Source organism: Numenius arquata, chromosome 14 (genome assembly GCF_964106895.1).
Source record: "Numenius arquata chromosome 14, bNumArq3.hap1.1, whole genome shotgun sequence".
Lineage (NCBI taxonomy): Eukaryota > Metazoa > Chordata > Aves > Charadriiformes > Scolopacidae > Numenius > Numenius arquata.
Genome location: NC_133589.1, coordinates 563,527 through 623,683, shown reverse-complemented (window position 1 = coordinate 623,683; position 60,157 = coordinate 563,527). Strand labels below are relative to the sequence as shown.

At 44.8% G+C, this 60,157-nt stretch overlaps 3 protein-coding genes across 3 annotated transcripts; 1 reads left to right on the top strand and 2 right to left on the bottom strand.

Annotated features, from left to right (window-relative positions):
• The first annotated feature begins 4,068 nt into the window (after positions 1–4,068).
• TECPR1 (tectonin beta-propeller repeat containing 1) lies at positions 4,069–25,342 on the top strand. The gene is made up of 24 exons (XM_074158542.1): positions 4,069–4,299; positions 5,612–5,794; positions 6,291–6,413; positions 7,104–7,229; positions 8,427–8,601; positions 8,698–8,798; positions 10,049–10,150; positions 10,532–10,677; positions 11,492–11,997; positions 12,862–13,007; positions 13,954–14,109; positions 14,624–14,773; positions 15,368–15,525; positions 16,129–16,256; positions 16,543–16,645; positions 17,324–17,420; positions 17,803–17,882; positions 18,152–18,208; positions 19,288–19,462; positions 20,680–20,815; positions 21,158–21,250; positions 21,956–22,062; positions 22,525–22,644; positions 23,353–25,342. Exons 1-24 carry the CDS (start codon positions 4,069–4,071, stop codon positions 23,545–23,547), a joined length of 3,594 nt encoding a protein of 1,197 aa, XP_074014643.1. The 3' UTR covers positions 23,548–25,342.
• Positions 25,343–27,040: 1,698 nt separating this feature from the next.
• Positions 27,041–27,538, bottom strand: BHLHA15 (basic helix-loop-helix family member a15). Its single transcript, XM_074158724.1, has one exon. It carries the CDS (start codon positions 27,536–27,538, stop codon positions 27,041–27,043), a length of 498 nt encoding a protein of 165 aa, XP_074014825.1.
• Positions 27,539–32,369: 4,831 nt separating this feature from the next.
• On the bottom strand, positions 32,370–59,736 carry LMTK2 (lemur tyrosine kinase 2). Its single transcript, XM_074158730.1, has 14 exons — positions 59,688–59,736; positions 57,649–57,773; positions 56,796–56,940; positions 54,370–54,443; positions 53,705–53,823; positions 52,243–52,330; positions 45,870–46,003; positions 43,965–44,049; positions 43,212–43,333; positions 41,570–41,719; positions 38,390–41,309; positions 36,691–36,826; positions 36,053–36,301; positions 32,370–34,920 (listed from the first exon to the last, which is right to left on the bottom strand). The coding sequence occupies exons 1-14, from the start codon at positions 59,734–59,736 to the stop codon at positions 34,892–34,894; spliced, it is 4,425 nt and encodes a 1,474-aa protein (XP_074014831.1). The 3' UTR covers positions 32,370–34,891.
• Between the last annotated feature and the right edge of the window lie 421 nt (positions 59,737–60,157).

The following is a 60,157-nucleotide window of genomic DNA, read 5'->3' as shown; positions in this document are numbered from 1 at the left end:
TGGCCACCCGGCCCCGCGCTCGTCCCGCGGCCTGCGGGACCGGCCGTTCCCCGCCGCCTCCAGCCGCCGGCCCGCAGGGGAGTTTCTGTCGGGCCGGCAGTCGGCTCGGGGCGCGCCGAGCCCCCTCCCTGCGAGGCTTTGCGGAGCTCTACCCCGCGCCAGCCCCCTGGAAAACCGGCGGCCCGAGCAGTTGCGGGGGGTCCGGCACGGCGGGGGGTCCGCTCTCCCGGGGGCCGCAACGGAGCGGCAGGTCGTCAGTGCTGCCGAGAGCTGCCTCGACTCAGGGCTGCGGCTGCGCCCCGGGACCATGGGAGGGTGGAGGGAGCCTCAGGGTGTGCCCGTGCCCGTGTCAGTGTGTATATACACGTACATACATACATATATATATAATATATATATATTCTGTGTGTTTGCCTTCACACAGCACCCGCAGTCCGCGGAAAAAGCAAAAATCAGCAGGCAATGGTGCTGTGCTCTGCGGCGAGTCCCGCTGGGAAGATGGGCGCTGCAGCGGGAGCAGGAGCGGGCTGGGGGCAGCGGCACGGGCCCTTGTGAAAAGGGAAAGTGTTTGAAAAGAGACTGAGGAAAAAGCAGAAGAAAACTCACATGGCTCAAAGAAACGCTAAAGGTAAAGAAAGGCCAGGGGAAGGCGGGGGGGGCTGGTTTCTCCTGCGCTGCGAGCCAAAGGAACCAGCTCACCAGCGCTTTCACCGGGCTTTGCTGCTCCCGAAACCCAGCATCTCTCCTGAAATCCCAGTGGCTGGGCAGCTCAGGCCAGATATTGAAAAGATCTTTAATGTCTTTTCTCACCATTAGAACTCTGGCCTCATCCCCCCTTCAACCCTTGAGCTGTCCGATTCACCAGATCTTACGCTTCTGAAGTGTGCCCAGCTCTGTCCTTCGCTGCAGCCACCAACTGTCACCACAGCCGGCACCGAGCCACCCCCGCCACGGCAGCCCTGCACAGCGGGGAAGGTCTAGCCCCATTCCATAGGAAAGGGGGGGGGAAACATGAAAAGGGAAAAAGATTAAACGACCTGCCTCAAAATCAAACAAACTCCAGAAGCAAATAGGGATGCAGATGGCACCACCCAAAATGCAAGCATCACACCATGGGGAAGAGGGTCCTGCCCTCCTGCTTCCCGTGCCCTCCCTCCGGCCTGCAGCGCCCGACCCAGCTGGAGGGCACCGCTCACCCTCCGCAGAGACGTTTAAAGGCCGCTCCCACTCGGAGGAGAGCGTTTGCTTACTGTAACTGCGCTGGCATAAATATTACACCAGCTTCTTGACAGAAAAATCTGAGAGCACAAATGCAACGCAGTGCTTCCTCGTTAGGGGGAAGGTGCTTCCCTAAAATGAATGTCAAGTGACGAGGGAAAATCCCCCTTTTGAAGAAGTGGGATCTGGGACAGCGTGGGAGAGCCGGCAGCAGGGGAGCTGCCTGTGTGAACCACCCCCGGCTGCGTTAGCACAACGGCCGCAAAACAATGAAACGGGATTTACAATATCTGACTGTGCTTTGGACAGAGCAAAGTCTTCCGTAATAACACGATATTAAAAAACCTCACAAAGTGGATTTTGGAGCGCTGTGGCCTCACCTAGGGCAGGGATGTCTCCCAGTCACGGGGTGCAGACCTCCCCTAACTTGTCTCAATACCAACCCTGCCTTTGCCGTGGTGCACTGGAAGTCACCCTTCCCTGCTGCTGTGGGCGAAACAGGGAAATCTCCACAGCCAACGAGGGCAAGCGACCTCAACCGAGTGAGACTTCCCTCCTCCCAAGTCACAAGACTGAAGAATAGAAGTAGGAAAGAGTTTCTGGGTGTTTTCTCTCTCTTTTGCAAGGCCTCAGAGCCCATTCAGGGAAGACATGAGGTCCTCCTAAATAAGCCTAAGAAAATGGTACTGGTTGTAAATGACTTATCATGAACGCCTTGCAGGATCAGTCATTCATGCTGCCACCCTGTCGGGCTACAGAACCGCGGTTCAAAATCCGAAGTGTGAGAAAATCCCAGAAAATGCTCTTTAAATTCTTCAGCAGTCCAGTTCCCACAGGAAACAACAAAAGTCTTGTTTCCACCTGCTCAAAACGGCAACTGGATTGAATACACATCAAATGCATCAGTCACAACTGCTACAAATTTCGCAAAATTAATTTCCTAGGATCTAAACAGTACAGAGACTTTATAAAGATGCTTTACTACAATAACCAAATCATCAAAACATTACCAGGGAGCACAAGTTCTGTGTTGAGGTGGGCACCAACCAGCTCAAGGGACCACACCACAGCAGCAGGAGCCCAGCGTCCCGGTGTCCTTGGGAGGAGCGCCCCGGGGGATGGTTCTGCCTCGCTCGGACGTCACGCTGAGGGTCTGACGCCCCCGCCAGCCACAGCCTCTGCCCATCGCCGCCTGCCCGGCCTGCGGGACACAGGAGCCAGGCAGGCGGATCCCCTTCAGCCCCGGGCGCCCCTCCGGCCCAACTCTCGGTCTGCGGGTCCCGTTGGGAAAGGCCTGCGGTGACAGACGGCCGCTGTGCCCCGCCGTGGCGTGCACACTGCGGCCCTGGGGGCCACACGGAGCCGACACCTCGCTGGCGGCTCCCCGGTGCGCGGCGGTGTGCCCGGAGGGGCAGGGCAGGCCTCGCCCACCTGCCTGGACTGTCAGGCTCCGGGCCGAGCCGGGGGGCGGCGGCGGCCGGGCTGTCCCTTACGGCCGTGACCCGCGGGAAGCGCGGGCGCCGCGCGGTGCGGGCTGTGGCAGCACGAGCCGCCGCCGTCCCCCAGGCGCGAGGCCCGCCGGCGCGTCACGAGCGAACGTCACCCACCGCACGCGCTGCCGCCCGGCCCCGGACTCCCGCGCGCCGTGACGCGCCGTGACGCGCCCGCCGCGCCGCCCCTCCCTCCCCCCCCCGCCCAATGGCGGCGCTGGCCGCGGCCGCGCGGCGGCGCAGGCAGTGGGCGCGCGGCGCTCCCCGCCCGCCGCTGCCTCCGCGGGGCCGCCCGGCAGCGGCGCGAAGGATCCTTCCGCCGGGAGGCAGGTGAGGGCCGCGCCGCCGGGCCGCGCCGGGCTGGGCCGGTCCGGTCCGATCGCCGGCGGCCGCAGGGCAGGGCGGGGCGGGGCAGGGCGGGGGGAGATGGGGCCGCTGCCGTGCCCGCCGCGGCCCTGCCCCCCTGTCGCCCTGCCTGGAGGTGCGGTGCCGGCGGGAGGAGCGAGCGGGGCTGTGGGGAGGGGCCGGAGGGCCCGCGGGGCGTTTCGAGCAGCGGGTCCGCACCGCCGCCACCGGAGACCCGCTCCCGCCCGCGGGTCACCGCCTGCCTGAGGGGGGGTTCCCTCACCGGCCGCCATGCCGGCCCCGGCGGCGAGCGGCCCTCGGGCCTTAGCGCCGCCTGGAGCAACGCGCGCCGCCCCCGGCTCCGGCCGGGCCTCGCTGAGGAGATCTGTGCGGCGCCCGGGCCCCGCGGGGTAACGGCAGCGCACCGGGGGCTCCGGAGGGCTGGGAAAGGCGGTGGGCGGGAATGGCGGCTCGTCCCGCGGGAGGGACGGGGACAGGGCGCGTCCCCGCTGGCCGGGAACCGCACGGCTTTGTGGCGTGCGAGGAGCGGGGCTGGTTTCCGTGAATCCCGCGGCAATCACGGTGCACTCGGCAGCCGGGAATCCTCATGGACGACGTTTCGTCTTCCTGTCAGTAGTTGCAGTCCCATCGGGAACGGCCCGGCTGCGCTGAGGAGGGGTTCGGCGGGGGTGGGGGTGATGTTTGCCCGTCCCCAGAGCGTACCAGGCCACTTCTGCATTCACCCAAATCAGGCAACGTTCGTCTTCATCTTCTGCAGCACAAACAATGCAGAGGGGCCTAAATTGAAGTTTTAAAGTAGTTTATAGTCCCAGATGCTCCAACTGAAAGAGGTGTGGCTGCTGCCTTTGCAGGGGCTCTTTTAAAAAGATCATTCTTTACATCTTTATTTTGTTTGGCTGATGACGGCCTAGAGCGGAACTGATCTACAGTAAGTTCAAGATCCATTTTTTTAAAACTGTCATTGTCTTTGACAGCTCCTTTTTGCCTTTCAGACATGGCCATGCCCAGTTCCCTCCTGTGGGGTGTTGACATTTTCGGGAGGGTTTACACTCTCTCCACTGTTGGCCAGTACTGGGAGCTCTGTAAGGACACGCAGCTGGAGTTCAAACGGGTCTCTGCTGTCAAACAGTGCTGCTGGGGAATAGCCTGCGACCACCAAGTCTACACCTACGTGTTCTCGGGTGACGTTCCGATTAGATACCAGGAGGAAACCTATGAGAATCAGGTATGAAGTGTCACGGGGGCCTCTGTCACGCTGCCACATACTCAGCAGAAAAAAATGACAGCAAATCCTTCTCTAGGTGTGTTTCTCACAGAAAGATTGTTTGGGTTTATTTGTTTTCATTTTTTACCCGTTGTTTCTGAGGGGTATATATGTGCCAAATAGTAGGTTATTCTTTTTAATATTTCAATTCCCAAAGGAAGGTTATACTTCCCTGCTGTTACCAGAGGCAAGGCCAGTGTGCACTATGGCCTGTTTTACAGGAGCCATTTCAGTCTGGAACATTCACCCTTTTCACCTGATGTTTTCCTTTCCTTACGGACAAATACACAGTCCTCGTAAGAAAATGTCCAGTGTAAGTTCTAGGCAACAAAAGTACATTATCACGTTCTTTAAAAAATGCAAAACTTTGAAATTTCTTCTATTTGTTATTTTAAAACCTTTGTTTTGTTTGTTCTAGGCTATGAAAAAATGGAAAACGAAATACTAGAAGGCACAAAAGGAAATACTCTGCAAGAGCTAACAATAACAAAATTAAACTCAGATGCTTTACAGTTAGTGTGCAAAGAAATTTAGCCAGATTCCTAGTAAAATTAAATAATATTTTGTATAAAAATTATAGAAAGATTTCAAACAACTCATTTTCCACGTGCCCTAACATGTGAGACAGTATTACATGACAAATTTTGCCAGTATTTCTATAGTAGGTAAGAGCACGGGGCCAGGGCAGGGAGGGAGGAAGAAAAATCGCAGCTGCACTGGCAAAAGGCTAGCAAGTTACTTGTTCTGTAACTGATTTAAGACAGATTTGGAAAAAAACCCCTCTTGATAACATAAGGTACAAAGAAGATTTACTGGTGTTATTGATGGTATCTTGACATAGTTTCTGGCACAGAAGCTATGCTATTTTTCTAGAGCAGGCAAGATCTAGTCATCTTTCTGGTGGAGAGTAGACCAGAGATCCCAAGGCTACCTGTACAGCGTTACCCTAATGCTGCAGTGTCATGGTGCCACACAGCACCAAAGGAAAAGGCACTGTTAGTAGTAAAACATATCATCAGATGTTCCTGTTTCTGTGGCTGAAAATGGCTTGCTTGGGACTAGCTCCGCAGCCAGCCCTTCCTCGGTACTTGGAAAAGCTTCCTCCACAGACGGTGTTAGCCAGGGGCTTGCAGTGTGAACACTTTCTTCCAGGAATTTACTCTTCTATTTCAGAAAAAAAGAGAAGTATCATTTATGACTCCCTAGGACTCTGTAGATGTACCACGAGGTAATGTGATCTCAAACAAAATATGTCATTTATTCTTTCTGGCAGCGCTGGAATCCAGTTGGTGGCTTTTGTGAGAAATTACTGCCTAGTGACCGCTGGCAGTGGAGTGATGTGAGCGGGCTAAAACACCAGCAGCTTGATAGTTTCACACTGCCTTCACCACACTGGGAGTGGGAGTCTGACTGGTATGTGGATGAAAATATTGGAGGGGAACCAACAGAGAAAGGGGTAGGTGAACAATACCAAACAGAGATCTATTCTGGGAATCCTTAGTCTGTAAAATAAAAGGCACTTTTATAGAAGTGTAAAATGTCTGTAAAAATAAAAGGCGCTTAACTTCCCATAGCTGCTTCTTTCTGGGAAACAAGACAAGGAAGGATCTTGTCTGAAGGTGTTTGAAGTCTATAGGAGCTTCTATAGAAGCTTTTTTCTTTTGATCAGGTCACAAAATGCTGGCAACTGGATGCCATTGTTACTTAAGACCTTTACTCTGAAGAAAGTAAAATGTGTCTTGTTTGTTCTGTGTATATCATCGAGAGGAATTTGGACATGGTTCATAAATCATTCATGGAATTAGCTGATCTGTTAATCGGGGCTGTTGAGACATGCACAGTGACTTGTATTGTATTTGGAGGAGTGACTCTTGTGCAGAATTGCTCTGAGTTACGATTTCAAGCTGCCCCTTGGTCCTGATTTTTCACAAAAGAAAAACCTCTGTTCACAGGGCTGGACTTACGCCATAGACTTCCCCAGCACCTACACAAAGGATAAGAAATGGAATTCTTGTGTCAGACGCAGGAGGTGGATCAGATACAGGAGATACAAAGCACGGGACGTTTGGGCAAAGGTTCTGGATGTCTTTTAAATATTGAATACACTGATTTTCTGAAATAAACAACTATAGGTGCAGGGAAATTGATTTTTTTATCACTGCTCTGGAGGCTGGACCTGGATTTCTTGACTTCCAACTTGTAATTCTTGCAAGCATAAATGGAAAGCTGGGATTGATTTTTTGTAGAAACCTGTGGTAATAAGGTGCAAAATCTCTTGGTAGTGCAGTTGGAGATAGCTGCTCCGCTCCCTTGCAGATTTCAAACTAACTCTTTAACTTCCTTTGGTGGTTTGACAAAGCACTCTCTTTTGAGGTGGCACCTGTCTAGCATCATTCACCAGCTCTGTTCTTTGTCTGTATGCATAACTGTTGTTTAGTAATTGTTGTTCCATTCTAAGAATGTACAAAAATTGTAATTTGTGACATCGCAGCTTTTCAGTTCAAAGAGCATCTGTGTGCACAGCTCTGTAAGTAAAAATTTCCTTTAGTTAGGGGATGAAGCACAGACTTGTTTGTGCTGCTTCGGCAGCGTTTCCCCTCTCCCTGCTTATAGCAGCCTGGAACGAGAGGAAGAATCTCTACGCTCGGCCGCTTTAGTAAGCGACACACAAACCAATCTGCAAGAAACAAGCCAAGCCACCAGCCAGATCACCTCTCTGTTCGCGGTGTCTCTTCTCTTCCCAACCATCCTTCTCTTGGCTCCAGATCGTGTCCCAGGATGAGCCAGGGCAGCTGCCAGACCCTTTCAATGACATCTCCATCGGAGGATGGGAAATCACCGATGAGCCCCCGGGCCGTTTATCAGTGTGGGCGGTTTCTTTACAAGGAAGGGTAAGTGCATGTTTTCTAAGGTAAAGCTTTCTAAGTTTCCTAGTATAATTTACTACTGAAAAGGAGGTAAATGCTTGTAAAACAAGGCGGTTTGTTGTTGTCTTATGTTGGTAAGGAAAGATGCTGTTTGTGCATCTGGCAGAGGACGTAGAAGCTGCTTTGGGACTACATTATAATAACTTGTGTTGAAAGTGGAAAAGCTTAGAATCTCACAGGGTTGCTGTTTTATGGAAGCCTTAAACCTCTATAATCAGGTGAATCTTAAAAACTTGGGCTGAGTAGAATCTTATATCCTGAAAAATGCCCAGAATGCAGACTATGGCACTGGTAACAAAGAGAAGGAGCCTTAAAACCTGATGAAGAAGAAGATAATACTTTTAACACATAGCCTAAAATTTCAGTCAGCTTGTCTGGAGAGGCAAGCAATCTCGGTTAAATTGTTTAAAATAAAATTCCCTATGCCTCATACTTTCCAGTAGTAGGTGACAAGCACCCTGCTCCACAGGCTTACTTTACTGCCATTGTAAAATGCTTTCATTTCCCAGGTAAAAGTCCCTAGAGAAATAAAGTATTTCTAAATATGAGGATTTAGCACTGGGCAATCATGTTTTGGAGCACTTATACAACCACCGTGGAATGCTTTCTGTGTTTGACCTTCCTCTTTTGGCTGTGATCTGTAGGAAAGTGCACTGATGGGTAGGACCAAGACTGGCAAATGGACTGGGCGTCACTGCAGGCTGCACAGAAATGGAGTTTTTTATCCATATTGTAGCAAGCTCTGTTCAGTGAAAGTGAGGGCAGGCTATCAGCTAACAGTAACGTTTTTGTGTTCGATATTGTTCATTCTCGGCTTGTATAACATGCCCTGAAATACACTGAAGTGGTTTTTTAAATGTTGAAATATACACAGAACTTGTAGCAATAGGTTACTGTACCCAATCCAGATTCACTTCCATGAGAAAAGCTGGTCTGTAGAAAAGCCTCCTCCCTTAGTACATAAGGAAATAGTGTTCAGCTGCATAATCAACATCAAAACCATAACTTTAAAGGTCAGAGTGTGTACACTGCATAAAAAAAAATCCTGTTGTTGAAGGAGGACTGTTCTTTCCAGTTTGCCCTTTATGCTTGTCTCAGTGGTTTCATTGTTGTAGTGATAATTTTCTAAGTTTGTTTTTGTTTTTTTTTAAACTTGTCTAGGTATGGTACAGAGAAAACGTCTGCCATCACAATCCAGAAGGTTCAGTGTGGTCTGTAATCGCCACTCCTGGTGAAGTTGTCCAGATCAGCTGTGGACCATATGACCTCCTGTGGGCAACTCTTTGGGAAGGGCAAGCTATTGTGAGAGAAGGAATTGATAGGAATAACCCTGAAGGTAAAGTTTGTTAAATTTAGCTGGGAGCCCCTTTGATTTGTATCGTGTTGAATAAGAAACTACCCTACAGTGCCTTCTGGGTTTTGTCTCTTGCAGGAGTTTCCTGGAGCACTGTGGAGTCTCCAAGCTCTGAGAATGGGATTATGCACGTCTCCGTGGGTGTTGATGTCGTGTGGTGTGTTACAAAAGATAGAAAAGTAAGAGGTGTCATGCACTGCTTCTGGGGTTTTTTCTCCCCTTTTGTATCTGCTTTTCTTGAACAGGCCTGTAACTTTCCTAGGAAACATTGGTGATTTGGGTTCACTATCCCCATGGCTTGGGCAGTTCCAGTCCCCCTTGCTGTTCTGGGAATACTTTGTGGTTTATGATATACAAAGTTGCATTTAATTTTAGGGAGACTTTCTGCTTTTCTCTTGGAAGGAATTGTCTAAACCCAAGTCAGACAGAGGTGGGTAGGGATGCAATAAGGGCCCTACTTCCGAGGGATACTGAGCATCGAAATCGAAGGGACTTGTAGCTGTTCATTTGTTTCCACATGGTCTGAAGGTTACACCAAAAGCAGCAAGGGGAGTATTTTCATCTGTGCTTTTCTGTGTGATCCTATTTTTTTATCTTCCTACTTTAACAGTTCCCTGTTCATCAGCCATTTAACGTAGGGGGTTTTTTGTATTTATTAAGCGACATATCTGTTATTTGTATGTGTGATTACTTTCTTATTGGGGTTTTAACTGAGAATTGTAGAAAAATCTCAAACTGGAAGGGACCCATGAGGATCATCAAGTTGCAAGGAGTCTTAAAGTCTTGAAGAATGTACTAGAGTGCTCTAATAAAAGTAGATAAGCTAGCATGGTTTCCTTCAGATCTGCCACAAGATACTCAAGTACACTGTCTGTTACCTGATTCAACCAACAACTTCCAAAGTAGCTGCTAGCCACAATATGGCTACATGCTAAATACAGATGGAAATGTTTCCAGGTACTCAGTCCACAGACACTTTCTGATTGGTAAGAACTAATCTAAGGGGAGACAATTCAAAGAGCTGTACCACTGAAAAGATCCCTCGCACAGTTCCCTCCATCAGCAGTGCTTTCAGGGTCTGAGCACAAGAACAGTCTTTAGAAGTCCATTCAGAGTCACCAAAAATAGCCTATAGTTGACACGTAATAGAAAGTATTTTTCCAGTGGCAGAGAAACAAACTCTGTCACAGAAAGTCATAACAAAGTCTCCTTGTGGGCTGTTCTGGCTGTAGTTGATCACAAGGGCACACAGCATTTTATCTTTACCTGATAAAGAAAAGAACCAAGGAGGTAAGTGACTTCTTAAGGCAATGTGGCAAATCAGTATTAGAGATAAAGACTAATCCACCAAGGAAACTAAATTGCAGCTGTCTGCCTGCTAATGCAGAAGCAGCAAAATTTAGACTTTCTGTTGTTGTTGTTGTTGTAGGTGTGGTTTAGAAGAGGAGTGAACTCACATAATCCTTGTGGGACAAGCTGGATTGAAATGGTTGGAGAAATGATGATGGTTACTGTAGGCTTAAACAACCAGGTAAGACAGCTGTAGATGGGTTGTGAGGGTATTGTGTGCCCCGTTGTACGGGCAGTAGTCATGCCTGGCCGGGAGTGCCGGCATTGACAGCTGAGTGAAAGGTGCCTGGGCTCAAACTGCTGGGAAGGAATGCCTGGCTGAATCCTTCACCAGAAGAGAGCAGTCACCCTGTCTCTTGCATGGCCCAGTCAGGTGAACAGTTTTCCCTTAATGGTCTAGAATTTTATACTGCTTCTAGAGTACCAGCATTAAGGAAGAAAAAGGGAAAACGCTGTGTCCAGCAGATTTTTGTGCTGAATTTTCCACTACTGCCCCTTTTTTGTAGCTGGTATCTACCTGCCTTCCATGCCATTTCCTTCACCAAGCCCTTTCCTTCTCTAGGTCTGGGGAATTGGCTGTGATGACAGAGCAATTTATTTTCGGCAAGGTGTCACACCAAGCGAGCTCAGTGGGAAGACATGGAAAGCAATTGTATCTGGCCGAGAGAGTGACAGGTCTCAGACTGGGAGCTCAACAAGTCTGCTCAGGTACGTAGTAAAATTCCTGCTCAAGACTGTACTCTTAAGAGTTTCGATGTTGGAGATAGTATTCTGCACTCAAATGGAGGAGTGGGGAATCTCTAACCATTATCTATGCCAAAAAACATTTGCAGTTTTTGCTATTAAAATTAAGAATAAGCAGCAGTTGCTGCACTGGGAGTACAAACTGAAGCTCCCACTTTGGGATTCACTGCATGCTCGCAGTGAAGCGTTTCTCTGGGCTTTACTGTCACTATCTGGATAATAAGAGAAAACACTACCTGTGAAATATGAAGGAGTGTCAGCTCCACTTAGGAATTATCCTTCTCCTGAGTGTCACTGTACGTTCCCTTTCCTAGAGAGATTAAATCAGTAACTCCCTGCTGACTGCTGGCCTCTTGGCTGTGCCAGTGAAGCTGGGAGTGCTGCAGGAGCTACTTGTTTGAGTCAGAGTGCTCTGAGCAGAAGCCCTCTCTAGCTACGACAGAAATCACAAAGTTAATAAGGGGCTTTAAAAAATCCTATTCATTATTTCATATCCAGAAAATGTGATGTTGCTTCAGAGAGTTGTAGGCAGCCAACACCACCAATTGTTTGAAAAGTTCAATGAAACACCTTCCTGTGTTTCAGACTCACTAGACTGCTGTGCCAGATTTGTGTTAGACTCTTTCCCTTGATGATAGAGTTTTACCTTCACAAAAGAAATCTGCTGTTTCTCCCCTAACGCTGAAATGCTGGGTTGATTTCTGTATGTCTGTGCTCTCAGGCCTGTGAGCCTTAATGCTTTGAATGATAGTTAATTAATTATCTATTTGTCCTTCAGTGCTGGCTGTTTCTTTACTGATGATATTCAGAACCAAACAAATGCGATCATTCAGGGTGATGCAGATACTTCCTCCGATACAGAGCTTCCCAGCGCACCTGTGAACCCTGCCAGCGCTCCCCCAGCCGGGGCTGCAGCCGGCGGTGATAACGGCACCAAAATACCTGCACCTGTGACTCTGGATCCTCTGGACTCTGGTCCCGGAGAAGCCGCTGGTGCTTCGACTAGTAATGAGAAAGCTAATCTGGAGATGCATAAATCTATAAACCCAAGTCCTTCTGCAGAACTGCAGTGGACAAACATTGACTTGAAGGAGGCCCAAAAGCATCCAGTCCTGTCCGTCAGCAGCTTTGCGGAAACATCCAGCCTGTCCTCCCTGGGCATGTTCCCAGTGGGAGCCGAGGAACCGTATGGCACCGATGAGCACCCGCTGTGGGCCTGGGTGTCTGGGGGAGGCTGCCTTGTGGATCTGCACAGCCCACTGAAGTGGTTCACTGTTCCGTCAGGTATTGTCCCCTCACCACAACAGACACCAATTCCCAATGCTCTTCAAGAAAAATGTTGGTTCAGGGATTTTTTTGAAGAAAACCATGGTGCAAAACTCCTGATAATCCATTTACTCTTACTGCAGTTTGTTAATACGCTCCGTGGCTGGGGATAGTGCTGCGTGTATTTAGCTGTAAAGCACTTTGGGATTGAGATATATAAATGTAAAATTTACTCTGAGTTTCTGTAAGAATTTTGCAAAATAATCTGTGCTGGATCTGCATCTATTTTTTAACTGCACTTAACGCTTAAACTGCAACTTCAGGCAACCCCATAATATCGCTGAGTAGTAACTGAAAGCAGTGAAAAGGGCTCTTGAGAGATGCAGATGCCACAGATAACAAGTAACTGCCTCACTCCTACCGTTCCTACCGAGACATGGGTGAGAGAGAGAAGGTACTCGGAGGCATTGTGTATGTGAGCCCAGCTGGTAACTGGATGGGTTGGAATTTAGATCCTTGAAAGACAGTGGAATATTGCCATATTTTCAAAGTAAACCATGAACTGTGACATCCCAGTGTTAATAACAGTGTAACTCTTAATGCTCTTAATGCATTGTATTACCGAATTATCTTGCTTTCCAGTGACAAAAACCCCAACAAAGGTTATAGCTTTGAAAGTTTCTCTATAATCATCCAGTGATCCCATTTCTATGCATCTTTTACGAAGTTTGGCTGTAATACCTTGATTCAGAAGAATAATAATTAGAAAAATTATGTTAGACTGGGTTGATTGTGTCCAGTGTTCAAAGCAGCATCACGTCTTACCTGTCACAGGAGTGTATGCAAAGCTCACTGGAGTTTATTGGTTTGGTTGTGTCCCAGGTTTGTCCTCCTCTGTGCAGTCCCTGTCCCTGTCCATCACCCCAGCACAGACGGCAGCGTGGCGAAAGCAGATTTTTCAGCAGCTCAGTGAGAGGACAAAGCGGGAGCTGGAGAATTTTAGGCACTATGAACAGGCGATTGAGCAGGTAAGCAGTGAGGACTCTTGTCTGCTGAACACACCTAGCAGTACTGGGCATCAGTGATACATTGCTGGTGTACTGATCTGAACTTACTATCAGCTTTGCATTCTGGTCCTTATTTCTATCATGACAACTTTCCTGGATTATCACTGTCTGAGCTCCCTGTGGGAAACGAGCAGCTTATCAGACAGGGAGCAGCAATCTTTAGCTAAAAACGTTAGCTGATGGTTTTGCACAGGAGTAAATGAAGCCTTGGTCAGCTTCATTTGAGTACACTGAAACCTCAAATCCACAGAGAAATGTTTCCAACAGTGGACCATTGTATGAATTATCCCACCACAAGATGAGGCTTCTTAATTGAAACAGTGACTCAAATAGGTGAACTTTCCCTCTCTGCGACCACTGAGGGATGAATGTAACTGGCATAAACGAAGCGATGATGCAGACATCAATAGCAGCTTAAATAGCAGCACTTCTGTTTGATGTTCACTTTGTTATGACTCCTTGGCTCTTTTCACACTAACTGACATTTTTGGTCCCTTCAGATGTCATTTGGCAACTAGCAATGGAATTCATTTGATTAAAAACACTTGGAGTCCAGGGGTTTAATCACATTTAAAAAGATAATGTCAAAAACCATGAAAGTCCAAGTAGAAATTGCATGATAACAAGGACCGCACTAGAGTCGGTCCGCATCTGTGTGCTGTTGTATTCTTGCAGGCGTGGAACCGGTGTGCACATGCTATTTCAGTGCCTTTCTGTCCATTTCTGTCAGTTTTCATTTTGTCTCCAGCTTCCTGAGCACTCTGGTACACTCTGTGTCAGAGGTAGCTGGTACGATACAGACTAACCTGCAGCAGAGATTTCTTCTGGTCGCAAAAAATAGCATTTGGGAGAAAGAAGAGTCGTCACATGGTTTCCTTACCCCTGTAAATTTGTGTTTGTGTTGCAGTCGGTTTGGGTTAAAACTGGGACCTTGCAATGGTGGAGGAACTGGAAGCCTCATAAATGGATGGATGTTCGAGTCGCACTGGAGCAGTTCACTGGGAGCGACGGAATGCGCGACAGCATCCTCTTCATCTATTACATGTATCATGAGGAGAAAAAGGTGCGTTCAGCTGGAGACCCTTGAGAGAGTTGCATTTGGTAAAGGAAAGCTCAAGGGGAAACAGTTTTATTAAGGGAGGCAAATTATGGTACACTAGTGTTGTGAGTTTTGGGAACCACTGCAAAGGTACTAGCAAACTGCAAGCTTTTCTAAGCTGGAGCTGAGTTGACACTATGTCAGAAATCTTCAGTCAGCAACCACCCACATTGCTTAAACCAGCAGCTTTGCACCAAGGAGGAATTCTTTTGGAAGTTCAAAATGTTCTCAATTATGAAGAAAGAGCCAAGCTTGGCTGCCGGAGTCTTCATAAATAGGGTTAACGTTCATGGGCAGTTTGAACCAGGGGGAGTTCAGGACTGGAAACTGAGCCCCGTTCCTTCTGTACCCAGAACTGACTCTTTGCTGTCCGTGGCAGGAACACCTCGTTCATAGTCCTGAAGTGCAAAAACACTGGCACTGGGGAGGAGGGTATATCTATATTTGCTGTAGTTACAATTTTTTTCTCTTGTTTTAGTATATCCACGTGTTCCTGAATGAAGTCACTATTATAGTTGAAGTTCTGAATGAGGCCAAACACTCCTTTGCGCTCTATACCCCCGAGAGAACGAAGCAGCGGTGGCCGATACGTCTGGCAGCCGCAACAGAGCAAGAAATGCATGACTGGGTAATTCTGTGGATTTTTCATTTCAAGCTGGCAATATGTGAAATAAAACATACAAGCTGGTCTCTGAGATCTCAGCATTACAGTCACAGTATCTAGGCTGCTTATCTGTTTTCATAATTTAGGTATTTAAAAATTCTTTTTAAACTTATTTAGAGGCACCTGCGGCTTCCTGTCTCCTCTGGAGTTTGCACGCTTTCTGATGCTGCAGTTATCCACAGTAAAACCCAACAGTGGTTTTCCTTCCCTTCTGGATGCAGATTAGGCTACAAATGAGTTAGGAGTATAATTCAGTTACTCAATCTGCTGTACAGTCTTACGCATAGGCAGGCAGGCACATATACACCCAAGCAGTGGAAAACCTGAACGATTCTTCATAATGCTCAGAGACTGCAAACCACAGTGGTTCCAGGGATTGTGTTAGTAATTTCTAAAGCAGTGAATTCCAGTGCCTTTAAGACAAAGCTGCTGATTCACTTTGCTGATTTGCAAGAACCTGCAAAGATAAAACTTTGGTTTGTGATACTGAAGCATCTACAGAAATGTCTGTTCTCACTGTAAACGGGAGCTTGTGGTTCTCTGCTCCTTGTTTCGTAGCTGTCTCTGCTGAACATGTCCTGCTGTGAAAGCAGACGGATCCAGGGCCCTCCTTCTCACCACGCCATTTGGTCGGTGACTTGCAAAGGAGACATCTTTGTGAGCGAGCCATGTCCTGAGCTGGAGAACGGGCCCCACCTGATGCCATGTGATCAAATGTGAGAGGCTTCAGAAGCTGCTCCTGCTGCGCGGGGTCACCTCCAGCCAGGGCTGTCTTTATGGCATGGCAGGGGCTCCAGTGGGCTGTTGGGGTGTACGGTGCCCTGCGGGTGTCCATTGGTGATGTCAGGGTGTACAGTGCCCTGCGGGTGTCTGTTGGTGACAAGGTTAACGGCTGCCTTCACAGTCATAAGTACATCTGAAGAAATTCACCAAATTGTATTTAATTGTTAGATGCTAGAGCTACTCGTATGATTTCAAAAGCCTTTCTCATTGAGATCCCGACTTTTTGTGATTACATCTTTAATGCCATAATTATTTAAATTATAAGAGATGGCCTAGACTGAAAGTAATCCTAATCCTAATCACTGTAATTGTAGTGTAATTTGAGCTTTCAGTTTTATCCGAGTCAGGAAATGTGAAATTCTCAGTCCCCCATAGTCATTCCAGTCCAGGAGCCGCCCCTTTGCAGTTCCTGTTACACCTATGACAATACCATACACAGTTCCATGTCCTTGAGATTGTTGGGTTGTAGGGGGGGAAAGCGTACGTTCCTGATGGATGTGCTGTAGAGTAAATGTAAAATGTCCTTTTTCTGGCAGGTTTTGGCGTCAGGTTGGAGGTCATCTTCGGCTGATAGAGAGCAATAACCGAGGCGTGGTGTGGGGCATAGGCTACGATCACACCGCCTGGGTGTACACTGGCGGGTACGGCGGGGGCTTCATCCAAGGTAGGGACGGTGGGTCTGCTGTGCCGTGCACATCTCTCACTCATCTTCCCCACCGGGTCAGTCCTCAGGCTGCTTCAGCTCTCCTTCCCTCAGCCTGACGAACGTGTAGGGTTACACAGCTTAGCCGCCACGCATTAGGAAGGAATCCCTATTGCAGGTTTATATTTTCAGCTTAAGAGTGAGAAATAGGGTAATCGGCACTATTACTGTGGCTATTGGAATCTAAAATTTCAAAGTGTGCTTACGGTTTAGCTTTACTATAATGCACATCATTTCTTTGTCACAGGACTGGCCAGTAGTGCTGATAACATTTATACACAGTCCGATGTGAAATGTGTTTACATCTATGAGAACCAGCGGTGGAACCCGGTCACTGGATATAGCAGCAGGTTAGTCACTCAATTCATTGTGTTACTTAACTGTGATTTTTCACTACTGTCAAATGAAACAAGGGGTTCTAGCTTTTCAGAACAGTTGCAGTTATTCTGTCTTCAGTCTCCTCCAACATTTGCTGTTAACGTGAGATGGAAGGAGCAGTGTCTCTCCATTCTGTAGATTTGTAATTATCCATTCAAAATGCATTTGTAGCAAAGCATCACAGATTTGTGCTTCGTGAGTGCACAAAGCGTGCCTGCTTGCAGCATCTTTTGTTATTAAGGCCACACAGCAAAGTTCTTAATAGGATCTATGTATTCATATACTATTGTGCTAAATACACTGGGTCCTTGAATAGAATATTTGAACAGAGGTATTGAAAAGGCATTGACATCTGGGTGTCTGTGCCAGAGAAACTTGGGATTCACCTCCCAGGTTCAAATAGTAGTGAGGAATATCGCGCTACAGACAGAACTTCACATGGTCCTCAGGTTTGGTGTAACTGGGAGCAAATTGTACCAATTCTTTCCCACTGTCCTCATCACTCACATGGTATTTCTAAATGCGGAGATTGATGATAGAGACTGTTTCTGTATGAAAGTACGAAGTGCTACAAATAGGCTTTTCTCCCCTGCCCTTTTCAATGCTCTGTTGAAGTGACCTTGCGTTCCTTGCACGCTGTTCCACCCCAGAGGCCTGCCCACCGACAGATACATGTGGAGCGATGCGTCGGGCCTGCAGGAATGTACAAAAGTCAACACCAAGCCTCCTTCTCCGCAGTGGACCTGGGTAAATTTTGGCTTAAAAGTCTTTTTTCTAAGAAGGCAAAGCTTAGCAAGTGGGATACAAGATTTGGGCTCAAGTGAACCAGATTTTCTTCCTGGATTTGTTGTAATATTTAACCTTGGTTTCCCCATTTATACAATAGCAATAATCTTACATAGTCAAAGGAATGTTAAGCATTGAGTGGGACTTTTTGTTTAGTGGGACTTAGACTTCTATTCTGGTCCTTTTCAACTGAATTAAGAAGGCTTGAGAACCTCAGTATGAATTGATATTGCAAGTATTAGGTCGTCTCTGGCAAGTTTTTGCACTCCAAAAGCTGGAGGAGGTTATTTTTATTATGCAGTAGGTGCTGATTGTGCTTGTTATTGTCTCCTTGTGACAATAGGTGTCCGACTGGTACATTGATTTTAATACCTCGGGCGGAACTGACCGGGAAGGCTGGCAGTATGCAGCGGACTTCCCAGCGTAAGGATGTGCCTTCTTCTGCCTCAATCCCAGCAGGCAAACGCTGTACTGAAGCCCTCGTTTCTCCTTGTTCCCTGATTTGCACGTTAGCTGTGCTCTGGCAGGGAAAGTGTGCCCCCATGTCTCCCCTCCTGTGGGGACAGTAGCAGTGACATTTGCTGGGAGGCTGGGCAGCACAGTGAGCCCAGCAAACTGTAGTGTTAGGCGCGGGCAGGTACGTGGGCAGGGCTCTCGGGCTCATCAGCACCTATTTACGTCTGTTTTGGCAGGTCCTACCATGGTCACAAGACAATGAAAGACTTTGTCCGACGGAGGCGCTGGGCAAGGTGAGGAACTAAGATGTAATAAGATACAAACGTTTTGAATTTGAGTGTTGTGTTCCCTAGAAATCTCCTTTAGTCATGAGGGGAGGAGTCTCGTCACCCAACAACAAAAGCATTAGTGAAGAACCCTGCAGTAACTAACCCATCTGCAGTAGAGAGGCGGGTGGTCTTCAGCATTATGGCTTTAATTTGCAGGCAGGTACCCTGTTTGGTTCTGGGGGCGCTGCAGGTAAGTCAGCTACTTATTCTCTGTATCTGATTTTCCTTATGGTAAATGATTCAGGAGCAGTAGGTGTATCAGTACATAGTAGGTCACTTGTAACAACTGCTGATACATTTTGTATATTAATAGTTTTAACATATTAATTCCACATGCTGTGTACGAGGCCACAGATAATCCCAACCCCATTTAAGTCACAGAACACAGTATTCAGGTGGAACCTGGGAACAGCAAACAGCCACTGTTCTGTTATAGGAAGCAGGGAAGGAAGGTCTGTGCATTCACTGTTTTTCCAGCTTTTCTATGCTTTTTGTACTAGAGTATCTAACAGCTGGGCTAACTAATTGCTGTGAGCTTACAGTTCCGCTTTGTTCTGTTTGTTACTGAGCTACAAAGCCAGTATTTTGGCCCTTATACAAGAATCTTTGAAGTAAGGTCCTGAAGCATCAAACTATTGTTGTTCCAGGATGTGCAACAAAACAAACGACATCCAATCATCGAAATGGTGACTTGAAAGAAAATCAGCAACTTGAGAAATACCCTCAAACCTAAACATTTCCTCTTGTTTTAACTGTCAGTTGGAAATTGAAAACAAATAGGAAACAGCTCAGGGCTGGCCAAGGTTGCATAAAGCAACTTTTTTTAAAAACAGAAGCTTTGAGGAATCAGTAATATGTCAAAATTGAAAACCTGATGCTGATTGGTGTAAACGCCTTTCAAATTAAATGTACTAGGACTTACTGTACCTACGTAATGAAAAGATTTCAGGACTGTTTGTGCTGAAGTCAGCAACGGAGCAGGAAACAAAATTCAGTTGTAGAAAGTACGTACTTCTGACGGGTTTGGGGTTTTTTTGCTTCAGAAAATGTAAGATAGTCACCAACGGGCCGTGGCTGGAAGTGCCTCCTGTTGCACTGTGGGACATCTCCATAATTCCCAGTTCGGCTGCAGCCGGTGAGGAAGCGGTAGCACTGTGGGCCATCAGTGACAAGGGAGACGTGCTCTGCCGGCTCGGCGTGACGCAGCAGCACCCCGCTGTAAGGTCCCTCTGGTTTTACCGCGTTGTTGATGTATTTAGTGCAATGGTGCAGGTACAAACACACCATCGAGCAGCGCCTTCTCTTACAGCGCCTTTTTTTCCCCCCTTTTATGTCCCAGGTTTGAAAGTCCTTGTCCACCAGCCGTAGCCTGGTTTGCTGCCCACAGTTCTTAAACAGCGCTTCTCCAGCACAGTCCCCCTTGGCTTGTGCCGCCACTCTCACGGGAGCCTCTCCCAGCCCCTCTGCGTCTGCTCCTGAAGTGTTTTACTTGAGCTTGCTACGCTGATCGCTTATTTCCAACTTTTTTTTTTTTTTTTAAATTGTTGATAATGTGTGTATCCCATTTAAATAAACTGCCCAGGGATAGAATTTCTCTAAAGTGTGGTCCCAACCGAATGCCTGTTAATATCACAGGAGTTTGTCCTTTGGCTTTTCTGGGCCTGGAGATGACTCTGCTTATTTAAAAGATGGGTGGGTCTGGACGTACCTGCAGAAGTGACTTTTTTCTATGAACTGGGACAGATTTAATGAGTGAACATCCACTGAAGTGTGCAGAAAGGAACAAATGGTCCCAGTAACTTCAGTAGCGATACTTCTTTCCTAATAATAGACACGTGCTGAAACACCAAATTAGGGTTGATACGCACTAATTATAAGCCATATTTATAACAGGGGAAAAAAACCACTATTAATGTACTTTAATGGAACATGGAGAAAAACTGCAAGAAGTTGAAAATTTATAGGAATTTTTTTTCTTCCTGCCCAGTCAGTTACAGTAGCACAGAGCCGTATGGCAGCACAGCAGCAAGGACTGGAGTGCTGGGTCTGGAATCTGAAGACCTGTATCAGGCAATTTTTGTGAGACTTGTTCTGTGTAATCAAAAAAGGGGTTATTTAAAAAAAAAGCACAACAACCAAACCCGAAAGGGCTGTAGCTGAGCTATTCAGAGACGTGTAGGTGCCTAAATTCCAGCAATTTCAACAGAAAGGCCCTGTTAGAGTCCAGCTGTTACACAGCTGTTGGTTTCAAGGAGTTAAACAGCCACATAGCTTTGAGGATCAGAGACTGGTTTCTGTCCAGTCACAAGGTACAGGAATCAGTCTTCAGAATATTTTTTGCTATCTAGAGCTTTTCCCATTTGGCAATAATCAACAATACTTCATTGTGGAGTTTTTAACCACTGCTTCCTAACTCATCTTCTGTGGTTTGTCAGGGAACATCCTGGCTTCACGTGGGCACGGATCAGCCCTTCATCTCCGTCTCCATCGGAGCGTTTTACCAAGTGTGGGCGATTGCCAGAGATGGCTCCGCCTTCTATCGGGGCTCGGTGTCACCGCAGAAGCCGGCGGGTGAGTGCTTGTACTTCTCAGCAGGGTCTCACCTCACACGGGGTGTGAGCTGGGCTACGCTGCCACCTCCGGGAACTGCAAAGCGGTTTGGCAGAGGCCTTTCCCGTAGCTGTGTGAACCAGTGCCTGTGAACAACACTCCTCATAATCACAGCAGTTAATTTGCTCATCCCTTGTGTGATTTAAAGGGTTTGTTTGTTTACAAGCCAGTAAAAATACACTGAGCGTAGTGTCACTCACAGCTTTCTTGCCCAGCTGCAGTGTTTCAACTCAGGCATTGCTGAGACTTCTCCCGCATAGTTCTGTCTTCTCAGTGTTTGACTCAAGTATTTCTGACCTTTAGGTGACTGTTGGTACCATATTCCTTCACCACAAAAACAGAAGTTAAAACAAGTCTCAGTAGGACGAACGTCCGTGTTTGTGTTGGATAAGAACGGTAAGGATTTTTAAAAATTATTTATCAATGCTACCAAAAAGAAATGAGTACTCATCAGGTTGATGTAAAAAGGAGAGGCGGAGTCAGAGCTCCTGCCTGGAGAGAGGGTCGCTGTTGCTCCAAGGGGGGTGACAGTTCATCCTGAGGGGGTGGAGTAGGCAGCCCCGTCATTACTGACCAGGGAGACCTGGGGGTTGTTGTATCTGATAGTGCCCCAGGCAGCAACAACCCAGCATCTGTGTGTTCCTGGGGGGGAGAGAGAGAGACGAATCTCGGGGAACTGCACAGCGGGTTTTGTCTGAAACCCTAGAACAGCCAAAACTGCAGAGGAATATCTTCTGTTGCAAAACCTAGAAATAGCACCGTCATTGCAGGATAAATGATGACACATCCTTCTGTGAAAGAAACAAGCCTTTAACATCAGTCTCCTCCAGAGACCTTCAGCTCATCTGCTTTATTCCTCTAGACATAGTGCTTTATGTCAACGTTTTTCCCCAAGAAATTTTACAAAACAGAGTATTTGCTGTTTTCCAGAAAAATTACAAAGAGTGACTACAGAAATACAGGCTCCAAAGCAGGAACTTCACTGTCCTCACTGTAACACACTAGTCAAACCCTAATGCGTTTCCAGAGAACACACAGTATTACCTCTGGGTTTCGCTGTTTGCCAGCAGCTCACCCAAAGCCGGGACTGTTTGTTTGCAGGGAACCTCTGGTACCGGCAGGGCATCACCCCCAGCTACCCCCAGGGAGCCGCCTGGGACCACGTTTCAAACAACATCCGTAAAATGTCTGTGGGGCCCCTGGACCAGGTGTGTACCCAGCTTCCTTGTGTCATTAGTTTATTAAATATTACACTTAACATACTTTTGTAATTAAATTAAATGTTCTTCAGAGTTATTTTTGTTTAACTAACTTTATTCCATAAAGTGATTGTCTGCCAGAATCCTGATAGCAAGACAGAAATGATGCCAATGAAACAGGGACACAGCCAGCCCTGTGCTGTAAAAAGCCTCGTTAATCTTTTTCCTGTTTTTTAATGAGGCTTATTTATATATTTAATCTCTTTCCTGCCCAGTCTTGCTACCTGGCAATGTTCTAATTCTAACACTGGTATCTGGTTGGTTGGGTGTCTCTCTAAGTCAGAGCAGTTTGGGCCTATTCAAGATCAAGACTAATTTCTGAAGCTGGTCAAACAAACAGACGGGTCATTTTTGACATGTGGAAGAGCCGCACGAAGAGCAGGTTTTATTGCCCCTCTCTGCTTTCCTGAGGTCTGGGTGATCGCTGACAAAGTGCAAGGGAGTCACAGCCTGAGCTGCGGGACCGTCTGCCACCGGGCTGGGGTTCAGCCCATGGAACCCAAAGGCCTCTCGTGGGACTACGGTATCGGGGTGAGTGTGTGCTGGGGGGACGAGGCCACCGGGACGCTGGGTGTCTGGGGACAAGACCACCCAAACGCTGCGGAGCTGGGTGTCCGGGTGGATGCGCCTGGCCGGGAGCGTGCCATCCTGCTGGCCGGCTTGCCAAAGTGTGCACATACCTGCAGGAAACTGACCTTTATTCTTTGGGTTTAGGTTCCTTTTTCAAGTTAATATCATGGGTTGTGCAGTTAGAGCTGTGAAGTCTTTTATTTGCACTTGATAAATATTCATTTTAAATAGGTAATTTAAAAGTTATAATGGGAAAATTAGTAAAGAAAGTACCATTTTTAAAAAATTGATTCTTTCTGATTCTGCAATGATTGTTACTCATTGTTGTTCCCCGTCTTAGCCTCAATGTTTTGAGAAAGGCTATTTCAAGGGTTTGGTCCCTTTTAAGTTGCTGGAAAACCTGCCACAGCTCTGTTACAAAAGCCTGACCCAACTGATCTCCATTCCCTGAAATAAAAACAATCCCCCAGTGACTACCCCTGCCCCCCTCGGGGACGGGTGTTCTGATGGGTTTTACAAGGAGCGTTTTTTCTGATTCAGCCCAGAGCACGTTTACCTTCCTCATGAGAAAACAGTGTAAAACCAGTAGCGCCCATAAAGCACCACATCAGAGGCTGCAATCGCTGGGGGTGATGGTTCTCCTCCTTTTTCTTTCCAAACCCTCGCCAGGGCGGGTGGGAGCACATCACCGTCAGAGGAAACGCGACGGAGGCATCGAGGGCTGTGCACGACGCACCCGAGGAACAGCCTGCGGCACCAGAGGAGTTGGAAGATGAGGAGAGTAAAGGGAGAAGAGAGAGCTCGAAAACCCCTCTGATGGTCAGTGAAAGTCAGGAATTGGACAGAAATGCTGTTAATTGTTAAGTTGTTGCCACCTACATGTTGCAGACAAGCAGTAGTCAGAATAATTTAAAAAGAAACTAAATGTCTTGCCTGGAGAGAAAAACACAACCTGTTTGTGCTACTAATACATTTTACTGACCTGGAATTTGCAATGGGGTATTTTAAATACTGATTTCATCCACTCTATCATGTGTAAAACGTGACCTGATAAAGCTAATAGTTTTGTCAAAGCAGGCAAGCTTTGTAGCCCTATGAATTCCTGACCCGTTACCGCAGCTGCTGCACAGCCACAGCACGGGGAGTCTCTGCCCACGAGCACTGCATTTACTGTGCTAATGACTAGTGCAGGGCCCTTCCCTACGCGGCTCTCCCGGTCACACACACATATTTGAGCAGAGAAGGAGCTGTCAGAGCTGAATTAGGGGCAGGTCCAGCGATCTGGTCCCTGGGGTAGAGGATTTGTACCTGCACAGGCTTCTGCTCAGGTGAGCCCCACACACAGCTGGGTCATGCTGTTCTCGCTCCATCACCAACATTAACCTCTGGAACTCGGCCTGGGGTGCAGGTACCAGTAAGGGCCAATTTTTGCTGTCTTTGCTCACAGTAACAACTCAATCAAGAAGTGGAACCACTGGTTTCAGTGAGACTGTTGGAGAGCACGGTCCTGTTCAGTCCAAGTGACAAAGTCTCTCTCAGTTGTCTGTCCCAAGGGTGGTAAATCCTGGTTTGTCTCCATCTGAGCTGGAGCCATGGCAGGGGAGGTGCAGGGATGTGGCTGCTCAGCTCCTGAGCCTGGAGGGCACCGGCGAGGAGCTGGGCTGAGACCAGGTCATTGCAAACTCTGCTTCCACGGGTCTGAGATCAGCCTGGGGTCCCAGGGTGCAGAAGGAACCCCCTCACTAATGGTGGTGGCGTTACCAACGTGGGCTCAACAAGGCACTGCTCTTTGGGTTTAGTCAGTGACTGAGTCATCCCTTGTCAACAAGAAACCATTTTCTGTTCTCAAAAGCAGTTTTTTTCCTGTCTTACCATAATTTGGCTGTGATGTGAAATGACTTCGAAATCCAGTCCCTGGGAAGCGTTGAAGCCTCCCCGGGAGCTTCAGGAAGGCGCCGCGTTTCCCCTGGCAGTGATTTACAATCGGTTTCCCTCTGTGTGTGACTGTAGCCGGAGTTATTTTTCTATGATGCGCAGCGTGGTGTGGTCTCAGTACTGTACTTGTAGAAGTAAAACTTACGTTTGCACGTATTTAAAGAATATATTTGATATTTTAATGCCAAGGAAAGCACTGTTTCTAAGTCCAAATGTGAATGAAGAGTTGATGCTTTACTGGTTAAAAATGTGATCAGAGATTCCTGGTTTGTCCGTGTGTCGTGGGAGCACCATGAAGAACGTTTGCATTAATTACTGTAATAGGTTTTGCAGAACTTGCACAGTATCTTGTCCAAATAAATAACTTTACTACATGTATTTTTAGAGAATTATTAGGATTGTATTTTCTCTGCATTGTAACAGAAATATTTGTTTAATAGTCAGTGTTTACATCTCCAACAATCAACCCTGTTTCATACAATAAGCTTTATAATGTACCTTTGCATTTTTCCCTGCATTGCCAAGTTCCACTTCACTGTAAAAAGCTGGGTTTAAGTGAACAAAAGCTAAATTATAAATTGTTCCTGTTTGAGTACTATATATTTGCCTTCTGAAACTATTATTTAGAGAATTATTTAATTTAAAGTCATTGCTATGGCTAGTTAAAATAAGGAAAAGTTACTTTGAATTGAAACAATTTTGAAAAAAATAAAAGTAATTTATCCCTTTTGATGTGTCCAATAAAGCAGCACGTTGTAGCAAGGTACCGTTTTGGAGCTAGCAGCTGTCATTGCACTGAAACACCACTCTCCTGCCTCTGACTGTTCATCAGCGCTCAAAGCTCCCTCCAACCTGGCCTTGAACCCCTCCAGGGATGGGGCAGCCACAGCTTCTCTGGGCAACCTGGGCCAGGCTCTCACCACCCTCACAGCAAAGAAGTTCTTCCCCAGATCTCAGCTCAATCTCCCCTCTTTCAGTGTCAGACCTTTCCCCTTCATTACCCAACCACCACCACCTCGGTGTTACTGATGTCCCCCGTTACAGTCAGACAACACATAAATGCATCAAGGGCTTCACCCGTGAGGAGCAGCTGTTGAGTGAAGATACAGCGCTGTTGGGGCAAGTCAAACCTCTACGCCAGCAGGAGACACCCTCACTGACACCCCAGTACAGGAGGGCTGATCACAACTATTTTAAGTGTGAAAACAGAAAAATCCCAAGTTGCAGCAGGATCCAGATAACTCCTTGCTCCATAAGGCAACCACACAAACAAGCCGTTACGTTGTTCTCTGTCATACCTGTAGATGGCTGTGGTGGGGAACGGTGACCCACGTCCCTGCAGCCTCACCTGCTACTGGAGCCGTGGCAGCCCCAGCCCCGGCGGAGCAGAGCACACGGTGGGTGACAAACAACCCAGGGGCACCATAACCCTCCCTCAAGGATCCCTCCTCGGGGCTCGCTGTTCTTCAGGCGTGAGAACGCGAGAGGAAACGAGAGCGACATAAACCTTTTCACAATAAGATGGAGTGAGGAAAAAAAAAAAAATAATGCTCATTTTTTTCCTTTTTGGAAAGTTCCTGCTTCATTTATTGTTTTGTAAAACGAGAATCTAGCACTAACCCAGAAAGAGACCTGATCACATGACAGCTTCATTAGCAAATAATTTGTAATCGCATAGATTGTTAGCTAACTTACCGCTATACTAAAGCATTTTTAGCGTAGTTTTGGCAAAAATAAGTCCTTTGTCCCTTATTTATTATTTGTGTTACAATGGCACCCAGAGACACGCTACAGAGAAACTCAGCCCTCGCTCCGGAGAGCTCACAGTCTGAAGGCGCTGTAGGAGGCACAGAACCAGCGCGTCACAAGTGTCTGTGCTTTGCAAGGGCCAAAATTCTCAGAGCAGATCCAGAACTCTCAAGATGAATATTCTGATTTGGTGGCCAATTTCCCGTATGTGCCACTTCGCTCCTCAAATTAGACAAATTTTGTCACCAATTGTAATGTCCCCCAGCAGCACAGGTGAGAACAGTCACCGACCCGGGGAGCAGCTACAGCGAGACCTTCCGTGACACGGCCTGGAACGCTCAGCTCCCAGCCCTTCCAGGGAGGGAGATTCGCACAAGTTTCTAAATCCCAACTCCCAGCTCCAGCGTTACGGGATCGGGTTCCAGCCCTGACGCACTAAACAAATATATCCATTAAGCTCTGAAAAATGCTTATAATTTAAGGTTATTTCTAATGTGCCGTATAAGCTATAACCATGAGTGTTACCTGTTTGTCTTTTTAAGAAAAAATAGGGGGTAGCTGGAGGCAAAAATAATGTCTGAAAACCTCTCTGTACTGACAGGAACTGCCACGCAAGGCGGCGCAAGAGCGACGGCAGCAGGTAACCCTGGGTGTTTGGGCTGGAGCCATGAACCTACGTGGAGCATTTCTGTAGATGTTCCTCATGATCTTCCTCCCCAAGTTGCTGTTGATAATGGTACAGTTTGGGCCCCCGGGCTCCCCCCATCCCTTCTGTGGACGGAAAGTGTCCGTTGGACATATGGAGTATAATGGAGGTCAAGGATTTAATGTAGTTTTTGGCCAGCGTAAGAGTCTCTATTTTGGAGAGTTTATTCTCAGCTCTGACGTGAGGGATCACCTCCCGCAGGGCCTGGAACGCGTTGTTGAGCTTGTGCATCCTCTGCCTCTCCCGCTCGTTGCTCTCCAGCCTCCTCAGACGCCGCTCCTTGTTGCTCCAAGGGTGCTTGGCTCCGGCTGCAGAGACCTTGCTGCTCTCCTTGTCCCCCCCGCTCCTCCTCTCCTTGTGCTGCAAACGTTTCACCAGCTCTTTCTTTCTCGTTGCTGACTCCTCGGGAAATGCTTCTCTGTCAGCAGCACGCCTTTGCTTCTTCCCTTTGCTTTTAGTCTTCATGTTTTGGCAGATGTATGGTGTTAAGCATCAAGGTGCTGTAAAAACACGACACCAGTATCTTTAGCTGTTGCGCGGCTCCGTGCTGAGCAAATGACCCGGTGCAGGTCGGTTTGATGCCATCGCCCACTTGTTCACTACTGGAAAACTACCATTTGCGCTCTTAATTCAGTGATGTTCGGGTTAGAAGTTGTGAATGTTATTAGACAAGACAATCTGCACAGATAAACAGAGGAGAAAATCCCTTTTTAGAGAACAACAGACCCTCCTTCAGCTGGAGGAAGAGGAGACAGAGGGAGCAGAAGCCACGTGAAAGCAGTGAGCCACCCTCTGGTGTCCTCTCCCGCAGGAAGCCAAGTGAAAAGCAGACCCCTCTCTGCTGCTTGTAAGTAGGGTCAGGCTGGGGAGATTCCTCCTCTCACGGCACGCGAGAAAATGGTCTCCCAGCTGATCCAGCCTTCCCAGGGGAAGAGTGAACCACAACCCAAAATTATGAGTACAACGGTCAACCAGATTTGGTAAGACATTCCCTCTGGTTCTGATCTCTGCTTTCTCCCTGCTCTCGTTACCACAAGTTATGATATAACCATACACCCCCTCACTGTACGTACGCAGGCTTGGGGGGGGGTGGGGGGGTGGGTATCAAACAGAACTCCCAGGCTCTTACTCCTGTAATTTCTCCTCAAGCTCCTGGCCATTGCTTTTTGCAGGAGCAGATCTGCACTGTGAGCAGTCCACCAGAGGGAATCGTGACACTGCCTGGTGCAGGGGCTCAGAAACTCCTGATGGTTTCACCCACAGCATCTCCACGCTCCGAGCTACACTCACACCGGCATTTCCCTCTTCCAGCAGCAACCAAGTAACGGTGGGGCTTCATCGTGGTCCCTGCCCCAGCTGAAGAGCAGCAGAGCACGACTGACTGCCCGGGTTACCCGAGGACAGAGCAGCGTTCCTGCTCACCCCTCGGCCAGGCGGACGGCAGCGCTGAGGTTTTACCCACAGCACAGGGGAGACCAGCGGTGTCACAGCACCCCCGCCCCAGCACCCCCCTCAGCGTTACTGACACCGTCCCCAAAGCGCTTCCTTCCACTTTCCTACAGCCCATGTAGTCATCGAAAGGTTCCGTCTTAAAAAAATACATATTTTTATGCTGATGCTATTACGTAGGAGCAGTTGGAGAGCTGGTGAGCCACTGACAAACCCCAAACCACCGCGCCACGGGTGCCCGAGTGTCCCAGGAGGGGACCTGGCCTCAGCAGGAGCCGGTGGCCAGCAGCCCCGGGAGCTGCCAAAAACATCACGTCCTCTCTCACTTCTTCAGAGACCGCTTCGGCTTCTGGGCACTCAGGGAGACTCGGTTCCCCGCCTGCGAGGGCATCCCGGCCACCCCCGAGGTCCTTGACACCAGGGAGGCAGCTTTGGCAGAAAGCAGAGGAGTTCACAAAGCAACTTGGTGAAGGTGGCACCCGGGTGAGAACGACCGTGCTGAGGAGCCGGGAAGGAACGCTGGAGACACGTGGGGTTCTTAAGCAAGAGAAGAGGACTAAAGCCAAGCACTGGGTCTGCTCTGGACTCAGTCTAACTCAGTGGGCAGAAAGGACAGAAAAGTGAAGGCGGGCACAAAGGAGACCAGTCAACATCCCCCTCCAGCACAAAAAGCGCCCTGGGGAGAGCAGAGAAACGAGCAGCTGTGTCTGAGCAGGAAAGAGCTGCAGGACTTGGTGAAGGGCAGAAAAGCTGGAAGAAGAGTCCAAGAGCAAGGAAGCCTCACTCAGCGAATGGTGGGAGCAGAGAGTCTGTAAAACTGCAGTCTAGGGGAGAGCCAAGGGGAGGACATGCGGTAAGAGGGTGCTGAGCTGGCCGAGGTTTGCTTTCAGACCCCTGTACCCCCCGAGAAACCACCTCCTGGGGCCACAGCAGGGCTGCCAGGGGGGAACGGAGATGGAGGGGGGAGCAGGAGGAACAGAGCGGGCTGGTCAGCGGGGACCAGAGCGAGCGGGCAGCCGAACAGCAGCGGAGATTCCACCCTCTTCACCCGTCCACCGGGGCCGGCGTCCCTCCTCCGTGACTTACCGCCGCCGCCAGCCGCGGAGAGGGCACATGGGAGCGCTGCGGGCACCGCCTGCCCTCGGGCCGGCCGGGATCCGGCCGCGGGAGCGGGCGAGGGACCAGCCACGTCGCCTTAGCGGCGGGGGCGGGCCCGGGCGGGACGGGCACCGGGAGCGGGGGGGCTGCTGCCGGCACCCGCGTCATCCCCGGGGGGCCAGCGCCCGGAGACACCGGCACAAGGCTCCTGCGGTCACCGGGTGACACCGAGCGGCTGAGGGAGGCGCTGCCCCCAGAGAGGGATGTCACCGATGTCACCGCGGGAGGGGTCAGGCCGGCACTTACTGCAGTGGGGGAGAAGGAGGAGGAGGAGGAGGAGGAAGGTCTCAGCTCCGCCGGGCCAAGGGCTGTGCAGGTGTCACCATCCCACCCCCGGGGAAAGCCCCCCCGCGGAGCTCCTCCCCCCCTCCCCAGAGCGGCGTGTGTGAGAGGGGCTCTGCGGGGGGGGCAGCTCCTGCCCTGGGAGCTCTCACACCTGCCCAGTAACCACACCGGCTCGGGCACCTTTGGGCCCAGGAGCTATATTTTACCTAGTGACGCTCAGTCATCTCGGTATCAGTTCCTCATTCCCAGGGCACCCCCAACAGCTGCGGCACCAGCCGGGGCTGCGGGGACATCGCCGTACCCATCACCACAGCCCCGATGCGACCAGGCTGAGGAGGAACAGCACCCGGCTCCTGCCCTCAACTGCCTCCCTCCCACCGGAGCACAGGGGCACTGCCGTCACCTGGAGATCCCGGAGTCACACAAGGGTTGGGTGGGAAGGGACCTCAAAGACCACCCAGTTCCCGGGCAGGGACGCTTCCAACCAGAGCAGGTCACTCAAAGCCCCGTCCAGCCTGGCCTTGAACACCCCCAGGGACGGGAGCTCCGTTAGCTCCCATTGAGCACACACTTAGATTTAAGGAAAAACCCAAACCGCAATAAAATAATCTTCTAGAAATAAATTCAATAAATACTGAGAGAACATACCATTAACCTGCTTCCTGAAGGGTACTTACAAATTTTGAAATCTCCACTCTTCCTACAAATGCTTAATTGGAGGATCAAAAGCAATATTCAGTTTTTAGAATTACACCTTTGTATTTTGAGCATTGCTTGGCTACTGACTGCACACACACGTTACCTGGAGTTCACACACGGGTGATATCAGAAGGAATTACAGGCGACTACACTAGTTAGTGTGGCCTCATCTGCTGGGGCTGCAGCTTTGAGCTTTTGGTACTTTCTCAACCTCTGGACACTAACAAGTATGTCCTACAGCAGAACTACACTGTGGGCCTGATCCACTGCTGGCATCTGTTTAAGAATGAACAAACATAGACACAGAGATTATAAATATATAACTGTATTTTATTTGTAATATTAAATATTCTTAAATTACAAGCAGTTTCTTGAATCACACTATGCATGATAATCAATATACAGTAGAAATTACAATTTAAAAATGTACACAATTTAAAGACATTTTGACCTGAAATTTCATTAACTATGATATATTGCCATAAACCTCATACCTGTATTAAATTACAATAGGAAAACCTCATACCTATGATTTTGTTACATAGTTTCTCATTTACAAATAGAATTAAACATTATATATACACACACATCAGTACCATTTATCATTTAAGTTACACCTACATCTGTGCAAGTTCAAACAATTTCATAAACAAAACTGTAAGTCATATTCAAGTTTCTGAAAAACAGGCTGCTGGTATTACAAATACTTATTTTCAACAAGTTTATATGATGTTTGACTCCCCTCTAGATTTTTTCCAGTCTCGTACTAAAACCGGTAACATACAAGGATATTTCTGTATGACTTAAAGCTGAAGTAATTTTGTGTACTCCACTCTTATTTAAGGCTATTTCTTATAAGGCTAATATATACTTGGATTCCACCTTTTGCCAACCCCCACAAAAATAGCCATGTGGCTAACACCTGGCAATGCTGACCATTTAGCCTAGTGCTTAGTCATAGAGAAAAAAAAAAAAAAAAAAAAAAAAAGAAGTCTTCCTACCAACCAGCCTCCTCATGAAAAAGATTGAGTACTACATAAAAATCTGCTAAAAATACTGCTAAAAAGAATGAGGCTTAAATGGCTTTCATTAGTGCACCAACAAGGATATGAGAAAACGTTGAATTGGCTCATTCCCATGGGAAGGGCAGTCGGCAGCGGGGGTTTGGGGAGCACCGTGCTCCCACCACGACCGGGGGCTCCTCTCGCCCTGCAGCGTCTCACAACAGACCCTCGCCGTCAAACACACCCCCGCAGGCAGGAAAATCAGACCCTTGAAATAACTTTAGTGGCCAGATTGAGACAATGCCTTCATTATTCAAATAATCAAGGTATTCTACTAGAGAAGGAATTAAAACGGAACCAGTCCTCCCTCATAATAAACCATTGAAAATAGATACACGTACTTCTGAAACGGAAACCATGCTTGAGTAGCTAGTGCAAGAAGTTACATATCCTTTAGTGAATGATTTGTAACAAACCCCCTTATTATCACATAACACGTTGGGGTCACCGATGCATCTCCATTGTGCCACTGACTGCTTGGCAGATAGTTCAATATTGCTAGTAGTTGATCAAATTTTTAACTATGAATTTTTCCAAAAAAGACCTTTTATATTATTGCAATTCAGCCTACTGGATTACTGAAAGTAAAATTCATCATTTAAGTGAGATGAGTCAACTTTAAATATTTCTTTCTCTTTGTTGTCCAGCTAAAAAGGACATTACCTTGCTCAATATCATACACATCCCAGCTCATTTTGGAAAAAGTGCTCCTTTGGCAATTCATTAGCAATGAGTCCATTTGGACAAAGGAGGACACCTTCACTTCCTATGTAAGGATTGCTTTAAACCCAGGTAAAGAGCAAAAATCTTAGTTTCCCATCAAGCAAAGGAAACTCCTGATGTGCAAGATAAACGTGATGTTCCAGAATGTGAGAAACAAAATGCACAACTGAACTGCAACACTCTGGAGAGAAGCTTTTATTTAGCCTTGGTCTATATTTTAAATCAAATGATTGAAAATTAAGGCTGAACTCCAGGTGTGAGACAGCAGCCTGGTCACCACCACCGAGGCAGAGAAGGCCCCGCACCCCATCTGGACCATTCCGGAGTTTCATTCTTACCATGGTGGGAATTGGAGAAGATAGATGAGATACTTCATCTTGCTGTATGGGGGAGTTTAGCATTGGAATTGTGGAATTTCTAAGCAGTATTTTGTGCACAGTCTATTATCTATATTTTACAATATTGAGAGTAGCGCACAGCTTCCTTAAACCCTCTGCAGTACATACTGTAAGCCTGGATTATGAACTATTTGGCTTTGCCTGTTAAATCATGTTTTGGGGAAAGTCCATGAAAAATTCAGTTCCTCGCTTCATACTGAAGAACGGTTCTGACCAACTCTGAACCCGAGCGCCTCCTCAGAAACTCACCTCAACAGCACATTGGCAACTTTAAATACACAAACATTAAGTCATTCCCTTTTGATCGGTATGGAAACCACTCTGGTTAAGGGCTAAATAACATTGGGAAAAAAATAACATATTCCTGTCATTTTAAAACATACTTAAAAAAAATCAAAATGCATATAGAGGTAATCAAAAACAAACTTTACACATCTGAAAATACCTAGCCCTCCCGTACTTCATGTGATGACAATTCTCTGGTGACGGGATGGGAACACCACTATACTGAGGCCCTGCCAGAACAGCCACTAAAATACAAAGTCCTTAGTGTTTCAGTACATTTATACTTCAGTACACTAAAATACAAAGCCAGGTAAACTCTCCCTGTCAGCGTTTCCTGCAGATCCATGGCTGCATAAGGCATTCCAAGAGGTCAGGGATTTGTTTCTCAACAGAATCACTTTGGAGTGGTGATTAAGGATTATTTTTTCCCAAGCAGTGTAAGGGTTAAATGAGCTAAATACATGGTGGAGTAAAGGTTAAAAACTCCACATTGTACTCCCTTCCCCACAGATGTTTCAGAGCATCTTTCGGTCAGTTTGCATTTCTGTGGAGCCTTGCAGGCATCTTACAATAGGCCTGGCCTTAGAAAGGGTGCAAAACTGGGCATTAACCATTAACCTAATTCTTCATCGTCTTAACGGCACCGCGAGGTAGATTTACCCCAGGCCTCTGAATGGCAGCCCCCACTGCAGCCAGCGCAAGAGTCACCTTCAAAATCCACTGAACAGACAACCGAAGGGCCAAGTGCCCAAATCCGGCCTATGGAAATCAGTCTTTTTGTAAGGTTCATAAATTCCAGTTTTGTACAGCCAATTTTTCCTCTTCTTTCTCCAAGGCAGAAATTATAGTATAAAGTGGAAGGCCCTTAATCATGATATAGTCAGATGCTATTACAGTTTAAGCAGTCAGCAGGATCATATTCAGGAATTTAGAGACATTATCTCTTTCATCTAAAAATTCCAGAATACATCATATATTCTTTTCCAGTTTCCTATAAAACATGAACACTAACAATCAATCTATAATAATTATCATTTAGAAATGGTACTGAATATAAGATCTCAGCAAGTCTAACGTAACACTCAGAAGTTATGTACGTTTTACAAGTACCGTGCATAGCAAAGGCTACAAAAAGGACAAATCAAACTGGATAACTGGGCCAATTCAACTTGTCTTCTTTTCCTCGACAGATTTAAGATTTTGATTCTGTACATCATCGGAAATAAAGGAAGAGTAATCCATAGTGCAATTGTAATACGCAAAGTAATATGTAGTGATATCTTTTGGAATAAATATGGCTCACTACTGATCAACTACCATTCGTACAGCTTCAGCAACACGGCCGCCGGCTGCACAGCACAGCTCTACACAGCTCTATGACAGGGGCATGTTCAAACAGTAAGGAGCTACATGGAAAAATATAAAAAGAATATTATACAATCTCATACATAAACCAGACTGTAGTGTAATTGCTTTACTTGTTTCTTAAGTTATCTGAAAAATACTTCAAGTACTTGAAAACAGCGGCAGAATCATCTTTCAATGAAAAGCAAAATTGCACTGATTTAAAAAAACATTACAAAGTTAAATACACATTCAAATTAATGTCCTGATTTAACATTGCTTTCAGTGTTTACTTTCATTTCTTCGGACTTCTTGATTACCTGTGTTACTCCGGGAGGATCCAGAGTTTAGATAAAGAAGTTTCAGACAAAGTCTGTGTTTTATGTGTGTAGTCCAAGGAAGTTTTAATTCATTTAATCTTTTTCTCCATCTTCACTGCTCCCTGTTAGAGAGGAGAGGTCAGAAGGTACAGTGAGATTCTGCTGCACAACCCTCCCTTTTGGTAAGGCTCTCCCTAGAACCTGGCATTCCGCTGTTCCTCACTTCCAAGTCTGGGTTAATCTTTCCCTGGAGCTTTCAGCTACTGCAAACACTCGGTACATTTATACACAGACACCTGCCGAAATCACACAGCTCAATGTCACGTCTTGGGACGCACGCGGCAATGTGGGATCTCAGTAATCTCTCTTATCTGGAAGTTATCAAGCAGCAAACACTATCCAATCAATATGCACCACACAAGAACAATACAACTCTCCATATAAACACTGATTACATTTTTATAGACATTGACCATTAGCAAGGCTCTGCCATCAGTAACATTTATTTTTAATACTATAACATCTAATCAAGATTAGTAATGTGCTGAACTGATTAAAGTCTGCTTAGTTTTGCTTCTCTTAACCCTCAAAAACGTATCAAAGCTTAAATAAAGCTTTTTGTTAGAGACAAGAAAGGTTCTGTTAATAAATCCTGCTAGTACTCAGTGTGGCCATGACCAGCCTGACTGCCCCTCCCCGCAGACACTGCCCTACCCCCAGCTCCGGAGCGCGTGCTGCAGTCCTCGGGACAAGCAAGAACCCACTTTCTAAAAAGCAATATGAAAAGGAACTGACCTGTAAAATTATCTTAGAAAACAATGGCAGAGACATGATGTTCCTAGCATCCTCACCTCGTGCACCGATAGAATAGAATTGATTTACGACAGTGTAATACTGAGAATTATTGCACTGCCACAGCACGGCAGCTACACAGAGGTGCTCAAGGACTACACAGATTTCACTTAATATAGCACTAGTTTGTTTGAACAGACAAATTGTGAGCTTGTCTCATGAGTGTTCTGTGGAACATCCAGCTGCAAACTGGTAGCGACTTGGATACAAATAATCTCAATCTAAACGAAAACTATGTCTTAACTGAAATACAAGACCAGACATAAATTTTATAGTGTTCAAAATGCATTTCTAAATTAAGCATTTAAAACGCAGTAGCATTTGTCATATCTATTACTTCTATCTTTGCGTAAAATCTTTAATTTGTAGTTTTAAAATAATTACTATCACTAAATCACTCACCTCCTTGCTCTATATCTGAGTCTGTAAGATGCGTAAGAGAAAAGCTTGCCATGTTTGCAGGAGAGATGGAGAACCGGGAATACGGGGAGGAGTGGGACCAGTTCTGATCCAGAGTCCGGGACGGTGGTGGGGGAGAGAAGTACTTTGATGGCTGAAGAGGTGCTTTAGAACCAAGAAGACTATTAGCTGCCTTCGACAGAAAGGATGGCTCTGGAGAAGAGAAGTCATCGTCCCATTCAAAACCCCCACCTTGGGGAAAAAAAAAAAAAAAAAGAAGAAAACAGATGATTTACAGCGACGCAAAGCCATAGAGAGTTTTAAAAGCAAGCCCCTGGAAGACTGCATTAACCCAAAAATTGTAGCTTTTCTGTTTTAGCCCTGGGGGTCACAGAGTTTTGTCGCCCACAGCTGGGTAGCGTTTCAAGACACATCAATATGAACCCAACCATCGCGACACCACAGGCCTTGGTGACCAGTAACACCAGTAGCTGAGCCTTGCTGAAGGGTATGCTTAGGGTGCAAAAGTGAAGCCAGTACGGGGGTGTGAATTTGCAAGTCACCTAGAATTTAAATGACATTTCACCAGAAACTACACATAAGAGTCTCAGGCTCTGCTATGTATAAACATACTCCAGTACCTTCTTCATCTGTTGAGCTTTCTGAATTTGCAAATCTGTTTAAGTAACTGAGACTGGAGGATGGAACAGGAGCGCTGCGGGAGCCTTCGCCGTTCACCTCTGCTGCCCGGTTCCCCAGCTCCTTGGTTGGCATTTCCTAGGGCAAACAACATACCTTCGTTAACTCCCATACACATGGCTCCACACCTATAGACGCCTACAGACCCCTATAGACGCCTACAGACCCCTATAGACGCCTACAGACCCCGCACTCCAGAAATACACTCCCCCAGCCCCACCACCCAAGGCCCCTGTGGAACTGAATGGTCTGTGAGCTCTCCAGTTACTGCCACACAACACAACTTCGAGTTACAGGTTAAGCACATGCACGTACTTCTATTTCTGAAGAAAGTGGTATCAAACCTATGCTAAAATACATGCAGGAAACAACTACTTAAATATTATTTATGATATGAAAAAGTTTCATATTTCTAGGAACAAAGCTAAAACATCTTCCAATTGAAAACAGTTCCCTTATCAGCCTGACACAGGTAGGGGTTTTCTTCTATTTAATAAAGCCTTATCCCATTTCCCAACATATTTTTTTTATTTTTTTTTTTTTTTTTTTTTACCCCTTAATCATGCTCCAGGATAAAAACAGACTTTGTAGGACCGGTATTTGAAGCAGCCAACATTTTATCAGTTATTGTAATAAGTAACAAGTTCAACAATAAGAGCAGTTTAAACACAGCTAATTTTTTCCTTCCCCTCTGACAAAAGAATCACTATTCTACAGACTGCCTAAACACAAATATATCACCTACGTTTTCTATTCCAAAACACAATTATCTCCAATATTTATGTGCGTCATCATAAGCAACATTTCCAAAGCCTGACAATGTGACCGTTCTTTTAAACTCACTGTACTAGTTTAGTTGCCATCAGGTTAAAACACAAATCCCCTCTGTATCAAGTTACAGAAGTACAAAATTGATAAAGCAGACAAGGAAACAAAGGTAACCTTGACTTTTATAAGCAGATCAGTATTTCCCTGAACTTGAATCACGTTGGATTAATAAAAAGTAGCATTACCACCTAAATACCATTCTCATCTTTGGTTATGGTCCAAGTTAAATTTACCTTAATGCTAACTCATGCAAGATTGAGAGTTTGGCTGTGGTTTGGTTTGGGGGGGGTGGTGGTGTCTGTGTTTATGTTTGGGGGTTCGGTAGGGTTTTTTTCTTATTTTCTTTTTATAAAGGCATTTGAACTTAAAATCTAAGTCCTCAATCTCATTAAACACATAAACCACCTTTATAGAGTTACAACAGCATTCTGGTAAAATAAATTAACCAAATCTGGTCCATAATGATGCTGTCTCACACATTCAAATCAAATACAGTTTATAAACATCAGAAAGACATCACTAAAACCATGTTTCATTCAGCACATGCAGTCCAGGGTCCAAAAGCAACGGAGACTGAGGATGTGGCAGCCCAAAGCAAACCCTCCTTCACTTCAGATGGCACTGCTGTTCTGCCAGCAGCAAACAACCACACCGAGCCAATGAAAAACAACCCACACCATGAACCACTTTCAACTCTCCGAGACAAGAAAGGTCATCTTGTAACAGCCTGTCCGCAAATATTATTAAGCTATACTACATCTTCTTTAAAAAATCCCAAACAAAACTTTAATTAGTAATTAAAAAAATGGATACCTGATCAAACAAATAGACTGTCACATCATCAAAGAACGTTACAGCCTTCTTCTCGTTTTTCCAATGCTCGCATTGCCTTTCATCAAGAGGTTTTGAAAGTTTCAACAAGCTCCTCAGGTGTTTTCCATCATCCTTGTCAGTGAGTATCTCAGGTACCTGATGAACCGTTTCATCTTCACTGTCAGAACTCAGACTATGCATATGGAAAGTCCTCATGTCATCCTCAGAATCACTGTTCTCGTCTTCCTCATCTGCATCATCACCGTCTTCTAAATCAAGCATTCCAGAAACATCAAGTTTGCCGAGGTATTTCCCTTCAATATCCGGCTCTTTCAGCTTTTGTCCTTCAACATGATAGAAGGACTTCTCACTGCTGCTCAGGTCCAAAGGGCTGTGTACGTTATGCACAGACTGTAAGTCTCTGTGTGACAGAAGTTCTGAAGTATTAGTGCCAACACAAGAGACGCTTTTACGGGAAGTCTCAGACACTTCTATTCTATCCCTTTCCATGGCCATTTCCAGGGAATTCAGAGCTGCCTCAGCCCACTCATCAGGACACCCCTGCATCCTTACATCCACCTCTTGCATCTCCAAGTTGTGATTTAGTTCTAGTTTTGCGTTTTGATTATCGATATCCTGGTAATTCTTTACATCACACTTCTGATGTCTCTCTTCAAAACTGTAACCCTCTTCGGCACTATTCTCTCTTCTATTTGAAGAATCATCACACGCAGCCTCTCTTGACAGATTTACAGTCTCCTCTGTTTTTTTATCTGGCTCAGAGTCATTGTCAGAGAAATAGGCAGAGTCTCTATACGAGTTCTGACTCCCACCCAGAAAAACCTTTGGGGTTACTTCAAAATTGCTGTTTGCTGCATCTAAACAAGCTGCTGCCTCTGAAACAATGATGACTGGATTCGAAGGTGAAGCACTGTCGTTGCTCTCGCCAACAACACTGAGAGCAGTATCCACACTAGAAGCATCCTCAGCAGTGACATGGGAAGTCCATTCTGGAGATTCCAGGTTCTCAGTTTCATAGCCGCTGTCAGCAGGTTTATCAGGTGGCAAAAGTTTCTGAGGACTTTGAGCCTGCAAAGATTCTAAAACCTCATTTACATCTAAAGAATCCAAAGAATCAGGTGTCTCTAAGGCTTCTACAGTCTGTATAGGGGATGCACTGTCTTCCAAAAGACTGTCCTGACTTGCACAATCTGACGTAGCAACAGAAATTAAGGTCACCTCTTCTGGAACATCCTTAAAGCTCTCAAAATGATTTGATGTTTCTTGGTTTTCCTCCAATAAACATTTATCTTTTTTTAATATGGGAGACTTATCTTGCAAGTTTCTTTTCATATCTTCCTGATCATGACATTCTCCTCTATTAAAAGTTATTTCCTCAGACTTGAAAAGCATTCCCTGTTTCACCTGTGCAGCACTTTCAGCTGCTCCAACAGCGACACCGTAACATGGGTTGTTTCCAACATTATTATTTTTGGCATTATTGGAGAGCTCTTCTTGACAGAGCGTATCAATGTTACAGGACACAACTTTGTTGACCTCTGCATTTAAAACTTTTCCCTCGTCGTTCAAGTAACAAAGATTTGCACATTTATCACATGACTTAAGTGCTGCAGATGGACTAGAGGACACCTGCATCTCTACAGTACTCTGAGACTGAGAACTCGGATCTTTATTTATCATCACTGGGTTAAAATTTTCATCTTTCACTGTTCTAAGACTTTCATGGATTAAAGAAAAGACCTGTGCGTTTTCAGCCAACACAGGCTCAGGCTCTACAGAGTTTCTATTTGAGGTTTCTAATATACTTTTCAGAACATCTTCTGGGTTTTGCCCCAGATCACTGCTGGTTTTGTTAGACAACAACCCTGTTAATAAGTTTTTCTCTTGAAGAAATAAGAAGTTATCAGAAAGTTCTTCTAAAGTTACCGTGTCAGACTGGTTTGAAATATTTTCACATAAAGAAACTGTTTCATTTTCAGAAGCATGACTACCATGCTCCTTCTCAGAAAGGCCTACTGCCTTTCCAGCATCTGTGTTTGAGTTTAAAACAACTGGTTTAAAGTCTGTAGGAATATCATTTGTTTCAGCAAAACCAAGTATTTTTCTGTTTTCTTCTGATTTTCTGTATTCTTCTGATCTATCAATGTCATTAAAGATATTCTGGAAAGGACTTTCTGGACTACTGGCAGCAGGCAGCAATTCCTCTTTAGGATCTGTATTGTAGTGGAAGAAGTCCCCATCAGTGCTAGATTCTTCAACATCAAGATCCCTGAGAACTGTGAAATGAGAACTTTTTTCTTGTACAGCTTCTTGATGATCAACTTCTGTGGTTAGTACAACTGACTGGTTATCAAAATTCATGCTGCAGCCACTTCCTTTTTCCTCTAACTGGATATAGTAGTCATTTCCAACAGAAAGCTTGTGTGCGTCAAACACAGGTAACACACCAGGGACAGCGAGTGATGCTTCTTGACCACTTCCATCCTGTGCTCCTGACCCCTGCTCTGACAGTGACCTCTCAAAAACCTCCACTGGAAAGAAAATACTTGTGTACGTCATTGCTTCATCAGGATTCACATGACTGCACTCATCAAAATGGTCATGTTTAGCTGCCTCCCAGATGTATTCAAAGCTGAGACCTTGGCTTGTTTCAGTTACAGTAAGAACTTCCTCCATCTCGTGGCCAAGTCTATCTCCTGCAAAGTGATCTAAGATTGGAAATGCAGAATTATTTGTTTCTCTATTTGAGGTGTTTGGTTTAAGAGCGTTCCACTGCTGCTCAAAATCAATCTCTGAGTCCCTTTGGCTTTGCATGCGAAGGTAAGTTAAGAGTCTGTGCACTTCTTCTGCTGTTGGTCTCTTCTCTGGAGGTAGCCAACAGAACTGCAGAACTTCATACCTATACGAATGAGAAGCATGTTTCAATAAGCTTCACACTGAAAAGGGATTTATAAAATTCAGGTATCTAAAAAGCTAAGGAGTAACAATTAGTATCACTGGCAGGAATTTCTGTATATAGCAACTCCTTTCACTTTTATCTAGGGTTTCTTTGCCAGGAGCATGATTCCATGTAGGAATTTCAATATATCTGAGAGAACTGAGTAACACGAGAAACTTCTCCAGCAGCTTTAAGAGTAAATAAAAACATTTAAAGTTTACCATCTATCAGAGTATGGCTGCTCCAGCCGTGGCTTGAAGAGTTTAACCTGCTTCTCCTTTATGACGTGGGTCAGGACTTCCCTGTCAGAGAAGTCTGAGTAAGGCCGAGCAGCGTTCTCAAACAGCTCCCACAGCGTGACACCCAGAGACCTGAAAGAGAGCAGCAAATGACTCTGTGCTCCCAGAACTAAAGCTGCTTTTCTAAGAAAGAAAGGATTATGCAAAGCATAACTGGCAAGAAGAAACAAATATCACTCTCCCCTTGGCTCCACAAAAACCTCAGAACCTGTTAACTCATTTTATTTGACAGAACACGAGAAGCCTCAAGAACAAAGTTGCTTGAAGGCAAAGGCAATGAAGGCAACTAAATACAAAAGGCCTCAAATGACTGAGCTATGGAAGAAAACCCCACATACTAAAAAAGTAGAAAATGCTTTTTTAGAGAAGCAAGATGAATAAACCTTATGGTTAGTCCAACAGTAGGAAAAGTTTTCATCAGAAATGGCAGTTACAGGTCAAACCACTAGAAAACTAATTTTTGGTTGAGTTTTCGTAAAATTACTTATTTTTAAGCTGCAGTGGTCAGAAGCCAACTCTCTTGTTTAGTGCTGTATAGATACTGCGTACAACACTCATCACATTTTCAGTGATTAGAGCTGATGTTGATCTTTGGGCAACCTTTCCTTGCAAAGTAACTGACTCTGCACGTATTACTGCAATTTAGGTTGGAAAGGTGTCTGGAAGTCATCTACATCGCATCCGTTCAAAGCAGCTCTGTGTAACAGGAATTAAAATTCAAGTTGGAAACCTTAAGACCCTGGCTGCTTGTAGCTTAGATGAACAGTATGATGTGAGGAAGCCTGCTTGAAAGATGAAGTCAGGAAAAGGAAATGAGTATTTAGATAATTTCTATCTATCCCACTTGCTTTCTACAATCATACCTTTAAATCAGCAAATAAAACCTAGTTTACTATTTAATATCCTTAGAATACAAAAGCAGGAATTTAACTACAATGTTTTCAGAAAAGTCAGCCTAAGCCCCAGTTTCCATTATCCAAATTTCTTAGGACTTCAGAATTGAAGTGGAACTTGTGATTTCAAAAAAGCCCATCTTCAGGATTTTCACCAGCCTTTGTCCAGGAGCTCTCTGGTAGCCGGGACAAACAACTGCGGCCCCCAAACGCTGCCCCAAGAAATGAAGATGCTACTGTTCTACCAAGGGAACTTAACCGGGCTCTAGTGGGATCAACTTTTTGTCATCCACAGATATTATATCACTGGAAAAACTATTTATGTTTTCCTTCATTTATAAACATTTGAAGGCATTTGGCAAATATAGGGTAATTGCTTTTATTAGTATTGTTGTGGTTTGAACCTCAAACCAGGGCAAGTATAAACACCTGTTATTCTGCTAAACATTTTTTCTTAATCTAACTGTTCTCTCAACAGGTTTCTAAGCATCTTTTCAAAGCAAGATATAGTTTCAGATTCATAGAGATTAACCTACCTTACATCTGATGAAATAAAAAAGCAGTGTATCAGGCCAATATTCCATTTAACTATAAATATTTGCTCCTTTGTGTAACACTTGAAAATATGTTCACAAATCTCTCTTGAAATTATTTTAAAGCCTAGTACATACCATATGTTACTGTATTTATTTTGCTCTGCTGATAACAGTCTGTCTTGAAAACTTGTTACTAACTCAGGTGCAGTCCATCGGAGAGGAATAAGTTTCTTCTCATCTGTCTCAATATAATCCTCCTAAATTATTGATAAAAATAAAAACAACAAAAAAAAAGACTGAACAAACATTGCATCAACATCCAGGAGTTGACAGACCTTTCCTTAATATGGTTTTATGTGACCCCTATGCAAAAAATTAGAATTTAAAACACTTAATCCCATTTTCGCCAAGTAGCAGAGAATAATGCTATAGAGGAAGGGTGTTCACTGCAGAGTAGAAAAACTGAATGTCTGAAAACTGAACTTCTTCTTTAAGGTTTGGTACTCAGAAAACATTTTTAATTAATGCCTTGAATTTTTCATTTTCTTGATATATTTAAATACTTTGAACATTTTCATTAAGAAATTTGCTTGAATTTTTCCTTCCTTAAAACATTTAAAATTTGTGTATATTTTAGGACTACTGTAAATAGCACCTAAAGAAGACAGATTTAGCCAGAAGCTCCTTCTACAAGCACTATACTCTGCTCAGCTCTAGAAAGATCATCTGTTCTCTTACAGGAGCTTGTTATTTGCCAGTTATACTTTGAAAAGTCCACTGTTCCAATAAAGGACAATCTAGTATCAGTTTCTAACTCTAAAGTACGCTTGTTATAACTTTAGGCCCCAAATCCTTTTAAAAAAGTGGTATACGACTAGATGAACTTACCTTGTATCTACTGAATCCTATACCATAATCTCCCACTTTGACATTTAAATCGGAGGTAAGAAAACAGTTCCGTAAGGCCAAGTCACTGAAAAAGCAGTGAAATAGATAATGAGACCAAACCAAAAAGCTGTTTTAGAAACCCCACCGTGCAAACTCAAATTTCTGCAAGTGTAATGAAGCTGCATGGTCACTACAGAACAGCAGCTGGGACAGCAGAGAGCTCTGCACCAAGTGCTCCAACACTTTGCCCCTCAGCTTCCCAGAAGGGCACCAGGGACTGGGAGAACTCTGCCAGTGCTTCTGCCTGGCTTCAGAGAAGTCTCTGCAGCAAAACAGTCTCAAAGCCACACAGTGCCCCTACTTCGAAGGAGGAATATAACGTTCTCCTTTCCAGTCATCGGACTACACAGGTCAGAAGCACACCTGTAACTCTTGAGTATGCCCCAAAGCTTTCCAACTTGTTTTATACTATTTAAATAAATATCCTGGAAGAGAAATACGATTTTGGCTGCTTGAATTTACCACTAACAACAAAATCACTGATGCTGGAGCTTTACCACTTACTCTGACAGCATCAGGATAGTGTTGCTAGAAGTAAACATTTACAATGAGAATCCTGCAGATCCACAGAATAATTATTTATCAAGTTTAACTGTATTTCACTGAAAACATACTGTTAAATTTAATACCTACAGAGCCAGGCTGCTGCAACACAAGAAGCAGTGATCACCGAGTTTGACAGGTACAACTGGTACCGCCTTGACGTCATCTGTAACCGTTAAACAGGTAAAAAGCAAAGCTCTGCCCAGCAGCCACCAGCCCAGGCCTGGGCTCCTCAGGGCTCTGCTGCTGGGTCACACCTTTGAAGACCCTTCCCTTCTCCCCGAACACGAGGGCTCTGCTTTCTCTAAGCAGCAGGATGTGCCTCGATAAGCTCCAGCACAAGTTCCCAACTTGCTGAAAAGGATAACGATGCAAGTGCTGTTTCTGCAGCGAAGGACAGACTGGCCCAACACGAAACCAAAATAAACTATCTTGTGATAGCCCAGCCTTCATCAGGTAAGCCATGTTTGGGAAGCAAGTACTCAAATATTTTAGTCATTACAAGTCTAAGGTTGATGTCTTTCAGGTCCTTAACACCTTTTCATTCAAAGTCAAAAAAAAAGAATTTTGGGGTATTTCTGAGCAATGAGTTTCACGAATGCATTTTTTCCCCGGCCTTCTACTATTGCCATTCTTTCAGTATTGGCTGCATTAACTTTAATTAAAATAAAGAAATCTAGCATTTCCCCCCCCAATTAAAACCAAATTGTTTTCCCATTGTGATTTCTTCTAAACCTGGCTACCTCCATTACTGGAGATTAAAGGTTACATGAACAATAAGGCAGTGCCAAAACATCTGCTCCAGTCTGATTTTTCATCTAAAGTCAGCTTCTCCCTCACTGCATTAGAAAGGCAGCAATTTTGGGGTTATGAGTTTGGTTTTTTTTTTTTCCTATTTTTAGTAACACAGGTAACAGATTACCAAACAGAAGTTCTAAATTGCTATCATCTATAAAAACACACAGCAGGTAAGATTCATTCTAACATCCCTCCCCTCCATAAACAAACCAAATTTAACTGGGCTGAGAATTAATGAAACCACCACCCCTCCTGGGCTGGCTCAGCAGCGTTCTGTGCCCCAGGGGCTGCAAACGTACCAGCTTCCAGCCAGGCGGGGGCTGTATCACCACCCCACCACAGCCAAACGAGCATCTTCACAAGCATCACACCTTCATGACTTAGGATATGTAAGTTAGACACAAGTTCATTAAAACACAGTCTTTAATACACATGGATGCTAATGAAAATATCGACATGTATTTGAGCGCATGATAACCCAAAGCAGCTATCTGGAAGGCGTACCTATGCACAAAGTTGTGTTTGTGCATCACAGCAAGCCCAGCAGCAATCTCACAGGCCATTCTCTGCAGCAGCATTATTTGTGAATCTCCTTTAACGTGCTCCTGCTCATTGCAGATGTACGTTTTTAGGTCACCCTGCAAAAGAAGTTGAAAACACTTATCAGCACAGTACATCGGTTGAATCTGAAAAATATTTAATGAAGAACCAACTAACCAAATTGCTTATTAACCACATATCTTATTAACTTATTTGTGCTTAATAAAAAAATCTCCTGAAGTTTCCAGTCTCCATGAGAATTCTTACAGAAGTCATCTAAGGCATATGGTATTGTCCTTTTAGGGCGTTTCAATCAAATCATTCATTAATTAACATTCCAGATCATACTGCCACATAAAACTTGTCATACAACAATACTTTCGATTAAAAGCCAGAGTTTGATGAGTTTTTGTTTTTAAATGAAGTGAGTTTTCAGGTGCTCCAGATGAGCAGAGTGACTGAGTTTCAGACATCATCAGCTCCCAGAGCTTTCCATAGAGACTGCGCCGTAACACACCCCACCCCACTCAAAGCGGTTCCACTGAACAGTGCTGAGCGCCAGACACAGAACTGACGAGCCCACAGAAGCACCCCACGAATTACTAAAAAGAGAACAGCTTTGAAATGGAGGGAAAACAAGGACTACAGTAAGTGAATCCAAGCAAGGGAAGAAAACAAGTTTTTCATCCCATTAATGCTCCCACTTTCACAGCTGCACTTTTAAGCTACCACTTCTATATTTTTGTTATCTAAAATATAGACTTTCTGTGAATTTAGCAAATTATGGCAGAGGGTAGTTTTGTATTGAGACTGCACAACAACTACATCGCAGCGTAACATCCTGGGGTCTCACTGTCCATGTCCATGGTCTCCCACAGCCTGGGCCAGGCAGGCACCTGGAGGGAAGTCCCGGGGCCGCCCAGGCAAGGAGGCAGCCTTTGCACTGCCCAAAGAGCGCTCTGACGTCCGGAAAAGCCTGAGGAGCACTAAACTTCCCCTTCCTCTGGTGCTCATGTCTGTTATTATCCATTCCTCCTTCACGTGGTTAGTGGCCATGACCCTTCATGATTCTGTTAGCTCAAGCAGCAGATCCATGTGGTGCGTTAAATCTAGCGGTGCAGGAGAGCTGAGGTGAGGGACTGGACACTTAATAAAACAAGCAGCAATGGGACAGTCAGTCTACTTAAAGGCAGATGCTACTCCTATGTAACACAACGTCACTTTAATTTTTTAACACGAATCAATTCTACACAATAGCACAAGCAGCTATTCTGTCTCCATCTGCTTTGTACGCAGTATCTGCTCTGCAAGGAGCTGAGCCGCCTTGTGAGAAAGGCTGGGTAACTTCTCACACCGCTTAGTGTTGTACGAGCCCTCACTACACTCTCTTTACCCTGTTCTTAGCTGCTAATTAGGTAACCGACAGATCTGCATCCCACATAATTACATTTTAAAAAAATGTTTTCCAAAAGATTGTTCTGACTTACAATTAGAGCTTTCATATTGTACTGGCTCAGGTAGATATGTATAAACATTATATATAAACACGCCCCCCTTTCTACCTCTCCAGAGCAGATTTATTAGAGCAGAGCTCCAAAGACCTAGGAAACAAGCGTCGGTAACAGACAGGCTCCAGCCGCGCCGCCGCAGGAATCCAAGTAGAGAACACCGAGCTCAACTGGCTCTAGGTGGCAGCAAGCACCAGAAGAAAATCAAACTCCCCAAAATTGTCATTCATTAAAACGGCAACTGGTTACTTAGGGCTTGTCCCAGCTGGATTAAGTTTCTAGAGCGCCTGAAACGCACCAAGGAATTACTTTTTAATTTCTAAATGCCTCAGTAACAGCAGTGCTGCATGGCATCCCTTATTTGCTAAATAATTTATGTAGGCACACGTTATTGTAGTAAATACAACTTTTACTAAATCCAGCACCTTGAAACATGCTGGTTCTATTTGCCCATTCTATTCTAATTAAGGCTACAATCAAGGTTAAAAGTATAAACCAGTAGCTTTTGGTACTGCTTTAAAAGGACATTGCTTATACCAAGCCGGGGGAACCAGTGAATACACTCAGGTGCCGGACGGCCGTCCCGAGGGACCCGGACAGGCTGAAGAGGGTCCAACGGGGACCAGCATGGAACTCCAGCAGGACAAGTGCAGAGTCCTGCAGCCAGGAAGGAAAAGGCCCTTGTGGCAACACAACCTGAGGAGTGACCAGCTGGTCCGTGGCTCTGCAGGAAGGGACCCGGGGCTCTTGGCAGAGAGCAACCCCACACCACTGATAGAGTCTATATCAATATGAGGCAAATAGTGGATATGATTATTAAACAGATTTGTTGAACGCTTTGGGTAAGAAGTTTTCCTTGTAAAGATTCTTTACTGATTTGAAAAGAATGTTTTCAAGCGGCAGTAACTAGAAAAAGCCCAAACAAAAGACAGAACACCACCGCCAGCATCTTCTACTCCCAGCAACTCCCCTAGAGCAGCCAGAGGGCATCCCGGGCAAACCCTGCATCCTGCCGATGTCATCTGCTGCGGGAACTGCAGCCGCTGCTGTAAGAATGTGATAGGCAAATCAGCCTCACAATATTCACGCTACTTCCACATTTGAATAACTTTCCTTTACTCATAAATTATGTCAATCCATTAGAGGATTTGCTGTGCTGACAAAATACTGGCCACACATGGCTGAGTAATATATTAAAGTTAATAAGGCAGCTATCACTATTTTTAACCTGGCATCATTCTACAGTGTTTAACAGTGAACAGTTAATCATAGAAGACTGCATCACCAGACTAAGCAACCTGCTACGGAGTGTGGGGTGGGCTCAAGAACTTACTGAGCATTTCTTTTGATATTTACCTCTTTTTACACAGTTTTAACACAAGCAACGGAAAATTAGGATTTGAAAGCTTTAAATCATTTATGTGCAACTGACCTCTCTTGCTCCTTGCCAGCTCTGCAAAGCAAGGGACACAGCAACTTGGATTACATTACAGAATAGGGTAAATGCTGGCAAATACAGTTACTGCACACACACCCCGGCAATCCTGAGGAACAGAGACGTGCGAGTAGTTTATATGGCCAGGAAAACAGGTAAGTCAGCCTGCAGGACACAGCGCTGCTGCCAGGACAGTGAGCTCCGGTATCTCTGCACTAGGGTTTCCAGTGCCTCTGATGAAGACCTCTCGGTGCCAAGGAGCAGGGGAACTGATAATCCCCAGGGCTGCCCCCGCAGCCAGGACAAGGTCGAGCGGCCCTAAAAAGGCTACGAATGCCAGTAAGAGCAGTCGCAAGAGGGGACATGCTGTGATAGGCTATGAATGCGAAGGAGCGCAAAGACGACAGCCACGGTACACTCTAGGCTGTGCTGGTCAGTAGAATAGCCACATTTCTCATTATTTAATATGGCAACCCTGCAAAATGAAGTCTACATTGCCAAAAGAGCCTCAGAAGAACCTGTCATCTGAAGACATTTCAATTTCCTTTCCAACACGGTTGACATATCTGCCACCTGTTTTCCTTAACCGTCAAATTCTTAATCACTTAAGTACAAGGGATTAAAACAAGTTTATTCTTTGTTGTATATACACATGCTACACCAGTAACACAAGGTAAGGAGCTTTAGCACAGCATTACACTACAGCTACCAGAGCAGGAACGTGTTTCTCATCCTTCCCATCTGAACAATATATAGTGACCACAGATGCTACAACCTTTGGTCAACCACTCCCACCGCATCCGCCCTTGTGGTCTTTCTGCTGGAGAATCAGATCGTTGTGTGCTTTGGAAGCACTTCCATACACGCCCATTCACCCAATTTCAGAAAAAAAAAAAGTACAAAAGAAGCTACCAGCTTTCGAGATCACTTACTAAAAGGCTGGAAAATCCAAGTAACTGCCATCCCAGCCACAGTGATACAAAGCAGCTTCTAGAATATTAGCCCACTGGCACTCTGCTAAAAACCTGTCTACTAAAAAAAAGCTATCTAGCCATACCTCCTATTGCAAATGGTGCCGTCTGGCTTCCTTCACATCTCTCCCCTCTTCGCCTCTCTCCTCTCCCTCACTCCACCATCACTCCCTCCCACGCTAGGCCCTGGGACCCCAACAAGGACTAGTGACGATGCAGGGACACTGCACTCCTCGGGCTCTCTGCCTAGGACCGCTCAGGGGAACACTGATACCTGTCTACACAGCCAATGAACCACTGTGGTGTCTAGGAGATACTTTAGCGAGCCAGACTTCCAGCATGGAAGTCATGTTTAACTCACTATAATACAGAATTTTCTAAACACAAGTTTTAGTTCACTTGGAATAGAAATCAGCACAGACATTTACTTTCCAAAGAAAGTACCTAACTACATTTGAATTTATAAAACTACCACTTTGGCTGTCAAGCTTACTGCCCCCAGTTAAAGTAAAAATCTATTTTATCCCCTTAAGTAAAATCCTTTCCAGATTACTCTGTAGGATCATGACAATTTCTGGCATTAATCATCAGGCATCAAACAAGGATATTATTTTTTTTCTTGTATACTTAAAGTAGGGCAATTTTTAAAAGTTACTCCATCTTCAAATTCAAAGTTGGATTAAGTAGCATAACTATTTAAAAACATGGCAGCACTTAAATCTGATTACATATTTGGATGTGTATCTGTTGGACTCAAACTTCAATTCTCTTTCAACGGGTCTTTTAAAGAACCTCCAATTTGAGTAGCAGATTTAAAATCAGTAAGAAGTACTCCATTTCTACATATTGAAAAACTATAAATCCATTATCTGGTTAACCTTAGGCACCTACTTTTTAATTCTTAGCAAAACCGGAACACTTCACTTTGATCAGTCACTTTAAAAGTTCATGTGTTTCTTCCATTAAGAAAAGAATGGTTTTATCAGCACTTCTGCCTCATTAATTTACCACAGCTAATAAATTTGACCAGAAGAGCCGTAATGAAAAATCACAGTTATTTAAGGTTACAGATTAATTGGTGTTTCTTAAGAAAACTCAAAAGCTCATGTTAACTCTTACTTAAATTGCTTGAGGCAAGTGATGCAAGTAGAACTGTATTTGTGCACCCAAGTTTAAAAGGAAATTCTGCAGTAATGAAGCTGATAAAAAGGACCTTGCTGAACTTTATAAATGCAAACTATCTTACTTCTGAAAGACTTATTTCTTAATAACATATACATGTGCTTCTGAGTTCATTTCTGCCTTGACATTTCTCAATAAACTCTGCTTTAAGCGATATGGAGACCACAAACTTTAAAAGCAGCCATTGAGCCTGTGCTTAGCCAGCCACCTGCAGTACTGGGCTGGGTTGGTTTTCAATAACGTGTTACACTACAACAAAGCGATGCAGGTCCTTCCAGCCCTCAGATCCATCACCACATCCAAACTGCAGTCTCTGAAGACTGTGCACACTGGCACAGTTCAGAGTTTCTATACATCCATACTGTCCCCTTCTCCCAACAGGGACAGGAATTCCCCCTCATGCCAGGAAGACAGGGGCTGAGCGAGGGGTCTGGGCGACTCCCCATCCCCAGTGGCCTTGGTGGCACCCACAGCAGAGAGCCCTGAGAAGCAACCCACACTCTGCTCTTAGCACTTCTTGTGGTGTTCAGGAAGCAGAAGGCGGTTGCTTGGGCGTGACAGGGAGGGAAAGAAAAGAAGAACAAGAGTAGGGAAAAGAAGAATACAGTAACAGAAAGGATCAGGAAGAGAACAGGATGATACTGAATATTCTAGCTGGTAGAATACACTCATTACCAATTCTGGAAGCGAGCCCACCGTCACATTTTAGCCCAAGCAGCACAGCATGGGTAAAACTTGGGCACTCAGGAGGGCGGGGGGCAGAAGGGAGGAAATTCTTTGTTTCCTAAATTACATCTTCACAGAAATAGAAATAAAAGCACATTAAGGCTGCACAGACAGCAGACAGAATTTAGGATGTGACTGTGAGCATGTGCATGTGATACTGGGCTGCAATAAAAAGCTTCCTTCTATGACCTCCTTTCCCCTCCAAGCTCCCTGTTACATGATGTAGGCAGACTGAAAGAGAGCAGCAATTCTGTTATCAAAGACAGAACAGCTATTTTCCTCTTCAGAACGTTCCACAAGCACCTAGAATTTACATGATGAACTGAAAAAGACTATAAACAAGAAATTACACTTGTGGTTTTTCTCTAAACCAAAAAAAGTCTGCCTTCTGACATTCTGGTTATTCAAAAAATTTCCAAGAAAGAAAACAAATCACTTTGAAGGGCAGTGAATACACTACATAAAATCTACCCCAATGGAAAAACAACTGCAGCCTTTTGTACAAGTGCACTTACCAAGTCACAGAACTCAAAAACTAGGAGATAAGGAATGGCTTCCACGCATTGCCCAATACACTGGAGAACATTTGGATGCTGCAGAATGCTAGAGTGAAAAAAAAATGCAGTTAAAGCCAGAGAGATGACACTATATATTATTTGCAGTAAAACACAACACACTGAAATCCCTACCAGAAGCTTCAAGACCTAACACTGGTGGGGGGCACATGGACACAAGATGCCAGTATCCAAAGGCACAGACTCCACTTGACCCTTGGTACCACCTTTGCACTGCTGCAGCACATCACTGAGAGCAGTGAAACCCAGAGATCCCGAAGCCACAAAAGCAGCACTGTCACAAGACAGTCACACCCATCCTCTCACCACCCCTCACACCAAAAATAAGCACATGCAACTGGTTCATGAGCTACACCCAGAACCGATCTGGCTAGGAGCTAAACCTTTATTTAGCCAGGTTAGTTCCCAGCCAGATCAGTTACTTTTTCTAAATCGCTTCAAGAACACTTGTGCCAACACAGCAGAAGGCATGAGATTGCTTCTTCTGACAACTGCCAACAGCTTAAGCCCAACTGCAACCACACCTAGGGCACGGGGAAGCACCGAGAGCAGAGAGCTCCCTGTGACCACTCACTCGTGGCAGATGCGGGCCAAGCCCACTGTGAGCTCTGTCTGGGGAGCAGCTCTCTCCTTCCCACTCGCCTACACAAGCCATTACCTCCTGGCAGGCAGCTCTTCAGAGAGCTCTCACTACTCCCAAATGCAGGAAGAGAAATTACATTCCCTTTAATATACCAAATACCTTTCCGCTGTACAAAGGCTCAGCCCCTAGAAGCGAGCATCCTCCAAGCACAAGAGGAAACAAACACCAAGCAATCCTGTTTTATTGCTGCTTCCAGCCAGATCAATGATTTCTTAGTTGTAGAGTACTACTGGACTGAAGGTAGTGTAATTCTGGGATTTTTTTGCATGCACAAGCCTCCTTGGAAGCTACCTGAACAAAATTAGTTTTTATCACTATGTTGCACTTAGTTGTTTGAAAAAAGGAACTTTAAAGAAATTAATGTGTATCTGATAGCAGACAAAGTGTTGCCAGTTCCCTTGCTTCTAACAGGAAAGCCAAGTACAGGAGTTAAACCTCATTCCTCAGAGGCAAGTAATTAGCCATAAGGTTAGTTTGCAACACCAGGAGTTTGTTCCAAACAGCTGTAGAAGAAAATCTGATAAACCAAATCATGAACAAAAACTACCAAACACATTTAAGGAAAGGGCTTACTTTTATTTCTACGCAAACTCAACTCTTGCTCACTTTGGACTGACTGTATTCCACTTTGTAAAGCCATGCATTTCAGTTATAAGAGAGGGCAAACAGAGGCAGTAACAGCGATCAGAAGAACTGCCCCCAATTCCCACGCAGTGGTATGAAGTGTAGAAGTTAACCCCGCTGTGAAACAGTACTTACTAATATGGTTCTCCATTTCTTAAAAACTGTTCTTGCTCCTTGGGACTTGCGCTCGCCTTCAGCTCCTTCACTATCACCCTTGCGACACTAGTGCCCGTGTAGATCTCCCCGAGCAGAACCTGGAAAAGAGAACCATTGTGTCTTTAAGCCAAGGGAAAGAAATTTTGGCATTTCCCTGCAAAGAAAAACAAGTGCTAAAGACATGCTGTAAGAAAGATTTTCTGGCTTGTCAACGCTTGCAGAGCTTTGAGAATTAAACACCCATATTTAATGCAACTTGACAACCCATCTACTCATCAACTTTTCTAATGAAGACCACTTATTTACTTCAGATTTTTTCCTAGAAAGAACTGGTAATAACAGGAATGTATTAATTCAAATCCACAGAAGTAAAACACATACCTAGTAAGAAACCCTGGTAAGAAACTACACGTGAATTAAAGCAGCAGTGATTAGTGCAGTGGTAGCAGCTAAGAAGTGCATGCAAGGAAACATGATTTCAACTTCAGTTTTTCTTATGCTATTACTCTTTTTTTTAAGAGTACTATTTTAAAGGAAATACAGTCGAGTTAGTTAGGGATAAGACTCAAACTGCAGTACAATATTAAAAAAAAAAAAAACAAAAACAAACCAAAACCAACAAAGCCAAAAGACAAACTTCTCACCTTTCCAAACCAGCCATTTCCAATTTCCTGGATGTAGTTTAGACTCTGACGTGCAACTTGAGACTTGGATCCATCTGTCACACAACAAAACCAGGTATCAAACCACCCAGATGGCCAAAGTTATCAACTGTTAAGGAAATAATGCAAGCTCCTACAACATCTATTCCCAATTACATCCACACATTCAGACTAAGCTGCAAAGCCTAGTCAGACAAACATAAAATATGAAGGAACGTTGTGACAGTAGCACTCAAGTGAAACTTTTCTCAGCTCCAGCTTCTAAACCATACTAGAACACATCCCCTACAGACACACGGGGATTCTCCTTAGGACGTGTCAACTTGTAATTTTTTAAAGCATTCAGTTAGAAGGCAAAAAGGCTGAGTTCTAATTCCAATACAGAAGTGCATCAGACCTTGTAGTTGGGTAAAACAAATCATAGAATCATTTAGTTTGGAAAAGACCTTTAAGATCAAGTCCAACCATTAGCCCAGCACTGCCGAGTTACCTCTAACCCATGTCCCTCAGCACCACATCTACACAAGTTTTAAACACCTCCAGGCATGGCAACTCCACCACTGCCCTGGGCAGCCTGTTCCAAGGCTTGACAACCCTTTCAGTGAAGAAATTTTTCCTGATACCCATCCTAAACCTCCCCTGGCGCAACTTGAGGCTGTTTCCTCTTGTCCCATTGCCTGTTCCTTGGGAGAAGAGACCAGGTTTCCCCGGCTACACCCTCCTTTCAGGGAGTTGTAGAGAGTTAGAAGGTCTCCCTTCAGCCTCCTTTTCTCCAGGCTGAGCACCCCCAGCTCCCTCAGCCTTTCTTTGTAAGACTTGTGCTCCAGACCCCTCACCAGTTTATACCCTAAATAACCTCCTCACAAACACTGCCTATGTAAACAAAAGCAGAAAACCCAAGACAATGCTCATTGCTTGTACATCTTAAAATTTATAGTGACACAGAGAGTTACCATTTTAAGAGAAAGGGTTTGACTGCTTTACTCTTCAGCCCAACTGCCCTACTTATAGCTGCCATCTGGAAGGAGGACACTTTCCGACTAAAAATACCTAATGTAAAGAGCGCAGAGAGGGACAGGGTAGAAAAGCCCAGATCTGGGCAGAGGAGGGACAGTAACAGTGGCAGGCTCTATCCTACCCAGGAGGTCCCGCGACGTTTACCTTTCTGCTGCCTGACTGCTTAGGAACACCAACAGATGTACACAGAAACTTCCCATTGACACAACTTGTCTGACAGAATTCTAGCCCACGTTTTTATTTCCATAAGCCACATTTACACCAGTACTACTTCACTGGAACAGCTACAGCGGTGCAATATACTCTCTCAAGGTGCTCCGAAGCACAGAGAATCACAGAATCACATGGGGTTGGAAGGGACCTCCGGAGATCATCTAGTCCAACCCCCTGCCAAAGCAGGTCCACCCAGAGCAGGTTGCACAGGAACTTGTCCAGGCGGGTTTTGAATGCTGTATCGGTACAACCCCATTTCACCAGCGCACCTTACTCAAGAACACTGTCTGCTCCTGGCAAAATAACTCCCAGTGATAGCGAGGATGGTTTTAACAATTATGGCAATGTAGAAGTGCTGAGATAAAATAGAATTATTCACAGAGAATTTTCCCTCGCTCATTAGAACACTGAGGAGTAACTTCCTTTTGTATCAAAGGCACACTGACAGTTTCTTGAAATTTGTAGGTACAGAACTTGAACTAGAAGCTTCCCTGAACATCTAACAATTAAGCAACACAAGCAATATATGTAAAAATTATGTGAAGTACTATAATACGAGAACAACTACTTTATGCTACACTACGCTTGTAATATTTAAGATGCTTCAGTTTCCTTTTACAAAAATTGTATTTTAAAGAACACATTCCAAAAAACCTTCCCCAGGGCAGTCTAACGCTCTGTCCAACCAACGTCCCGTTTCCAGCAGGGAAAGCCCACGGTGCTGGGAAGGCAGCCACACAGCCGAGAGCAGCGCTGCTGGCACCCGGGTCCCTCTGCCTTCCACTGAAGGCCAATGGCGAAAACCCAGCGACCACCTCGCCAGGGAGAAAACCACCAAAGAGAAGTCACCGACGTCCCAGAGAACTTCAACTCTTCCTGTACAGAGAGGCATAATTGAAGTCCTTGAGAGGTTTATTTCAGCTAGGTTCATTCTATTTAGCTACCTTACACGGCATCCTGCCACAAGTTAACATTTTTGAAGTAATATTGCCCATATCCTATACTTAAGTGAAGTATACTATATATCCTGTACTACACTTAAGAAGCTGCTTCAAATTATATTTACTCAGTTTATGTAAGTTTGTAACAATTAACTTGTTACAGTGAAGTTAAACATAGTCAGCTAAACTCCACTTCTGACACTGAAATTGCCTGCTTTTAAAAAACCTGTGTTTTACCTGTACGAGATGGGAACTGGGAGGGAGTTGGTACAGTAATACTGGGAACTGAAAGAGTAAAGACTTCTGCTGGAGACTGAACAGACGGAGTATCTTCTGCTGGAGGTGTAAAATCTATCTCGTCATCGAAGTTATCTTCAAATTCCTGCATAAAAAAATACCTTAGTAAACAGGTTGATCTTTGTCTTAAAATTACCACTAATACATTTCCTTTAGCTTGAATGGGCGATGTTAAGGAGGTCTGACTTTTTTCCAAGGACAGTGACAGGTTTATAGTTTTCTATTCTTTATTTTCAAGTTATTACTGATTTAAAGGGATTACAGTATCAAGTATTGCTTTTATCAAAAAGGGGCTGTTTGTTTTGTAGGTTTCTTTGTATTTTGGGTTTTTGGTGTTTTACTTTAAATCTTATCCCTGGCTTTGAATGAATTACCCTGAACTGCCTAGGCCAAATCTTCGGTATTCTTACTCAACAGGAACATCTTAAACCCCGTCAGCAGACTAAGAAAAACAAATTAAAAGAATACATAAGAAAAGGACAAAAAGGCTCTTTAACTACAGGAGAATTGTCTCAAGGGTATACTTTTACTACTGATCCTGACAGCTAGCAATGATTTTGAAAAGACATTAAAGATCCTTACTGCAGCATGGACCAAGTACTTAAAATAAATGGTTGCAACAAGATTTCCCAGCGTGTAGAAACAGAGTTGCTGGCTGCTTCAGAGAGATGTACAGTGACACCAAGGATCAGTAACTGCCGAGGATCTGCACAAACAATCGAGCAAGCTGTATTCCGATACCCAGAATACCAGGAATACCACTTGTATATACATTTGCACTTCAGATGCTTACCTTGAAGTCTATCTCAGGGTCTTTGCAGCAGGAGACACAGTTGGCCAGCAGAATTACCAGTACTACCAGAGTACTGAGAGACAGAATCACAAAAGAGGAGGAAACTTCGGCAGTAGCTCCTTCTCCTAGAAATAAACATGTGTGTAGTGTTATATAAATGCATTTAGCATTTTAAGAAGTTCCTTCAAAATACATTATCCATCTGCATTTATTTAAAAGATGGAGTTTGAACATTTAACTCTGGATAGGATCAAAAATAAGAGGAAACTGAACCGAAAGGACACACTGGTAAAGTCTATCTATGCTCCACCACCTGCCTGCCCCGTTCTGGACCTCCCTGATCCCAGCTACAAGGCCACAGCCAACACAATTTACCGAAGTAGGTGATGAGCTGTGACAGCCCCAAGCCTCAGGATTCTGCTGAAGTCAACACACCTATACAGATACCTAAACACTGATATTAGAAATCTGGTCTTTTTGAAGGCATCTCCCATGAGCCAAAACACCTGTCCTGAGATAAAAGGCAGCTAGAAGAAATCCTCACTTAACCTGCATACAAATTTAAAATATATTACTATAAGACAGTACTGTCTGCATTCAGGACAGTCTGCCAAATATACAAGTTGCTTTAGTAAGTGCAGAGGATCTAACCGGATCACCCCAATTTCTATTTCTTGTGATTCATTAGGTTATTTGTCTCCATTTCAAGAATTTTAGACACAATCTCTAACCACTTTGAAAACACACTTCCAAGTAATTTTCCAAAATTTTATATAGAAATATTCTACAACACATTTTCTGTGATTAAGTCAGGTTATTATTACTCACACAGGATCAAAAGCTTTAAATGGCATTTATAAAAATCTTAACTCTTTGCCAGGGAATTAAACCTATTTTCATCCCTGTTTTCATCCCAAGTTGAGAACAAAGATATGCAGTTCCCTAGGAGACCACAGCACACATCCTGAGGGGTTGTTGTTGCTTCCTTTTAAACAGGTACTGTTGCAGGGACTGGAAGAGTAGTTGGATCATATCCAATTAAATATATTTAGGTATTACATCAGTGTTAAACCATGTCAGGTGACTAAGATTGACTGGATTTTTTGGGAACATCTGAGTATCAATGGGAATGTCTGGCAACAGAATACAGCATAAATAAAGCTTCAGAAATAAATAAAAAAGAACTATCAGAAGTTGATCACTAGTTAAGGGACATACAAACTTGTCCACCTACCTCTTATACCTTCAAAAAACTACAAGTAATTAAATTTCCAGAGAAAGCTATAGCTTTTCATCATGTTCCACAGAATATTTACTGATTTTAATTACATGTAAAGAGTAAATTGACATAATCAAAATACTGCTTTAAAAAGGGCTTGCACAGTTTCAGAAGATCACATGTTTTCTGTAGTGTAAATTAGGAATTTCATCCATACAACAATAAAAGCTAACCAAAAAAGGAAGGTTTTCAAACACGTGACACTGCTTCTAGTTTCCCCAACAGGTCTGGCATCCTAACCTCGTTAGAGAGGGTGAATACTCCATGTCTAGACAATCTGTATTGTCCAAACAGATCAACCACCAGCTCAAAATTCTGAAGAGAAAAGAATCTCTGATGAGGGCTCTAAATAGAACAATTTATATTCATTTAGAACAAGTCCTTTGCAGAACATCTGTGTATTTTTCCATTTGTAAACATCAACATGAAAAAGGAGGAAAGGTAACAGCTGGTTTATGTTTACTTCCTTCAGATGTTCACAAACCTTACTAAGCAGATGGAAAATTATCTAAACCACAAATATAAGCATTTTGTGAAGTCATTAGCTAAATTACTGTAACAAACACACACAGAGGTAATATAGCTTTAGATAAAATAAAAGAGATTCCTTTGAACATCTGGCTGAAACCAAATAATACAAGGTAGCTTTACTACAAAAAAAGTAAACATATTTATGTTACCAGCTATTACTAATTACAACTATTATTTTAAAGACATTTTTCCAAAACCACCTCACCTAATTTCCAAACAGCTTCCTCACCTTCACCACCAACTTCACTGAAGTGAGAAGTCAACTCACTGCAGACCATCCACTGAACTGACACAGATTTTTCCCTGACTAAGAAACACCCGTAAACACATCACCACAATTAAATATATTTATTCCTCCTGGTAGAAGAACAAGACTCCTGAACCCCCAGACTGTTCCATCCAGCGTACAGGATGCACTTGGGAAAGTCAGCCAAGCAAAGTCGATCACGACAGGATGGACTGGGACACCAAGACCATGTTTCATTCTTCTCAGAAGGCTTTACAGCATGGCTTAAGAGACCGCTATTCCGAGACTAGCTTCAGCCAGACCCTTAACAGGGAGGTATAAGGCACCTCAGCTGTCAAGTCTACAAAACACTAAAAAAAAAAAAAAAAAAAAAAGCAGCTATGAAACTTTATTTTGGTTTTATGGTACACTCTAACGTCTCCTTTTTCATGCCCACATGGCTAACATGAACT

Coding starts and splice junctions, on each gene's coding strand:
- TECPR1 (XM_074158542.1), top strand. CDS start 4,069: ATGGCCATGCCCAGTTCCCTCCTGTGGGGTGTTGACATTTTCGGGAGG. Junction 7,230..8,426: donor CGGTTTCTTTACAAGGAAGG/GTAAGTGCATGT, acceptor AAACTTGTCTAG/GTATGGTACAGAGAAAACGT. Junction 17,421..17,802: donor CTTCTCCGCAGTGGACCTGG/GTAAATTTTGGC, acceptor TTGTGACAATAG/GTGTCCGACTGGTACATTGA.
- BHLHA15 (XM_074158724.1), bottom strand. CDS start 27,538: ATGAAGACTAAAAGCAAAGGGAAGAAGCAAAGGCGTGCTGCTGACAGA.
- LMTK2 (XM_074158730.1), bottom strand. CDS start 59,736: ATGGTCTGCAGTGAGTTGACTTCTCACTTCAGTGAAGTTGGTGGTGAA. Junction 57,774..59,687: donor CAGTGAAGTTGGTGGTGAAG/GTGAGGAAGCTG, acceptor GTTTATTTCTAG/GAGAAGGAGCTACTGCCGAA. Junction 46,004..52,242: donor TTTTTGAGTTCTGTGACTTG/GTAAGTGCACTT, acceptor CTTCTTTTGCAG/GGTGACCTAAAAACGTACAT.